The 59,796-nt window shown below is 55.8% G+C and overlaps 2 protein-coding genes across 4 annotated transcripts in view; one reads left to right on the top strand and one right to left on the bottom strand.

Annotated features, from left to right (window-relative positions):
* Window positions 1-11,481: 11,481 nt before the first annotated feature.
* On the top strand, window positions 11,482-37,098 carry PLEKHO1 (pleckstrin homology domain containing O1). 3 transcript variants are annotated; one of them, XM_077319364.1, is made up of 7 exons: window positions 11,482-11,645; window positions 11,759-11,905; window positions 22,861-23,001; window positions 23,163-23,267; window positions 27,302-27,403; window positions 28,388-29,145; window positions 34,895-37,098. In XM_077319364.1, exons 1-6 carry the CDS (start codon window positions 11,619-11,621, stop codon window positions 29,141-29,143), a joined length of 1,278 nt encoding a protein of 425 aa, XP_077175479.1. In that variant the 5' UTR covers window positions 11,482-11,618; the 3' UTR covers window positions 29,144-29,145; window positions 34,895-37,098. The 3 variants fall into 3 exon arrangements, with proteins under 3 accessions (XP_077175479.1, XP_077175487.1, XP_077175472.1); XM_077319372.1 differs by having other exon boundaries at window positions 36,850-37,088; XM_077319357.1 differs by lacking the exon at window positions 34,895-37,098 and having other exon boundaries at window positions 28,388-30,901.
* Window positions 37,099-57,919: 20,821 nt separating this feature from the next.
* The window catches only part of ANP32E (acidic nuclear phosphoprotein 32 family member E), a 13,811-nt gene continuing 11,934 nt past the window's right edge, over window positions 57,920-59,796 (bottom strand). Inside the window, exon 7 of the mRNA XM_077319384.1 lies at window positions 57,920-59,796. This exon is cut by the window's right edge and continues 1,120 nt beyond it. The gene's annotated coding sequence lies outside the window, so the exon portion shown is untranslated.

Below are 59,796 nucleotides of genomic sequence, written 5' to 3' on the forward strand. Positions count from 1 at the left end.
GTCGACTCAGCCTTCCATCCTTCCGAGGTCAGTAAAATGAGTACCCAGCTTGCTGGGGGGTAAACGGTAATGACTGGGGAAGGCACTGGCAAACCACCCCGTATTGAGTCTGCCATGAAAACGCTGGTGGGCGTCACCCCAAGGGTCAGACATGACTCGGTGCTTGCACAGGGGATACCTTTACCTTTACCTTTAGGGCAGCACAGCTCATTTTGGCTGAGAGAACAAAAATGCTAATTCCTCCTATTGTGAAACAGGCCTTGGCGCATGAAAGGCGGCCACAGCAAGTGGGAAGAGCAGCCGACCCAGTTCCGGTCAGACAGATTCATGGAGGAGAAATCCATCAATGGCTACTTAACTTGCTGTCAAAATAGGGCCTCCATATTCAGGGGCAGTCAACCCCTGAGCCTCAGACCCAGGAGGCACCCTAGGGCTCTTCTGAGGTTCTAATGCTGAGTCACGGTGTGGTGAGCCATTCCATCGGTGTCGTGAGGGGAGGCAGAATAAATGATTCAAGAGGAGAGAGCTCCGACAGAGCAGCTCGGGTTGCATAAGGACGCAGGTTGTGGATTCAGGTTCTCTTGCCCCAGAATCTGGGGTTACCTGGGTCAGAAGGGTGATAGGCACCGTCAGCCGGAGTTCAGGGGAAATCGAAATTTAGGCTTCGCCAGAAGATGTCTCATTCCACCTCCGGCATCCATTTTGAGCCCTCTGGGGTGGAAACCGCCCGGTCCCTTCCCGGCAAGACAACAATTCCAGAACAGCTGTCCCTGTCGTATTGGACGGAAGAAGGATTCTCCGCTTGCTTCTTTTGCTTGCTGCTTGCCTTCCATGCGCCCACAAAGGGGTACGTGGCTTAGCCACTGGGCCTGCGCTGATCCAGGGAGTGTGACCCCAATACCCCAGCATGCTCTGTGGCCACCGTCACTCTCAGGGGCTGGAAACCCTGAGCCCACACGGAGGAGAAGCGACGCCCGTCTGCCCCGGCCGATTAGGACATTAGGTGTTATGTTCAGGGTGCTGCTGACATTATGTGCCCATTGAAGTGATCTCTGGCCCACCCAAAGCCTCCGGTAATCTCTTAAGCCTTTAAGATGCCCACAGACTCATCTTCTGGGTTTGGCGCGACAGGCTGACGCCCGTCCAGAAGGGCTCTTGGAGGTTCAGCCCCCCCCTCTGGGGGTGGTTCAGGAGGGGAGTCTGCAGGAGCAAAGCCAGTTCCCAGGCAGGACCAGGGGATCCCCCGGTTTTCCAGCTCCTCTCGGACAGAGATCAGGGCCTCTGGAGAAAAGGGCTGCTTTGGAGGGGGGGCTCCAATATACTCCATTATATGAGGTCTCCCCCTGCCCCAAATCCCACCCACTCCTAACTCCACCCCCAAAGTCTCCCAGTATCTCCCAACCCAGAGCTGGCGACCCTAATTTCAGCTCTGCTTCTACCCCGAAAATCTTGCTGGTGGGCAGGAAATGAGCTCAACCGCTGGGGCGTGTCTCTTCAGGAAGGGGCTAGGAAAAGTCCAAGCCCCCCCCCTCCCTTGGGTACCCAGATCTCCTCCTTTGGCTGGGAAGGCTGGCTGGCGTGAGGCCTGTCCGGCTGGGTCCACATCCTCAAACGTGCGGGAACAACAGGGACACGCCGAAGCAGTAATCAGAAGGTAGAATTCGGGGATGAATGGGTCGGATCCAATTGACCAGCTTGCAAAGCCCTCTCGGAATGGGATTCTGCCCTCACTGTCTCCATGCAAGGAAGAAATGGCTGACTAAGAGGCAAGGCAGGGAGGCACCGGAGAGCAGAAAGGAGGCCGGGGAGGAAGACCCGGGAAGGAACCGTTTCCTCTTTCCGCACCTCTCTCGTTCCCTCCGCCTGAGGGATGCCTGGGGAGGCCGGGCCCAGGGGGACTTCATCTCCAGGGCTGCGTTGGGGAGGGGGGGTCTCTGACTTGGGACCCCCAGTCAAGGGGTCAAACAATGTGGAGAATGATACTGGCTCGATATCAGGGGGGGAAATTTCACAGTCCGAGTAGTTCAGCAGTGGAAGGGGCTGCCTAAGGAGGTGGGGAGCTCCCCCTCACTGGCCGTCTTCAAGCAGCGGCTGGACAGATCCTTCTCCTGGATGCTGGAGGCTGATCCTGCACTGAGCAGGGGGTGGGACTAGATGGCCTGCATGGCCCCTTCCCACTCTAGGATTCTAGGAGTCTAGTTCAGCAGTGGAAGGGGCTGCCTAAGGAGGTGGGGAGCTCCCCCTCACTGGCCGTCTTCAAGCAGCGGCTGGACAGATCCTTCTCCTGGATGCTGGAGGCTGATCCTGCACGGAGCAGGGGGTGGGACTAGATGGCCTGCATGGCCCCTTCCCACTCTAGGATTCTAGGAGTCCAGTTCAGCAGTGGAAGGGGCTGCCTAAGGAGGTGGGGAGCTCCCCCTCACTGGCCGTCTTCAAGCAGCGGCTGGACAGATCCTTCTCCTGGATGCTGGAGGCTGATCCTGCACGGAGCAGGGGGTGGGACTAGATGGCCTGCATGGCCCCTTCCCACTCTAGGATTCTAGGAGTCTAGTTCAGCAGTGGAAGGGGCTGCCTAAGGAGGTGGGGAGCTCCCCCTCACTGGCCGTCTTCAAGCGGCAGCTGGACAGATCCTTCTCCTGGATGCTTGAGGCTGATCCTGCCCTGAGCAGGGGGTGGGACTAGATGGCCTGCATGGCCCCTTCCCACTCTAGGATTCTAGGAGTCTAGTTCAGCAGTGGAAGGGGCTGCCTAAGGAGGTGGGGAGCTCCCCCTCACTGGCCGTCTTCAAGCAGCGGCTGGACAGATCCTTCTCCTGGATGCTGGAGGCTGATCCTGCACTGAGCAGGGGGTGGACTAGATGGCCTCCATGGCCCCTTCCCACTCTAGGATTCTAGGAGTCTAGTTCAGCAGTGGAAGGGGCTGCCTAAGGAGGTGGGGAGCTCCCCCTCACTGGCCGTCTTCAAGCAGCAGCTGGACAGATCCTTCTCCTGGATGCTGGAGGCTGATCCTGCACTGAGCAGGGGGTGGGACTAGATGGCCTGCATGGCCCCTTCCCCCTCTAGGATTCTAGGAGTCTAGTTCATCAGTGGAAGGGGCTGCCTCAGGAGGTGGGGAGCTCCCTCTCACTGGCCGTCTTCAAGCAGCGGCTGGACAGATCCTTCTCCTGGATGCTGGAGGCTGCAGTGAGCAGGGGGTGGGACTAGATGGCCTGCATGGCCCCTTCCCACTCTAGGATTCTAGGAGTCTAGTTCAGCAGTGGGATGGGCTGCCTAAGGAGGTGGGGAGCTCCCCCTCACTGGCCGTCTTCAAGCAGTGGCTGGACAGATCCTTCTCCTGGATGCTGGAGGCTGATCCTGCACTGAGCAGGGGGTGGACTAGATGGCCTCCATGGCCCCTTCCCACTCTAGGATTCTAGGAGTCTAGTTCAGCAGTGGAAGGGGCTGCCTAAGGAGGTGGGGAGCTCCCCCTCACTGGCCGTCTTCAAGCAGCGGCTGGACAGATCCTTCTCCTGGATGCTGGAGGCTGATCCTGCCCTGAGCAGGGGGTGGGACTAGATGGCCTCCATGGCCCCTTCCCACTCTAGGAGTCTAGTTCAGCAATGGGATGAGCTGCCTCAGGAGGTGGGGAGCTCCCCCTCACTGGAGTTCTGTGGCTGAAGTGGATGAAGAAGGGGTTGGTGGTCTCTGGGATTTCCACCAGACATGGGGGGAGGGGGCTTCCGCCTGCCCCTCCCGTTCCCTCTGGCTGCTCTGTACCAATCTTGCCCCCCACTAGTATGATGAGAGTCGTTTGAAGTCATGCAGATATGTTATGAAAGTTTTATGGGCAGTCTGGTTTGTCCTTGGCCTGCTGCGTAGGGTTGCCGGACTCCAGCTGGTCCCAAGGCAAGGAAGGGGGCCTGAGAGGCCGGGACGGTGCATCAAATGTTACAGCATAACGAACAGACCTCTACGGAGCCTTCAGACTTCAGGGGTTCTTTAGTGTCCAGAATATTAAACAGACCCCAACGCCTTTTGCTGTGTGACTTTTTCAAGGGACACCCATTTTAATTTTTTTTCAACAGGAAGCTTCAGTTTAGGGAAACAGTCTCTTAACGGAGAGGAAGGCTGTCTGGGAGAGCTACAGTCCTGGCCTGGAGTTTGGCAACCCTACCCTCTCCTCTAGCCCTCTTGCCTGTTTCTGGGCAGCCTTTCTCCAGGCCTATGATGAGAAGGACTCTTTCTTCTGGGGGGGGGGGGGGCTATTCCAAAGGCCTTGACTGTGGACCTCCTGCCAGGGTTGCCAACTCTGGGATGGGAGACTTGGGGTTGGGGGCGGGGAGGGACCTCATCAGGGCTTGATGCCCCTGAACCTGACCTCCCCCCAGCAGCCATTTTCTCCACTGGAGATTAGCTGCAACTTCAGGGGATCTCCCAGTCCCCACCTCGGCCCACCTCCTCCCCACGCCAGGTCTAGGAGTCTCTACACGGTGGGAAGAGTCCCAGCCCATCTGTCCCTTCTGGGGTTGGATTCTGGGGCGTAGGATGAGGGTATTTGGGGTACCCTCTAATTTGTCTGGCAGCCATTCTTTGCCTTTGGACCATGTCCTGCATCAGGGGTGTTTTCTTTCTTTTGGGGAGGGGGTGTCTGCGTGTTCCAATCCCTTCCCTTCCCAAAGCAGCGCAGGAGCGGGTGGGATCAAAATCACCCCTGGGGGTCTTTGGGCATGCAGGGCGGGGGGAAGAGGGCAAGCCAGACCCTCCAGCGTAGCTGTGAAGAAACGATATCTTGGGAACGAGTGTTCGGAGTTGGAGCGCTCGGAATTGCAACACTGGGGGAGCAGAGTACGAAGAGGCTGTTCCAGGACGGGAAGAGGCTGTCCCAGGACGGGAGACCACCAGGGCTCGAAAGAGGGGGAAGTCTCTGGGGCCCCCCCTTTGCCCTTCCCTGCAAGGTCCCCTTCCCTTCCCACCCACCCCCCTCCCGGCTGAGCAGTCTGGCCTTGGCTCGCTCCATGTAGCCAAAGGCACCAGCACTCCCTTGTCACGCTGCTTCCCATTGTTCCTTGCCCTTGGGGACGGGAGGGGAGGGGAGGGGAGGGGAGGGAGGTGGCGGATTTCCCGGGATCAGCTCAAGGCTGCTGCATTTGGTCTGCCCCTTCCACAGGCCGGGCCCGCTGTCTTGTCCTCAGGAAAGCATTGTGCGTCTTGTGGGACAGCAGAGCACAGGACAATGACGGGACTTTGGTTCATGGGCAAACAAGATCCTGGCCCTCAAGGCTCAGTGTTGGGCAAAACCCCAACAGCTGGCATGGAGGGGCCCAGCAGGACTGGGGGGCGGGGGGGGGGAATCAATCATTGCTGAATATTTTTCTTTCTCATGAACACACACGAAGCTGCATTTCCCTGAATCAGATCATTAATTGTGGTGGATCCCCCTGCCCGGTCTTGTCCACTGGCCATCCAGGTTGGATTCCCCACTCCTCCTCCACATGCAGCCCCCCTCCCTTCGGCTAGTCACAGTCGCACTGTTCTGATCAAGCAGTCCTGTTGGAGCTCTCTCAGCCCCTTATTTTGTTGGGAAAGCCCCCCCCTCCCCCACCCCTGCTGCCCATCTTCAGGGTGCCTGGAGGACCTCCTAAGAGCCGGGCTCTGGGGGGTGGGGGATCAGGAGCGCTGTGAGTGTCAGGAGACCAAGGGGGCCTGCTGGGCATTGACCCAGGGGCTTCCCCCTGGCCTTGACTAGGCAGTAGGAGAACTACAGGGGAGCCAAAGGCAGTGGTCACTCCCTGGGCGGCCGGAACAGACCGTCCCTCAGGATCCAACGGGACAAAAGGGCTCTTGTTGGGCTGAGGGGACATGGCACTTCCCAGAAGCAAGGGGGCAGCAGCAGGCAGACCTCGGCCCCCAGGCATCTGCGGATGAAACAATGGCAGTTTCCACTGGGTGGAATTTGGAGGGGGGAACGGTGTGTTTAAATAGTGAGGGCAAAGGCCAAGGCTCTGAGGGACAGGAGCCATTCGGAGGATGGGGGAGAGATCAAAGCTAAGAAGCCAGCATGCAATAAAGGCAAGAGGGTCGGACATATGCCGAGTCCCAGGATTGAATCCTCAGGTGCGCCATGGAGTTGGAAGGGGCCATACAGGCCATCTAGTCCAACCCGCAGCTCAACGCAGGATCAGCCCTAAGCATCCTAAACACTAAGCCATGGAAGGTTGCTGGGTGACCATGGGCCAGTCTCACTCTCAGCTTAACTCACATCGCAGGGTTCTTGGGAGAGGAGGAGAATGCAACGGTTAAAATATGTGTGAAACGGTACTGGCCAGATACCAGGAAAATGCTTCCAAAAGGAGTTGGGGAGCTCCCCCTCATTGAGCAGGGGGCTGGACTAGATGGCCTGCATGGCCCCTTCCCCCTCTAGGATTCTAGGAGTCTAGTTCAGCAGAGGAATGGGCTGCCTCAGGAGGTGGGGAGCTCCCCCTCACTGGCCGTCTTCAAGCAGCGGCTGGACAGATCCTTCTCCTGGATGCTGGAGGCTGATCCTGCACTGAGCAGGGGGTGGGACTAGATGGCCTGCATGGCCCCTTCCCACTCTAGGATTCTAGGAGTCTAGTTCAGCAGTGGAAGGGGCTGCCTAAGGAGGTGGGGAGCTCCCCCTCACTGGCAGTCTTCAAGCAGTGGCTGGACAGATCCTTATCCTGGATGCTGGAGGCTGATCCTGCACTGAGCAAGGGGTGGGACTAGATGGCCTGCATGGCCCCTTCCCACTCTAGGATTCTAGGAGTCTAGTTCAGCAGTGGAAGGGGCTGCCTAAGGAGGTGGGGAGCTCCCCCTCACTGGCGGCCTTCAAGCAGCGGCTGGACAGATCCTTCTCCTGGATGCTGGAGGCTGATCCTGCACTGAGCAGGGGGTGGGACTAGATGGCCTGCATGGCCCCTTCCCACTCTAGGATTCTGGGAGTCTAGTTCAGCAGAGGAATGGGCTGCCTCAGGAGGTGGGGAGCTCCCCCTCACTGGCGGCCTTCAAGCAGCGGCTGGACAGATCCTTCTCCTGGATGCTGGAGGCTGATCCTGCACTGAGCAGGGGGTGGGACTAGATGGCCTGCATGGCCCCTTCCCCCTCTAGGATTCTAGGAGTCTAGTTCAGCAGAGGAATGGGCTGCCTCAGGAGGTGGGGAGCTCCCCCTCACTGGCGGCCTTCAAGCAGCGGCTGGACAGATCCTTCTCCTGGATGCTGGAGGCTGATCCTGCACTGAGCAGGGGGTGGGACTACATGGCCTGCATGGCCCCTTCCCCCTCTAGGAGTCTAGTTCAGCAGAGGAATGGGCTGCCTAAGGAGGTGGGGAGCTCCCCCTCACTGGCCGTCTTCAAGCAGCGGCTGGACAGATCCTTCTCCTGGATGCTTGAGGCTGATCCTGCCCTGAGCAGGGGGTGGGACTAGATGGCCTGCATGGCCCCTTCCCACTCTAGGATTCTAGGAGTCCAGTTCAGCAGGGGAAGGGGCTGCCTAAGGAGGTGGGGAGCTCCCCCTCACTGGCCGTCTTCAAGCAGCGGCTGTACAGATCCTTCTCCTGGATGAGTGAGGCTGATCCTGCACTGAGCAGGGGGTGGGACTAGATGGCCTGCATGGCCCCTTCCCACTCTGGGATTCGAGGAGTCTAGTTCAGCAGTAGAAGGGGCTGCCTAAGGAGGTGGGGAGCTCCCCCTCACTGGCCGTCTTCAAGCAGCGGCTGGACAGATCCTTCTCCTGGATGCTGGAGGCTGATCTTGCACTGAGCAGGGGGTGGGACTAGATGGCCTCCATGGCCCCTTCCCACTCTAGGATTCTAGGAGTCTAGTTCAGCAGTGGAAGGGGCTGCCTGAGGAGGTGGGGAGCTCCCCCTCACTGGCCGTCTTCAAGCAGCGGCTGGACAGATCCTTCTCCTGGATGCTGGAGGCTGATCTTGCACTGAGCAGGGGGTGGGACTAGATGGCCTGCATGGCCCCTTCCCACTCTAGGATTCTAGGAGTCTAGTTCAGCAGGGGAACGGGCTGACTAAGGAGGTGGGGAGCTCCCCCTCACTGGCCGTCTTCAAGCAGCGGCTGGACAGATCCTTCTCCTGGATGCTGGAGGCTGATCTTGCACTGAGCAGGGGGTGGGACTAGATGGCCTGCATGGCCCCTTCCCACTCTAGGATTCTAGGAGTCTAGTTCAGCAGTGGAAGGGGCTGCCTGAGGAGGTGGGGAGCTCCCTCTCACTGGCCGTCTTCAAGCAGCGGCTGGACAGATCCTTCTCCTGGATGCTGGAGGCTGATCCTGCACTGAGCAGGGGGTGGGACTAGATGGCCTCCATGGCCCCTTCCCACTCTAGGATTCTAGGAGTCTAGTTCAGCAGTGGAAGGGGCTGCCTGAGGAGGTGGGGAGCTCCCCCTCACTGGCCGTCTTCAGGCAGCGGCTGGACAGATCCTTCTCCTGGATGCTGGAGGCTGATCCTGCACTGAGCAGGGGTTGGGTCTAGATGGCCTCCATGGCCCCTTCCCACTCTAGGATTCTAGGAGTCTACTTCAGGCGTGGAAGGGGCTGCCTAAGGAGGTGGGGAGCTCCCCCTCACTGGCCGTCTTCAAGCAGCGGCTGGACAGATCCTTCTCCTGGATGCTGGAGGCTGATCTTGCACTGAGCAGGGGGTGGGACTAGATGGCCTGCATGGCCCCTTCCCACTCTAGGATTCTAGGAGTCTAGTTCAGCAGTGGAAGGGGCTGCCTGAGGAGGTGGGGAGCTCCCCCTCACTGGCCGTCTTCAAGCAGCGGCTGGACAGGTCCTTCTCCTGGATGCTGGAGGCTGATCCTGTACTGAGCAGGGGGTGGGTCTAGATGGCCTCCATGGCCCCTTCCCACTCTAGGATTCTAGGAGTCTAGTTCAGCAGTGGAAGGGGCTGCCTAAGGAGGTGGGGAGCTCCCCCTCACTGGCCGTCTTCAAGCAGCGGCTGGACAGATCCTTCTCCTGGATGCTGGAGGCTGATCTTGCACTGAGCAGGGGGTGGGACTAGATGGCCTGCATGGCCCCTTCCCACTCTAGGATTCTAGGAGTCTAGTTCAGCAGTGGAAGGGGCTGCCTAAGGAGGTGGGGAGCTCCCCCTCACTGGCCGTCTTCAAGCTGCGGCTGGACAGATCCTTCTCCTGGATGCTGGAGGCTGATCCTGCACTGAGCAGGGGGTGGACTAGATGGCCTGCATGGCCCCTTCCCTCTCTAGGATTCTAGGAGTCTCGTTCAGCAGTGGAAGGGGCTGCCTAAGGAGGTGGGGAGCTCCCCCTCACTGGCCGTATTCAAGCAGTGGCTGGACAGATCCTTCTCCTGGGTGCTTGAGGCTGATCCTGCATTGAGCAGGGGGTGGGACTAGATGGCCTGCATGGCCCCTTCCCACTCTAGGATTCTAGGAGTCTAGTTCAGCAGTGGGATGGCCTGCCTAAGGAGGTGGGGAGCTCCCCCTCACTGGCCGTCTTCAAGCAGCGGCTGGACAGATCCTTCTCCTGGGTGCTTGAGGCTGATCCTGCACTGAGCAGGGGGTGGGACTAGATGGCCTGCATGGCCCCTTCCCCCTCTAGGATTCTAGGAGTCTAGTTCAGTAGTGGAAGGAGGTGGGGAGCTCCCCCTCACTGGCCGTCTTCAAGCAGCGGCTGGACAGATCCTTCTCCTGGATGCTGGAGGCTGATCCTGCACTGAGCAGGGGGTGGACTAGATGGCCTGCATGGCCCCTTCCCTCTCTAGGATTCTAGGAGTCTAGTTCAGCCGTGGAAGGGGCTGCCTAAGGAGGTGGGGAGCTCCCCCTCACTGGCCGTCTTAAAGCAGCGGCTGGACAGATTCTTCTCCTGGGTGCTTGAGGCTGATCCTGCATTGAGCAGGGGGTGGACTAGATGGCCTGCATGGCCCCTTCCCACTCTAGGATTCTAGGAGTCTAGTTCAGCAGTGGAAGGGGCTGCCTAAGGAGGTGGGGAGCTCCCCCTCACTGGCCGTCTTCAAGCAGTGGCTGGACAGATCCTTCTCCTGGGTGCTTGAGGCTGATCCTGCATTGAGCAGGGGGTGGGACTAGATGGCCTGCATGGCCCCTTCCCACTCTAGGATTCTAGGAGTCTAGTTCAGCAGTGGGATGGCCTGCCTAAGGAGGTGGGGAGCTCCCCCTCACTGGCCGTCTTCAAGCAGCGGCTGGACAGATCCTTCTCCTGGGTGCTTGAGGCTGATCCTGCATTGAGCAGGGGGTGGACTAGATGGCCTGCATGGCCCCTTCCCACTCTAGGATTCTAGGAGTCTAGTTCAGCAGTGGAAGGGGCTGCCTAAGGAGGTGGGGAGCTCCCCCTCACTGGCCGTCTTCAAGCAGTGGCTGGACAGATCCTTCTCCTGGATGCTTGAGGCTGATCCTGCACTGAGCAGGGGGTGGGACTAGATGGCCTCCATGGCCCCTTCCCACTCTAGGATTCTAGGAGTCTAGTTCAGCCGTGGAAGGGGCTGCCTCAGGAGGTGGGGAGCTCCCCCTCACTGGCCGTCTTCAAGCAGGGGCTGGACAGATCCTTCTCCTGGATGCTGGAGGCTGATCCTGCCCTGAGCAGGGGGTGGGACTAGATGACCTGGATTCCAGTTCTAGGATTCAAATCCACTTTGGATCCTTCTTGGGGAGGAAGGCGAGATACAAATCAAATAAACAGATACAAATAAGAAACTGCTGATATTGTTCTCCTGTCCTCCGTTTTGGCTCCACAACAAGAAGAATGCTCCCTTCGGATCTTGAGATCCCTTAGTGAACCCTGTGGAGGTGGAGGATGTTGCTTGGTGGTCCCTGGTGGTCTCCCTCCCTGGTGTTCCCTGCTTGCCCAAGGCAGATGCAGGGGAGGGAGGGGGGCAGAGAGGGTAAAGCCCCTCCCTGACGTTCTCCATGGTTTGGGGGAGCCCCAGAAAGGGGGATGGAAAAGGCCTCCGCCTGGGACCCTGGAGACCCCGGGAGGGGCCAGAGCTCCGGCCAGGTGGGCCTCTGGGGGGCTCAGAGATTCAAGGACCCCCCCCCCCCGCCCCCTCCATGTGGTGCCCATCCTTGGCCTGTCCCCTGGACCAGACCCTGGGGCGTGGAGGTCAGTGGCCTCTGCTCAGACCGGCAGCTGCCCCCACGGCCTCCCCCTCTCCTCACTGCCCAGCGGGGCTCGTCCCTGTCCGTCCCGGGGTCTGGCGGGGGGGGGGTCTCCCCGTGCCCCTCTGGGGTCCCTCCGCGTGCGCGGCCTCGCTGCCTTCCGAGGGGAAGAGCTGGGCGGGGGGGGGCTTCTCTCTCCGCCCCTCCCCCGCCCCTTCCCCTTCCCCGTCGGGAGGGAGGTTGCCGGGGCAACGCATCCTCCTGCCTCCCTCCCCCCTCCCTTTGGGGGGCTCCCCTCGGGGGCGCGCCGCGCCTCGCCCCCTCCCACCCTCCCTCCCGCTCCCCCGCCGTCCGCGCGCCCGTGAGTCAGAGGAGACAAAGGCGGGGGCGGCGTCGGCCCGCCCCCTCCCTCCCTCCCTCCCTCCCTCCATCTCCCCCCCCCCGGTGGCTGGGCCAGGCCAGGCGACGCGCGGAGCGGAGCGGGAGGCCAGAGGCGAGGACGTCCCGGCCGCCTTCCCATGGGGCTGCGCCCCGGCCCCGCGCCCCGCCATGAAGAAGACCCCCGCCGCCAAGAGGGTGGGTGGGTGGGTGGGTGGGCAGGGTGGGGGGGATGCCTGGGTGGGGGGCGGTGGGCTGGGCTGGGCTGGGCGCCGGCACTGACCCCTTCCTCTCCCTCTCCCCCCCCCCAGGGCCCTCCGGAGGGCTGGGCGCCGGGCTGGGCGCCGGAGAAGGCGGGCTGGGTGCGCAAGTTCTGCGGGAAGGGCCTCTTCCGCCAGCTGTGGAAGCAGCGCTACGCCCTCCTGCGCGGGGAGCAGCTCCTCGTCGCCGAGAAGGAGGTAAGCGGCCGGGGGGGGGGGGGAGAGACCCTCCGCCGACCACCGCCAGGCGCGCTCCGGGCTCGACCGCTCACGGCACTCGCAGGCAGGGCAGCGTCGCCGGCTCAGGCAGGCAGCCGCTCCCCCCCTCCCCCCCTCCCCCCCCTCGGGGCCGGCCTCGTCCAGGGGGCTGCGGGGGGCGCTGAGCCCCTGCCTGCCCGCCTGCCTCGCGGCCGCCCCCCGCCCCCCAGCCCCTGCGAGCAGCCCTCCCTTCCCCTCCCCTCCCGAGCGCCCGGGCAGCCCCGCTGAGACGGCCAGGAGAGGAGAGGAGCGGCCCGGGCCGCCTGGGCTCAGACCTGCCCCCCGAGAGAGCCGAGAAGGGAGCCGACTGCAGGGGAGGGGGGGGGGGTCCCTATGCCGGCTTCTCCCGGGGCGCTTTAAGGACCGCCAAAGCCAGCTTGGCCGCGCGGAGGAAGCGCCGGGACCCTGCCTGCGAGGTGGGCCCGGGTCTCTCCTTTGCTGCTCATGGAGAAGAAGTCCTCCTCTCCCAGGCTGGATCGTGAGAGGCTGGACATAGGAGGAACTTTGCAGGGATGCTTCAGGCCGGTCCCGCACAGAGCAGGGGGTTCGACTAGATGGCCTCATGGCCACCTCCGGCTCTCGGCATCTGGGATTCCAGTTTGCTCTGGTCTGGAGCAGAAGGTCACTCCAGGCTGTGAGTCAGAGTAGAGTTTCGGATGCAGAAGGTTCTCCAGAATGTTTTTGTTGGAAGGGACCAGGCAACTAGGGAGCAAAGCTAGAGAACGAAGTGCTGGTGGGTTGTACCCTTCTTTTGTCCACCCCAAGGAGTCTACCATTGCCTTCCCTTCCTCCCCCAACAGACACCCCATGAGGGAGGGGAGGCTGAGAGAGCTCTGAGAGAACTGTGGTGAGCCCAGGGTCACCCAACTGGCAGCATGGGGAGGAGGAGCAGTGGGGAATCGAACCCAGTTCTCCAGATGGGAGGCTGTCATTCCAAACCGCTGCACTGAGCCGGCTCTCGAGGCCAGCTGTGATGGGACGTGCCGTGAAGTTGTAGCCAAGGTGTGGGGTCAGGGCAAGAGACGAAGGGAGCTGGCTTGCTGCTCTCTGCCTCTGCGTCACACTTCCTCCGGGGTCTCCCATCCAACCACTAACCAAGGCCCACCCTGCTTAGCTCCCTGGCCTTGCCTTGTCCATCCAGCTCAGGGCAAGGAGACGAGTTGGGTTTTCGAAAGGAGGAGGCCCTTGCTCTCTCTTCTCCGGGGTCTCCAGGCTCCTGCAGTTCCCCTCCCTTTGTGCACACGGAGGACTCCCCCGGCCTCCCCACCGTGCTTGTTCAGACCCAGCGGCCCAGAAGGGGATGGGCACAGACAACTTAGGCAGATGGGGAGTGGGTGGGTGGGCAGGGTGGGATGTGCCCGTGTTGGTCTCGTGTGGCCCTTCCTTGCAGGTTGTCACGAAACGTGGGCTGGTCCAGCTGACCAGAAGAGACCCCCTTGCAGAGAACTGCTCCGTACACGTGCGGTGCTATGAAGTCAGCCTTTCTTGAAGGGTTCCATGAGGTGAAGCAGGACAAAGCATGGCAGAACAGGAACTCTGACAGAGACAAGCACAGATGGCCCCCCTCGGGTCCATCTATAGGGGGGTACTTTAAGCGGGGAAAATAGTTCCTATAGAGGAGGCTTTTGATCTAAAAGGCGCAAATCTAGGAGACATCCAGTCTGCTTTCTCTGCCATTCCTGGCAGTAAATTTCCAACCCCCACAATGAGAACCAAGGAGGAGGAGAGATAAGAGAGAGCTCTTTGCAGCCAGGGGGAGAGAGTCTCTACAGGTCATAAACTGTGGCATGGAGGAGGGGAGGGGAGGCACAGAAAAATGAAAGGAAGGTGGGGGTTAGGGAGGTGTGAAGGCCACAGGCCCGTTGAACCTCTAAGTCAGGGGTAGTCAAACTGCAGCCCTCCAGATGTCCATGGACTACAGTTCCCATGAGCCCCTGCCCGGGCCACAGTTTGACTACCCCTGCTCTAAGTTAACACTCCGGAGGGCAATCATGACACAGACCCAGGGAATTGCTGATTGTCACTGTGGGATGGGAGGTAAGTTTCCTCCACGCCAGGCTGGATTCTGGAGATTTTTGATGATGGTGGTGGGGATCCCTTGGGCATGCAATCGGGGCCACTGTGGGTGGGTGGGTAGTTGTGAGTCCCTGCATTGTGCAGGGGGGTGGACTAGATGCCCTGGAGGTCCCTTCCAGCCCTATGAGTCTATTGATGCCTTTGAGGCAGCAGGAATGAAGTGCTGATCCTGCTGATTTGGGCTGATCCTGCCCTGAGCAGGGGTGGGACTAGATGGCCTTTATGGGCCCTTCCCACTCTAGGATTCTGTGATTTTGTTCAGAGGGGACAGGAGCTGTAATCATTGATTTTGGCTAATTCGCATGGGGCCTGATCTAGTGGGAACGTCTCCTACACGACTCCCACTGGTCCACTCCTGTTGAGGTCAGCGCAGCTTTTGCAGGAGATCTTCTCTGGATCTTCCCATCCTTGTCTTCCCCATATGACTGCTTCCCCCTCCCTCCTGTGGGGCAGCGGAGGAGGGGGGAGGTCCTCCTGGCCCAACTTTAGACTTGTCAACCTCCAGGTGGCTGCAGGAGAGCAGGTCTCCCGGAATTGCTGCTGATCTGCAGGTGGCATAGATCAGTTCCCCTGGAGGGGGCTCTGGCCCCGTACCCCACAGATGTCCCCTCCCCTCTCCAAATTCCACCCCCCCGCTCAGATCTGTCTAACTGGGAGCTCCAAATTGCACCCCCCCCCCCAGATCTGTCTGGGAGCTAACTGGTAGCCCCACCCTGCAGTAATTAGCCAACAATATTGAGAAAATCTCCCCTGAGCAGTTCTCTGCTTTGCTGCCCCAAATGGGGGCTCCGGACGGGAGTTTGCTGTCCTCCGAGGAAAACTGAGTCCTGTCCCTACAGACAGCGCGGTGTTGCAGTTCAGCAGTGGCAGACTCTTATACAAAAAACAGGGCTTGATTTCCTGCTTCTCCACATGTAGCCAGATGGGCGACCTTGGGCTAGTCACAGTTCTGTTCAAACTATTCCCACAGAGCAGTTCTCTCAGAGCTCTCTCAGCCCCACCTACCTCACAGGGTGTCTGTTGTGGGGAGAGGAAGGCAAAACTGCTTTGGGACGCCTTCAGGCAGTGAAAGCAGGGGATTAAAAACAGCCTCATCCCAGAATTGTAAGAGAAGGCGTCCTGCACAAGTTCTCTGCCCCGTCGTCTCCTTGCCGTTGATCTGCTGCTGCTGCTGTAGCCGTGTCCTGGGAACCAGCCAGACTTCCTTTGTGCGGGTGGGCAGCCCCCGTGGGGAGGGGAGCAGCTCCAGGAGTTCCCAGAAAGTTCTCCTTTCCCTGGACAGTGTTCTGCCCCCTTCCTCTTCTTCCTCTTCTTACAAACTGTCCTTGGGCAGCCACTCTGCTGGAGGAGGCCTTGAGCTCTGCAGATCCAGCCCAAATTCCACTCTCAAGAAAGGAAGATTTTTGGCCTGTGCAGATCATGACAGTTCAGCTTGTTTGTATCTTCGCTTAATTTGTGTTGTTTCTTCAGCCCCTTCCCAGACTGTGTCGGGCATCGCCCAGGTTGCCTCTCCCGATGGGCCGTTCTTCCCCAAAGCGCTCTTTGAAAGTCCTCTTGGAAGACTTTCAGACCTTGTTGAATGAATTTCCCATGGATAGGAAAAGGCCCCCAGCAAGATCTGAGAATGCTCCTGCTGTATCTGCTCTGGTTCGGCCTCCCTTGGAGTCCTGGGTTCAGTTTGGGGCTCCCCAGTTGAAGAGGGATGTAGACAAAATGGAGCGTGTCCAGAGGAGGGCAACAAAGATGGTGAGGGGTTTGGAGACCAAGACGTAGGAGGAAAGGTTGGGGGAGCTTGGTCTGTTTAGCCCGGAGAGGAGACGACTGAGAGGGGATCTGATAACCATCTTCAAGTATTTAAAAGGCTGCCATATGGAGGATGGAGCAGAGTTGTTTAAAAAAGGACCACGCAGGAGGGGACAGGGAAGACCTTTCTCTGCCTGAGACCCTGGAGAGCCCTGGGGAGGGGCCAGAGCTCAGGGGCAGAGCCTCTGCTGGGCAGGCAGGAGGTCCCCGGTTCAATCCCAGGCAGCATCTCCAGCTGAAAGGACCAGGCAGGAGGGGATGGGGAAGACCTTTCTCTGCCTGAGACCCTGGAGAGCCCTGGGGAGGGGCCAGAGCTCAGGGGCAGAGCCTCTGCTGGGCAGGCAGGAGGTCCCCGGTTCAATCCCAGGCAGCATCTCCAATTAGAAAGGACCAGGCAGGAGGGGATGGGGAAGACCTTTCTCTGACTGAGACCCTGGAGAGCCCTGGGGAGGGGCCAGAGCTCAGGGGCAGAGCCTCTGCTGGGCAGGCAGGAGGTCCCCGGTTCAATCCCAGGCAGCATCTCCAGCTGAAAGGACCAGGCAGGAGGGGATGGGAAGACCTTTCTCTGCCTGAGACCCTGGAGAGCCCTGGGGAGGGGCCAGAGCTCAGGGGCAGAGCCTCTGCTGGGCAGGCAGGAGGTCCCCGGTTCAATCCCAGGCAGCATCTCCAATTAGAAAGGACCAGGCAGGAGGGGATGGGGAAGACCTTTCTCTGCCTGAGACCCTGGAGAGCCCTGGGGAGGGGCCAGAGCTCAGGGGCAGAGCCTCTGCTGGGGAGGCAGGAGGTCCCCGGTTCAATCCCAGGCAGCATCTCCAATTAGAAAGGACCAGGCAGGAGGGGATGGGAAGACCTTTCTCTGCCTGAGACCCTGGAGAGCCCTGGGGAGGGGCCATAGCTCAGGGGCAGAGCCTCTGCTGGGCAGGCAGGAGGTCCCCGGTTCAATCCCAGGCAGCCTCTCCAGCTGAAAGGACCAGGCAGGAGGGGATGGGGAAGACCTTTCTCTGCCTGAGACCCTGGAGAGCCCTGGGGAGGGGCCAGAGCTCAGGGGCAGAGCCTCTGCTGGGCAGGCAGGAGGTCCCCGGTTCAATCCCAGGCAGCATCTCCAGCTGAAAGGACCAGGCAGGAGGGGATGTGGAAGACCTTTCTCTGCCTGAGACCCTGGAGAGCCCTGGGGAGGGGCCAGAGCTCAGGGACAGAGCCTCTGCTGGGCAGGCAGGAGGTCCCCGGTTCAATCCCAGGCAGCATCTCCATCTTAAAGGAACAGGCAGGAGGGGATGGGGAAGACCTTTCTCTGCCTGAGACCCTGGAGAGCAGCTGCCAGACTGAGCAGGCAATACTGGCCCTGATGGGCCCAAAGTCAGGGTCAGCAAAGGCAGCTTCATCTCTCCTTAAAGCTCTTTCCAGCTAATAAATGCTTGGCCCGTAGTCATCTCAGCAGCGTTGAAAGGACATTTAGTATCGCTGCTCCAGTTAACCGGGGCGTGTGGAAGAAGCTCTTGGCGGTTAAGATCAGTGATGCAGACAGGGGTGTCCCAGCCCAGGGGTCCAGCATCCTGTCTCCTCACATGGCCTTCTGCCCTCCTCGACCCCAGCAGGAATCTCCAGTTCGAACTGGAAGATGCCCAAGAGGGGCTCAGACTACGTTGCTTGCGTCCGATTGGCAGCTTCCCTTTCTCAAGGCTTGGGAGGGGGTCAGCAGTTCCTGCTTCCTTCATCCCGTGGGGGGGGGGGGAGTCATGGCTGCCAATCACTTCCGTCCGTCCGGGGCGTTCTCGTGCACAAGCCCCGCTGGAGGACTGCCTTGGCTGTGTAGCGGAGCCTGCGCCAGATAGGCCCATCCTGGGATAGGTGCGCCCTTGAGGGTTTGTGGCTTGTGTTCGGGGGGGGGGGGGGTTGCCTTAGAGGGGGACGGGGAGCGACAGATGGGGAGGATCACTGAAGGACAATAGCGTGGGGGAGACAGGCAGCTCTGGCGTTCGTGTTCCTTTCAGCACAGGAGTGCGCCAGCAATGTTGCCCTTGTATCAAGAGCTTCTCTGGTGCCACAGAGTCTTGCATTCCCCCCCCCTCCAAATTTCCCAGCTTCAGCTGCTGCAGGAGTCCTCCCCTCCCCCTTGGACTTCTCTTTGGCTCGGGCCATTCTGTAGCCAGCAAGAAACAGGCACAGGACGCCCAAGATTAGTTTCATTGTTTTAAAAAAGCCTCCCCCGACATGTTCTGAGCATCCCTGCTGACTTGCAGCCCCCCCCCCCACTGATTGGTGAGAATGAGAGAGCATCCTCCCCCACCCCCCGTTAGCCACGGTCAGCTCAGTCAAAGCGTCCCAGTGTGGCCCCTGCAAGGGAGCAAGCAGCCCTTGGGGTCCCTGGCCTGGCCTGGCCTGTCCTGCCCCGTTCCCAGCCCCGGGGAGTCCGGGGGCACCTCTAAGACCAAGGAGTTTTCTTCGAGGTCTCAGCTTCAGTGTGCCGTAAAACGGTTCCCTCTGGGTGGGGGGCGGGGGGGGGGGCTCATTGCCAGGGAAGGTTAGCTGGAGTCGAGATTCGATAATAGCTAAGAATGGATTTTGGCAGTTCTCACAGTCCGCGAGTGGCCGTCAGGAAGCAGACGCAACCTTCTGTGCCCTCACTTACTCATCTTGGAGGATTGTGGATGCCGTTAAATGCCAGCCGTGCCCTCCTGGCCTCTGTAGAAGGAAGGACGTGTGCCTGCACGCCAAAGCGCCTGCCCAGAATGAAACCTTGCTGGTCTGGAAGCTGCTCCTGGACTCGGACGTGGCTCTCTTTGGAGAACTGTGCTGCATGCACACCAAAGCTGAGGCCAGGCCTTCTCAACCAGGGATTTGTGTCACCCTGAGGTTTCTTGATGGCCCTGGAAGGGTTTCCCGATTGGGCGGGAGTCGATTTTTTAAATATATTTTAAAATTGGTTAAACATTTATTGGGTGGTAGGACCACCCCCTCTCCCAAAATGGCCAGTGATGGGCTTGGAGGGGGTGGGGAGGGGAGGGGTCCTGGGTGGGCATGTCCTCAGCTCGGCTTCCCAACCCTATTCTGTACAATCCTGCCACTCCTGGGGTTTCACGAGGACTGAAAAATGTTTCAAGGATCCCTCACCAGTGAAAAAGCTGGGGAAAGCTGCCTTATACCCCGAATTGAATTTTGATGGTCTGAAAGGTGTTCTCAGACCAACACAGTGACCCCCCCACCCCCCCTTGGATCCCACTTTCCTTCAAATTTGGTGTTGAGAAATATGTAGACACCTCCCCCCCCCCCCACGGATGAGACCTAGAGCCAGTGTGGCTGCAGTGGTTAAGAGTTTCGAATTCACTTCCAGGAGATCTGGGTTCGAACCCAGGTGTGTGCCAGGGAAGTCCACAGGGTGGCCTTGGGCCAGTCGTCCCCGCGTGCCTTGCAGGGTTGTTGTGAGGGTAAAAGGGAGGAGCGGCGTGGGTGGGAGCTGCCTCGGGTCCCCATTGGGGAGAAAGGCAGGGTTAGGGTTGGCAGTTGACAGTGGGTGAGCGAGAGGGTTTTGAGTGTCCTGCATAGTGCAGGGGGTCAGACTAGATGACCCAGGAGGCCCTTCCAACTCCATGATTCTATGAAACACCTGGAGACTTTGAGGGTGGGGCCAGGAGTGGGTGGGATTAGGGGCAAGGGGGGACCTCAGTGGGGGAGAATGCTGTGGAGTCCCCCTCCCCAGCAGCCCTTTTCTCCAGGGGGACTGACCTCTATCACTGGGAGATGAGCTGGAAAACCGGGGGGGATGCCCAGGGCCCATCTGGAGATTGGCTTCCCTGAGCAGGGTAGAAATGAAGTAAGTAAGTACATTGACGGGGTCTGGTTGAACGTGTCCACCTGGGCGTCTTGGGATTATGGTCCCTTCAGGCATTAACTGCAGCCTTTGTTTCAAAAGATATTTTTATTAGAAATTATAAAGGAGAAATAGAAACGTTCAGAAAAGATTAAAAAAACCCAGAAAGAGACAATTTGTCAGTGACAAAAACATATACAATTACCAATTAAGCAACAATTGTGGCAAAAGGACCTGCTTATTCTACCAAATTATTATAAAAATGTTTTTTTCTTATCTAATCTCTACAGAATTATCCTTCTTAGTTTTCAGAACCACAAATCATTCATCCATTTTGTCCCCCTTCCGTGCAAAGTGTCAATAAGGGGGCTCCAGTTAGTAATGACAAATAGTTATTCGTTTTTTCTCTTTTCAAAAAAATTGAGTCCAGCCCTCTGTGCAAATTCCAGCATGCTGGATGAAGATTTCTGTGACCCTGGAAAGTCTCCAAACTCCCACTCTTTTCTAAAACTGGTTATCTTAAAATATGGGGGCGAGTGGGGGGGCGGGGCTTAGACTGCTATTCCACCAGTGTTATCTGCCCCGCCCCCTTTGCAGTGACTTCCCGTGGGGTCCCGGGTTCGAGCCCCACCAAGTTTGCCAGCCTCTGTGTCGGCCTTTAAACTCCTGCCAGATCATCTCTTCTGGAGGGTCAAGGGGGCTCATGGGCGATGGCTGGGGTGTATTTCACGTGTCACAAACCCCAGGATTGGCTGCACATATCTCATGCGCCCCCAAACGCTATCGGGGTGGTGTGCAGCAGAGATGTGGCCCAGTTAAAAATGGGCCACGCTCCGCTGCCTCCTCCACTCCGGGGCTGGCTGTCCTGCCTCTCTCCGGCACAGGCTAGGAGGCCAGGGGGCTGCTCGCGAGGGCTCTGCTTCCAAGAGCAGGTGTGTGGTTGTGAATTCCAGGGGGGATTCTCTCCTGCCAGGATCTCCGCTGTGTGTGGGAACGGCTAGAAGGAGCCTCACGGGGACTCTTGCATAGCTTCCTTCCTACAAGGGGACCCCCTCATGTGGGGCAAATTCGGGGGCCCTCCAGATCACTGGTCTGAAGATGGAGAAAAGGGGGGAGGGTGGAAATAAAGAAGACCAGTGCCAAGAAAACGGGCCAAAGCAGGGAAGGAAGAATCCCTCAGGAGCGGGTGCCTCCCTCCCCTTTGAGCACATGGCCTGGCTCACTTGCTACGATCTCCACAACTTCCCCTCTGCTCCGTGGTGGTGGCCGGGAGCGTTTCCCTGATTTTGGCCCTGCGTTGTTGTTGGATGACGCTGTGGGGGAGAGCACGACTCAGGAGGAGTTTCTGCAGAAGCTGGTGGGATCCTTCGTGGCCCTGGAATGTCCTGCCCCCTCCCCAGAAGAGAGGCAGGCAAAGCAAGTGGCCCAGTCCCCCCACCCCCCATACTAGGATATAAATGATCCCCCCTCCCCAGCCTGTTCCTGCTGCATGTCCCAAGGAGGAGGGAAATCTTCTCACACGTCTGTGCCTGTGAACTAGCAGCCCCAACCGGCAGGCCCTTGCGAGGGGCTGGAATAATTCCCACCTGCTCTCCCTGGAGAGGAACTGTGGCCTCCGAGGAGGGGGGGGGAGGGAAAGGCTCCTGTTGGCAGCAGAGGACCCCTGGAATGGCTTTAAATTATGTGGAGAACAATATTGGGGAGGTATTGGGGGGGTGTCAAAGTAGTTCTGCAGTGGAATGGAGCTCCCCCTCACTGGGGGTCTTCAAGCAGTGGCTGGACAGATCCTTCTCCTGGAGGCTTGAGGCTGATCCTGCACTGAGTAGGGGGTGGGACTAGATGGCCTCCATGGCCCCTTCCCACTCTAGGATTCTCTGAGTCTAGTTCAGCAGAGGAATAGGCTGCCTAAGGAGGTGGGGAGCTCCCCCTCACTGGCCATCTTCAAGCAGCGGCTGGACAGATCCTTCTCCTGGATGCTTGAGGCTGATCTTGCCCTGAGCAGGGGGTGGACTGGATGGCCTGCATGGCCCCTTCCCACTCTGGGATTCTAGGAGTCTAGTTCAGCAGAGGAATAGGCTGCCTAAGGAGGTGGGGAGCTCCCCCTCACTGGCCGTCTTCAAGCAGCGGCTGGACAGATCCTTCTCCTGGATGCTTGAGGCTGATCCTGCCCTGAGCAGGGGGTGGGACTAGATGGCCTGCATGGCCCCTTCCCACTCTGGGATTCTAGGAGTCTAGTTCAGCAGAGGAATAGGCTGCCTAAGGAGGTGGGGAGCTCCCCCTCACTGGCCGTCTTCAAGCAGCGGCTGGACAGATCCTTCTCCTGGGTGCTGGAGGCTGACCCTGCACTGAGCAGGGGGTGGGACTAGATGGCCTGGATGGCCCCTTCCCACTCTAGGATTCTAGGAGTCTAGTTCAGCAGTGGAAGGGGCTGCCTAAGGAGGTGGAGAGCTCCCCCTCACTGGCCGTCTTCAAGCAGCGGCTGGACAGATCCTTCTCCTGGATGCTGGAGGCTGATCCTGCACTGAGCAGGGGGTGGGACTAGATGGCCTGGATGGCCCCTTCCCACTCTAGGATTCTGGGAGTCTAGTTCAGCAGTGGAAGGGGCTGCCTAAGAAGGTGGTGAGCTCCCCCTCACTGGGGGTCTTCAAGCAAAGGCTGGATACACACTTTTCTTGTATGCTTTATGATGTTCTGCGCTGATCCTGCATTAGGCAGGGGGTGGACTAGATGGCCTGCATGACCCCTTCCCACTCTAGTATTAGTATTATCCGCTCTTGTAGTTGGGCCTAAGAGAGAGAGAGAGAGAGAGAGAGAGAGAGAGAGAGAGAGGAGAGCTTTACCTGTGGGCATGCCACCTGGCCAGGTGAAAACAATCCCCTCTTGGCTGCTGTGCCTCTAATAGGAGCTTGGTCTGCAGGGCCTGTGAGCCACCCTGTCTGTCTTTTTAGCCTGTTGTTCTAGTCTCAGGGCTACTTCTGCGGTATTCGCTGGCCACGAGCTCTTGCGTGCCTGCATGGATCGGAAGAAGCACTTGGAAGTTTCTACCCCAAATTAAACTTTGCTGGCTTCAAAGGTGCTCCTGGACTCAGGCCTGGGTCCTTTGGGATCTAGAGAGCAGACCAGCTGCCCCCTAGCCGCCTGGGACCTTTCCCTGGGCACGGAACAGATGGTGCGAAAGAGATGGTATGTACCTTTTCTCCACCCTCAGGTGAAGGACGAAAAAACCATCCAGGAGGTGTTTGACTTGAACGACTACGAGAAATGTGAAGAGCTCAGGAAATCCAAAAGCCGGAGCAAAAAGAACCACAGCAAGTTCTTGCTCACGCACTCCAAGGAGCCCGGCAACACGGTAGGTCTCCTCCCCCCAGAGAGAGAGGGGGGGGTGTCACGGGTTGCCAACCTCCAGGCAGGGCATGGAGATCTCCTGGAACCACGGCTGTTCTCCCAACTGCAGGGCCCAACTTCCCTGGAGGAAATGGCGGCCTCTGCCACAACCCCTTTCTTTCCCAGGCACCAAACCTCGTCTTCCTGGCCGTGAGTCCTGAAGAGAAAGAGTCCTGGATCAACGCACTCAACTCCGCTATAACCCGGGCCAAGAACCGCATCTTGGATGAGGTGAGCCTCCCGCTGGGTCTCTTTGATTCCTCTGAGCTCTGAGATCAGGTGGGAGAGAACAGATTTAGGGTCCAGTCAGGCGCCGTTAAGACCAACCAAGCTTTATTCAAGGGATGGGCTTCTCTGGGCACGCTCCCTTCCTCGGGTGGGAGAGGACCTTCTCCATTGTAGTCCCCACGGGGGCTTGTCCGTCCCCTTTTGTCACCACACTGAGGGCCAGCTGCTGTGCCATGGTTAAGTGCGTGGTTAAGGCCTTGACTGATCCCCCACTCCTTCTCCTCCCCATGCAGCCAGCTGGAGTTCCCCAAGAGCTTTCTCTCAGCCCCACCTCCCTCACTGGGTGTCTGTTGTGGGGAGAGGAAGGGAAGCTACTCTGAGATCCCTTCAGGGAGTGAAAAGTGGGGTATAAAACCCAACTCTTCTTCCTTCAGTATCCAGTATCCAACTTTTACGCCCATCCATAATAATGGAGAATGAATGAATGAATTAGAATCATAGAATCACAGAGTTGGAAGGGACCTCATTGGTCATCTAGTCCAGCCCCCTGTATCTAACACTCTAACTGTCAGGAACTTCTTCCAGAGATTAAGATGGAATGTAGAATCCTAGAGTTGGAAGGGACCTCCTGGGTCATCTAGTCCAACCCCCTGCACTATGCAGGACACTCACAACCCTCTCACTCATCCACTGTCACCTGCCACCCCCTTGAACCTCCACAGAATCAGCCTCTCCATCAGATGGCTCTCCAGCCTCTGCTTAAAAATCTCCAAAGATGGAGAGCCCACCCCCTCCTGAGGAAGCCTGTTCCACTGAGAAACCGCTCTGACTGTCAGGAACTACTTTCAGAGGCTGAGACAGAATTTAGAATAACAGAGTTGGAAGGGACCTCCTGGGTCAAGTCCAACCCTCTGCACAATACAGGAACTCACAACTAGCTGCCCACCCACAGTGACCCCAAATTCATGCCCAAGTGATCCCCCCCCCACCAACAATCTCCTGAATCCAGCCTGGCCTGGAGGGAATTCCCCTCCCATCCCACAGTGGGTATCAGCAATTCCCTGGGTCTGCAAGGAAGCATTTCTGTGAGGTGGCTATCTAGCCTCTGCTCAAAAACCTCCAAAGATGGAGAACCCACCACCTCCTGAGGAAGCCTGTTCCACTGAGGAACCTCTCTGACTGTCAGGAACGTCTTCCGGAGGTTTAGCCGAAAATTCTTTTGAACTAATTTCATCCCATTGGTTCTGGTCTGACCGTCTGGGGCAACAGAAAACAACTCTGCTCCATCCTCTATAGGGCAGCCCTTCAAGTATTTGGAGATGGTCATCTTCATGGGAACTCCTAATTTCTTAGACAGCACAGCAACCCTTGTCAAGGTAGAAAGGCAGAATGCAGATTTTGTGAAATTTGGACTGGGAGCACCCACAGCTGGAAGAGGGAAGGCTGGGGGTGGGGGAGCCTTTGAAAAATGGTTTGCAAACTGCAGCTGGTCCCAAATGCAGCTGCCCATTTCCGCCTCCTGGTGCCATTCAGGATCCTGGTTGTTGAACGGAGGAGCTTCATGCTGACGCGTGGCTATTTCTGTACCCCAGCCGGAGCTGCTGGCTCTTGGCCTCAGGGTGGCACAGATCTGTGGGGCGCTGGTGGGTGGCATGCCCTTGGCCCCCCTGGCCACTGGGCAGGAGACAGCCCTGTGCCCTCCCGCCCCCCCCCTGCCTGCCATAAGGAAGGGAGCAGAGTCCTCCTCTCAGCCGCCTGCCTGTGGTCCTGCAGAGTCATCTGCCTCTCTCCTTCCGCCGTTGTGTGCGCTGACTCACTCTGCACGTGGGAGGGGGAGTGGGAAGGGGGCAGCCGTTTCGTAGTTGCTAAATTTGGGAGAAACGAGCCATGCAATTTGCTCTTTGGAGGCGGTGGCGGGGGGTGCTCAGCTGCTGGGTGGTTGAGAGCTTTCCTCATGGCCCTCCAAGGGGTGCCGGACGGGCCAGGCACGACACAGCCGCCGGCTGGACTGGGTGGAGGCGGGCCAAAGGCGATCTTGCCGACATCTCCTGTCCCGTCTCTCCTCCGCGTCGCATCATGCCCCAGGGCTGCCTCTGGACTGTGCCCGAAGCCAAACAGAAGCTGGGGACCTCCCAATAGGCAAGGTTACGTAAGCAGCTGCAGGGGGGGAACTCCGGTTTGGGTGGGTAACTTTAAAAAAAAGATTGCCTGTGCTGTCGAAAGCTCACATAGGGTGGCCCTGCCCAGTTCAACAGCTGGATGTTTTCCCCCACGAAGACGTCACAGTCTGTGAAAGGGCAGGAGTCCCGCAGCCCCCCAGCACTTGGAGTCTTCTCTCCATCCGCCACTCGAAGAGGACTCCCTGGGCGGGGGCCTCAGCCTAGGCAAGCAAAGCCCCCCCTAATGGGAGCGAGGAGGGCCACCCGCCATGTCCGCATGGTGGTCTTGCCACCCTAATCACAGGCTTAAGGTTGGCCCTAGACATTTGGGGCTGGTTCCATGAGAACCTACATGAGTCACTGAAGCAGTCGGTGAGAACATAAATGGACTCCGGGGAATGGTGGAGGACAGGAGGGCCTGGAGGATCATTGTCCAGGGGGTCGCAATGGGTCGGACATGACTTCGCATCCAACAACCACAACAACAACTTGAGAACCTAGGAAAAGCCCTGCTGGTCCATCCAGGCCAGTGAAGGTCCATCCAGGCCAGTGAAGGTCCATCCAGGCCAGTACAATCAAAACAGATTTGAATTTGTTTGCTGTTTATATTTTAATGGGAACTGTTTGATTATAATAATTGTTACACGGTAAACAGACAAACAAACAAACAAATATACACACAGACCAGGAGCAAACTGGAAACTGAACGGGCCCCAAACTCAGAGTTCACATTTAGATGCGCCGTCCCCTGAGGCTCAGGGCGGTTCTCACAGAACACGGAACAAGATCAGTGCAGAGAACTTGGGTAGCCCTTGATAACAGCAGAACAATAATCTCAGGGTGAAGGGAACAGGAAATTCTTAGCTGCAGCAGATAGATGGACCCATGATTGGTCGGTTTAGGGCGTTGGTTTCCTGGCAGGCCCTGGTCAAGGTGCTGGATTCTGGTTGACCTCAGGCAAATGCCTGGCGGAGGAGCTCCCTTCTGCAGGCCCTGCAGAACTGTTCAAGTTTTCAGGGCGGATTAATTGGGGTGCAAGAACATGGAGACCCCCCCTACCCCCCCTGGGTTGAGGGCGGCCCTTTTTCACCCTCCAGAGTCTGGGGCATTCCCAAAAGACCTTTAAAAAAACCGTTCTTATGTCTGTCCATTTCATGGGGGCACTAGGAGTTTTGATCAGAAGAGAATAGCTGTTTTTTCTACCCCACTTTTCATTACCTGAAGGAGTCTCCAAGTGGCTTACAAACACCTTCCTTTCCTCTCCCCAAAACAGACCCTCTGTGGGGTAGGTGGGGCTGAGAGAGCTCTGAGAGAACTGTGAGTAGCCCGAGGTCACCCAGCTGGCTCCATGTGGAGGAGGAGGAGTGTGGAATGCAACCTGGCTCTCCAGGTTGGAGGTCGCTGCTCTTAACTAGGATACCCCCCACTCCCGGTGCACTGACAGCCATGGGGGCCTCCATAGAGTATGGCCATTTGTGGACCGTGACAAGGAGCAAGGCTGAGCCCCTGGAAGGAGGAGACGGAGGGAGGGCTGGGTGGTTGACCCAGGAGGGGTTTGCCCCGGTTCCCAGAAGGCATCCCCCAAGGCACTCGGGGGGGCTGGGCTGGTCTCTGTGTGGACGGGGGGCAGAGCCCTCTGCTTCTCTTGGCTAGCCTGGTGCCGTGCAGAGCTGAATATTTGTTGGCTGTGCGCCCCCCCCCCCCCCCGCGAGATACCCCAGCTGCTTGTTGTGAGTAAGGAGAGCTCTGCCCGCGGAAAGGGGACACGGAAGGGATAAATTATTCACGGAGATCTCTCATCTGGGCTCCAGTTGCCACGCCGAGGGCGGGCCGAGCCGCTCCCTGGGGTGGCTGACGGGGGCTTGTGTTGCCTTTCAGGTCACGGTGGAGGAGGAGAGCTCCCTCGCCCATCCCACGCGCGACAGGGCGAAGATCCAGCACTCCAGACGGCCCCCCACCCGGGGGCACTTGATGGCCGTGGTACGTACGGCAGGAGCCAGGCTCCCCCAGGGACACCCGGCGCTCGGGCGGTTGGGAAACCAGGTGCCCCCACAGTGCGTGCTGCCTGCAATCGGGGAGAGCGGCTGGGTGCCCAATTCGGTTCCGTCTCGAAGCACTCCCTCCCTTTTGAGAGGCTGCAGGAGCCAAGCAGACCTCCCTGTTACGGTTGCTCTGGTTGTTTCACTATATATCTGCTCAGACCAGGGCTGGCTGGATGGTGGCTCTCCAGATGTCAATGGACTACAATTCCCACGAGCCCTTGCCAGCTGGCAAGGGCTCGTGGGAATTGTAGTCCATGGACATCTGGAGAGCCACCATCCGGCCACCCCAGGTTTAGACCATTGTTTTGTTCAAGGCAATGCACAGTTCAAAATAGTATCTACCGTTAGGGTTGCCAGCTCTGGGTTGAGAAATACCTTGAGTTTCGACGAGGGTGGGGGCTGGGGAGGGAGGGAGGGGAGGGGCTCCTGTGGGGCACAGTGCCCCCCAACACGGCCTTTCTCTTCTGGTGAACTGACCTCTCTGGCCTGGAGATGTAATGCCAGGACGCCCCAAGCCTCTGCCAGCAGGTTGGCAACCCCGCCTTCAGGAGGAGATGCAGGATGTCACAGGGAGGTGGGAGAGAGAGGAAAGCGGCAAAGAGACGCTGTCAGGCCTGAGATGGGCTGCGGGGTGGTGCTTTCCGTGGGAGGGTGCCGGGAGGGCAGGAGCCGGTGGGAACAGACCGTGGGCAGGGCAGGGGGTATAAGCTGTAGAGAGCTCCACTTCGACTCTCAAACGCTTCCACCCACCCGAAAACCTTATCGGCCTCTCGGTCGCTTCTGGATTCGAATCCGGCTCTTCCACTGAAGCCGACACGGCCACCCTCCGAAGCGGCCTCAGGAGGAATGAGACCAGTATTGGCCTCCGAAAACAATAATGAAAATGGCTGTTTCTTTTTTTTGGGGGGGGTCCTGCTTGTAGGCATCTACCTCAACGTCGGACGGAATGCTGACCCTCGACCTGATCCAGGAAGAAGACCCTTCCCCCGAAGAGGCGGGCTCCTGCGAGGGCAGCTTCCGGGTGGATCTGGACAAGGCGGTGGCCCCCCTGGCCACGGGCCGGAGGGGATCGGATGGCGAGAGCGCCAAGCCGCTGGAGAGGGGCCGGACGAACAGCCTGCCGCGGCGAGAGGTCAGCTCTTGGGACAGGGGCTCGCTGCGGAAGGATTCCTCCGACCAAGGGCCCATGTACACGCCTCAGGTGCCGAAGAAGCTCTCCCACGCGGAGAAGAACAAGTGCGCCTCCATGGAAGAGATCCTCTCCTGCCGGGATTCGGGCTCGGTGCACCGCGCTGTCTTGCGGAAGGGGCTCGGGGACCACTTTGCCGCTGCCGAGCCGGAGCAGCTGAGCCGGATCCAGGAACTTGTTGCCCTGAAACTTGAAAAGACACAGGCGCTCTTGGCAGAGGTGAAGGGCTACGCGGAAGGCCGGCGGAAGGCCAAGGAGGTGGGCGCCTCCTCCCCCCCCTCCCCTTCCTCCCCCGCCAAGACGGTCTCGGAGGCCGTCCTGCAGGAGACGGAGCGGCTGCTGGCGGAGGCCACGGCCCACTGGAGCCAGGCCCAGCAGGTCCTCGCTGAGGTCCAGGAACTCCGGAACCTCTACAGGCGGCTGGAGCTGCAGCCCCCCGACCAGAAGCCCCGACACTCCGCACAGCAGCACCGGAAGAGCCTGATGTGAAGGCAAGGGGGGCCGGGGGGCTGGGGGGAGTCGCTCCCGAGCTCTATCTTTCTTGACAGTGTTCGAAGCAGTCAGGGGCCTGCTCTCACCCCACCCTCGCCGAGCCCACCCCGGCCCCCAATGCGTCCCTTTGGACGCCCCCACCCCACCCCACCCCACCCCACCCCAGACAAACACATTCCAATAAATGTGGCAGCGTTCGGGCCTCTTATTCCTTCGGAAAGCATTCTTTCCCCGCAGTCTGGAAGGAGACATCCAGTGAGATGAAGTGCAGGCGGCATTTCAAGAACTGGTGGATGTTGGATCTTACAGGGGAGGGGTTGGGGGGCTGGACTCCAGACACAGAATGTCATAAGACCCCCAGAAGAGCCCTGCGGGGTCAGGCCAGGGAGGGTCCCTCCAGTCCAGCCTCCCGTCTCACCCAGGGGCCAGCCAGTTCCTCTGCAGGGCTAGCCACAGGGCAGAGAGGCCGAGGCCTTCCCCTGAGAAGACCCTCAGAAGAGCCCTGCTGGGTCAGGCCAGGGAGGGTCCCTCCAATCCAGCCTCCCGTCTCACCCAGGGGCCAGCCAGTTCCTCTGCAGGGCCAGCCACAGGGCAGAGAGGCCGAGGCCTTCCTCTGAGAAGACCCTCAGAAGAGCCCTGCTGGGTCAGGCCTGGGAGGGTCCCTCCAGTCCAGCCTCCCGTCTCACCCAGGGGCCAGCCAGTTCCTCTGCAGGGCCAGCCACAGGGCAGAGAGGCCGAGGCCTTCCCCTGAGAAGAGCCTCAGAAGAGCCCTGCTGGGTCAGGCCAGGGAGGGTCCCTCCAGTCCAGCCTCCCGTCTCACCCAGGGGCCAGCCAGTTCCTCTGCAGGGCCAGCCACAGGGCAGAGAGGCCGAGGCCTTCCCCTGAGAAGACCCTCAGAAGAGCCCTGCTGGGTCAGGCCAGAGAGGGTCCCTCCAGTCCAGGCTCCCGTCTCACCCAGGGGCCAGCCAGTTCCTCTGCAGGGCCAGCCACAGGGCAGAGAGGCCGAGGCCTTCCCCTGAGAAGAGCCTCAGAAGAGCCCTGCTGGGTCAGGCCAGGGAGGGTCCCTCCAGTCCAGCCTCCCGTCTCACCCAGGGGCCAGCCAGCTCCTCTGCAGGGCCAGCCACAGGGCAGAGAGGCCGAGGCCTTCCCCTGAGAAGACCCTCAGAAGAGCCCTGCTGGGTCAGGCCAGGGAGGGTCCCTCCAGTCCAGCCTCCCGTCTCACCCAGGGGCCAGCCAGTTCCTCTGCAGGGCCAGCCACAGAGCAGAGAGGCCGAGGCCTTCCCCTGAGAAGACCCTCAGAAGAGCCCTGCTAGGTCAGGCCAGGGAGGGTCCCTCCAGTCCAGCCTCCCGTCTCACCCAGGGGCCAGCCAGTTCCTCTGCAGGGCCAGCCACAGGGCAGAGAGGCCGAGGCCTTCCCCTGAGAAGAGCCTCAGAAGAGCCCTGCTGGGTCAGGCCAGGGAGGGTCCCTCCAGTCCAGCCTCCCATCTCACCCAGGGGCCAGCAAGCTCCTCTGCAGGGCCAGCCACAGGGCAGAGAGGCCGAGGCCTTCCCCTGAGAAGACCCTCAGAAGAGCCCTGCTGGGTCAGGCCAGGGAGGGTCCCTCCAGTCCAGCCTCCCGTCTCCCCCAGGGGCCAGCCAGCTCCTCTGCAGGGCCAGCCACAGGGCAGGGAGGCCGAGGCCTTCCCCTGAGAAGACCCTCAGAAGAGCCCTGCTGGGTCAGGCCAGGGAGGGTCCCTCCAGTCCAGCCTCCCGTCTCACCCAGGGGCCAGCAAGCTCCTCTGCAGGGCCAGCCACAGGGCAGAGGGGCCGAGGCCTTCCCCTGAGAAGACCCTCAGAAGAGCCCTGCTGGGTCAGGCCAGGGAGGGTCCCTCCAGTCCAGCCTCCCATCTCACCCAGGGGCCAGCCAGTTCCTCTGCAGGGCAGAGAGGCCGAGGCCTTCCCCTGAGAAGAGCCTCAGAAGAGCCCTGCTGGGTCAGGCCAGGGAGGGTCCCTCCAGTCCAGCCTCCCGTCTCCCCCAGGGGCCAGCCAGCTCCTCTGCAGGGCCAGCCACAGGGCAGGGAGGCCGAGGCCTTCCCCTGAAAAGCCCCTCAGAAGAGCCCTGCTGGGTCAGGCCAGGGAGGGTCCCTCCAGTCCAGCCTCCCGTCTCCCCCAGGGGCCGGCCAGTTCCTCTGCAGGGCCAGCCACAGGGCAGGGAGGCCGAGGCCTTCCCCTGAGAAGACCCTCAGAAGAGCCCTGCTGGGTCAGACCAGGGAGGGTCCCTCCAGTCCAGCCTCCCGTCTCCCCCAGGGGCCGGCCAGTTCCTCTGCAGGGCCAGCCACAGGGCAGAGGCAGAGGCCTTCCCCTGAGAAGACCCTCAGAAGAGCCCTGCTGGGTCAGGCCAGGGAGGGTCCCTCCAGTCCAGCCTCCCGCCTCACCCAGGGGCCAGCCAGTTCCTCTGCAGGGCCAGCCACAGGGCAGAGAGGCCGAGGCCTTCCTCTGATGTTGCCTCCTGGCTCTGGGATTCACAGGCTGCTCCATCTGAATGTGGAGGTTCCCTGAATCTCTCTCACCCCCTTTTATTCCTGTTCATTCCTGAGGCTGTTGCTTTCCCATGGTTCCCTCTTCCCAAGCACAAAGACAGAGCCGGAGTCAAGCAGCCCTGCAAGCCCCCCCCCCCCCCCCCGTATTTGTGGCCAGGGGGGTTGCTGCTCTCTTCTTCCTGAGGACTTTGGGGGGCTATTTCTCTGCCTGCAGCTACTCCCCCGGGGGTGAGCATCTTCCAGGCCTATCTAGGTCATCCATTTCATTTTTGCAACTTGTTCGCTAACCAAGATGCCGCATCACCGTCCTTGTTGGTCTGTCCCTCTCAGCTCCGGTCGGGCAACCGGTCCCCTTTCAGTTGGCGAGTCCAGTGTTAGCTTTGGCTCTTGGCCCCCCGTCCTCGGCTTCATGCCCGAGCAGCTTGGGGTGGGCAGAGGCTGAGGCCGGGCAACTCAGGTCATGCAAGGTGCGGAGCAGGTGACCTCAGGTGCAGCTCATGCGGGCAGCCTGGGTTAGTTGGCTGGATTTCATTTTGGCCATGCTGGCCCTTTGCCCCTTTGCTGATGCACTTGACAAGGAAGGGCTCTGGGGAAGGTCTTGGTGTCTTTGAGGGGGGCTTCTGTTTCTGGCTGCTGTGGGGGCTAAGGGGGGCTTTGGGGTGGACACAGCGCCTGGCAACTGTGGCTCGAAGGGCCTTCTTTTCTCCCAGCAGTCTGGAAACTTGCAGGATTTGGTGTCTGGAGCGGGGCCTGGAATTGGCCCCAGCAAGGTGGACCCTTGTGGAAAGGGGGGGGGCTGATGGCCTGCTGCCCGTGTACCCTGGAGCACCGTCCACCTGGGGAGGGATCCCGGCTCAGTGGCAGAGCCTCTGCTTGGCATGCAGAATGTCCCAAGTTGGATGCTCCAGCATCTCCAGTTAGAACATCCAGGCAGCTGACCATGTCTGAGTAGACAAGACTGCCGTCGATGGGCTGTTGGTCAGTACAGGGCCTTGACGTTGTTGTGATTTCCTGCCTTGAGCAGGGGGTTGGACTGGATGACCCTGGAGGTCCCTTCCCACTCTAGGATTCTATGGGTCTATGAGGCAGCTTCTGGAGTCCACCCTTGCGTGGTCCTGGCCTTTCTTGCCCTCACGCCCTCCCTGCAGGTCTTGAGAGAGGGGCTTGGCAGAGCCATCTGCAGGGGAGGGGAGGGCAGGGACCCGGCCAGATGGCTTCCCTCCTCCGCAGACACTGCTGGGCCCTGGAGGGAAATCGAACCCGGATCCTTGAAGGCCTCTCGGGTATCGTCATCTCACTGACATCTCCAGCTCAGCACCTCGTGAAGCAGGGGCCTCTCAGCTTTCCGGCCGGCGTGTAACTGAACCGGAGGCCGAAATCACATTCCGTTTCTTCAGGTGGCCCTGCGGGAGGCTGTTTTCCTTCCTGAGGCTTGGCAGAGGGCAGGCTGGCAGAGCGGCCTCTTCTGCCCACCCCCCCCCCCCAGGCCCCAGGACAGCCCGTGCCCTAGCGGAAGTGTTGGCCTTGGAGGGCAGGACCGTTCTTCTCTGCTGTTTGGCAGCAGGGAGAAAACCGCTTTTCCTGCCCGGCTTCGGTTTGAGAAAGGCGGCCCCCGGGCTTCGGAGCAGAAAGCAAAACGGCTCCCTTTGGGTCTTGTGCAAAACACTCCCGGTGCAGATCTGCCTGGCAGAGCGTAAAACTCTCCCGAAGACATGCAGGTGTTCATTTCAGGCGTCCAGCATTGGGGGGGTTTGACTGCTTCCCAGGTTCCCGAGCAACGCTGTGGGCAAGAAGCCCAGCCTCTGCCCCCAGCTGCCCTCCCCCGAGTCCTGGCTCCTGGCCCCTGCCCCAAGCGACTCTTTCTTCCGCCAGAGCTGCTCCCTTTCGGTCCCCCTTCCAGGGTCTGTGTGTGTGTGTGTGTGTGTGTGTGTGTGTGATGGCAGGGTGGCTGCTTCCTCCTTCTGGCACAGACCTGCAGGGTTACCCATCCGGGGTCCCCTTGCGTGGCTTTGCAGCAGTTGCCCTGAGCAGCCGGCCTGTGCAAGCTCCGGGCTCAGAATCGGAGGATCCTTCCTTGGGGCCCCTGCCCTGCCTGCAGCCTTGCTGGGCCGACAGCTCTGAGCGGCAGTGTGGTGTAGTGCGTAGAGTGCCGGACAAGGGCTCTGGATGCCCCGGGTTCGAATCTGCACTTCTAACATGGGTGCCCTTGGGCCCATCACAGACTCTCCTCCTGGGCTGCCTCAAAGGGCTGTTGTGAGTAGATGCAGGAGGAAGGGATGATGTTCTAAGTGGGAGTGGGGGTTGCCTGGGGTCTTAGGTCTGCCCCCCCCCAAGACACCTGCCTCCTCGGGACATGCCTGGTGTGCATTCCAAGGTGGGTTGCATAATAGTGACCCGAAGAGATCTGTACTGATGATTCCCCTGAGGCAAGCATGTTTAATCAACAAGGAAAAGGCAAACGTTTCCTGGTGGGCCTGCCTGCTACCCCCCCCCCCGGCCTGCATCTCTCTGGGCTTGGAGGCTGCAGGCCTCCCTGGCTGATAACAGCTGCGTGGGTGCAGACCTGAGGTATTGGCCACAGTTGCCAATCTCCAGGTGGGTACAAAAGACTCACTGGCAGTCTTCATGCAAAGGTTGGATACACACTTTTCTGGGATGCTTTAGGATGCTTAGGGCTGTTCCTGCATTGAGCAGGGGGTTGGACTAGATGGCCTCTGTGGCCCCTTCCCACTCTAGGATTCTAGGATTCTATGAAATATTTGGCCACATGAAGTTTAAAGAAAATCCCGTGGGAAGCAAAACAAAAAGGAAATAGATGATATCTGACACAATTTAGTCTGACCAAAAAGTCCTTTCAAAAGAACTGTGTTTTCAGACCACTGAAACCGTCCAAAATGAGCTTGAAGAGCTACCGGTTAAAAGCTATTCTCTGGGAATATAATTCGGAACACATTTCCTCTGTGTGAATAACAAAAGATAAATATACTGATGTAGATTGTTTATGGCAGGGGGGTTCAGATTTTCTTACTTCTCTTTCGTTACTCATACAGAGGAAATATGTTCTGAAGAAAGGAATTATTTTCCCTGAGAATAGCTTTTAACCGGTAGCTCTTCAAACTCATTTTGGACGGTTTCACCCCTCTCAAAACACCGTTGTTTTTGAAAAGACTTTTTGGTCAAAATAAATCACGTTGGATATCATCTATTTTCTATTTGTTGCCTCTCACAGGATTTAATCTACTCTCCAGGAGGAGGCTGAAGTTCTCTAGAAGTTCCAACTGACCTCCAGACCTCAGAGGTCTCGTCCTCTGAAGAAGATAGAGGAGAGTTACAACGGAAAGAGTAACAACATTTGTAGCAGGAGGAAGGTCTCTGAAGAGGCGGCTCCCGAAAGCTCCTCCTCTGACACAAATGTTGTCTGTCTTGAAGGTGCTCCTGGACTCGCTTCCTGATGTATCTGGTGCAAATGGCCACTTTCTGGCCCCCACCCCTCTAGGGTGGGCCGCTTCAGACGCTGAAGGGCCCCCCCCTACTCCCCTCCTCAGTCTCCACCCCTTCCCAGACTACACTCCAGGAATTTCCCCACCCAGAGGTGGTAACCCTTTCCCACTCTTCAGCCTGTGTGTGTGTCTGTGTGTGTTTGTGTGTGTGTGTGTGTGTGTGTGTGTGTAGCCAGCCTCTGCTCTTCCCAGCCTCCAGTGAAATTGCGTCTCAAAAGGGCACAAAATGTCCTTTCTCGTTTGAGGCCAGTGAACTGTTAGGAATCTCCCCTTTGGTTCCAGTCCCCTAAAAGCCGATGCAGCTGCCCGCTCTTGGGGGCCTGGTGTGGACTACCGGACCCTCGGAGCGTGTGAGGGGTCGCTTTCTCCGGAGAGACCCCGGCACTGTGCTCGTCTGGGGCCTTTGTCCCCATCTGTGTGCTAATCTCTGCCCTTTGCTTTGGGGTCTTGTCTGGCGTCCTTTTCCCTGCCCATCACCACTGTGTTTCTCTAGGTAGCCAGCCTCTCTCCAGCCTCTGTTATTAGAGTCCCAAATAGCCCCGGTTTTAAAAAATTCCTTTCCGTTTCTGCCCGTGGGCAGGTGGGAAGGCCGAGGGAATCGCCAGCACACCTTCCGGGACGAGGACATTTGGCCGGATGCGGGCCTCCTCGGTGGGGGCCACAGCTGTCAGCTTCCATGAACTTTCATGGTGCCCAAGGAGATGCCAGCTGAAGCCGATACGTAGGGAGGGAGGAGGCGAAGAGCCAGCCAGGAAGGAGTGGGCTGTGGCAGACTGAAGGCCCCCGGTTCAATCCCCGGCATCTCTAGTTAGAAAGGACCAGGAAATTGGCAGTGAGAAAGGCCCTTTTGTGCCTGGGGCCCTGGAGAGCCACGGGCGAGGGCCTGATCCGGCACAAGGCAGCTCCATGGGGGAGGGAGGAGGAAGGATCTGCCCCAGAGGGGAGGGGATCTCTGCCTCGGAGGGTGCTGGAGTCTCCTTTGCTGGAAGCTTTTAGGAGGCGATGGGAGGAGCCCCTGTCAGGAGGGGCTGATTTTTAATTCCCCAGGAAGGTGGGGGCTGGACTGGATGGCCCTCGGGGTCTCTTCCAGCTTGAAGCCAGCTGGGCTCTGTCCTGGAGGCCACGGAGGACAGTGGCCTGCTCGTGGCACTCTCGTGAACAAGAGGCAGAGGTTCTCCTTCCGGCCACGGGGGGAGCCCCAATTCCATAGAGAGCCGTTTCCTTGAAGGGCTCGGATCCTGCATGCTTCTTATCATACTGGGGGTGCAAACCAGTGCAAGTCTGCTGCACACAGGCGCAAAACACACACTGCATCGGGGACCCCCTGGTAGCGCATGCGCGACCTCCCTGCTGCCCCCCGCCCCCGTGGCCACTCCCTCTGTGTCCTGCCCCAGAGGGCAGCCGTGTGCATGCGGCCTTGCGGGGAGGCCGATGTGCCGGTGGGCTTGCAGGCTCTCCCGTGTCCCTTCCACCCGCCCCACCCTCTGTGCTCCCAGTCTGGTCGTGCATCACCATGGATGTGGCTACGTCTGCAAAAGTCCTCCAAACGCTCTGTGGACGCTACGGAAACCATTTTCTGAATGAAAGAAAGCAAGCAAAAAGCAAAACACTATGCAAACCCGTCTCAAGAAGAATAATAATAAAGATTTTAGTTTTACTTCTTTCTCTTACATTTTGTCCCTAGGCTCCGTTTCCACTCTTGTCTCGCGGCGTCCACCGCGCACGTCCACTCGAAGGCCCTGCGGCCCGGGGGAGCTTTTCTCCTCAGGCCCCGCCGGCCCGGAAGCTGCCACCAGCCGTCCCTTGGCCCTTTGTCTCCCGCTGCCCGGAAGGGGGCCGGCCTGGGGCTCTGCGAGGAGAAACCCCCACAGGAGGGAACAAAGGACAGGGCAGCCTGCGGAATGCGGGCAGGAGGAGAGGACCGGGGGGGGGGGGGGGCAGGGAGGGGGCTTGTAGGGAGCCAGGCCAAGCTCTGCTTAGGCTGTTGGTTTGGCCAGCCACAGCACCGATGCCTCTGGCCAATGCGCGGCACAATGAAAGCACCCGCCCAGGGGCACCCAGGTGGTCTCACTGAAGTCTCGTCACGTAGGGTTGCCAACTCCAGGCCGGGAAATCCCTGGAGATTTAAGGGTGCAGCAGAGGAAAGAGAGCTGGCACGGTGCAGTGGTTAAGAACTGGGTTGGATTCCCCACTCCTCCACATGCAGCCAGCTGGATGACCAGTTCTCTTGGAGCTGTTCTCTCAGAGCTCTCTCAGCCCCACTTCCCTCACAGGCTGTGTCTGTTGGGGGGGAGATGAAGGGGAAGGTGTTGGTCAGTCACTTTAGAACTCCCTTGAGTAGTGAAAAGCGGGGTACAAAGCCCAGCTCTTTCTCTCCCCTGTGCCCACCAGGTGAGCTGCTTTGGCTGACAGGCCGAGCGACACAGAGCCAGGAGGGCTGAGCTGTGTCATCTTTAAATCAATAGTAATTTTGGGAGAGCTCCGGGCCCCCTTCCTGGAGTTTGGCAGCCTTACCACCACAGAGCCCTGTGCTTTCCTTCTATGGCTCCGGTGCCCCCTCTTCCTTCCCTTCAGCATCCGGCCCTCAGTCCGCTCTTGGCTGCTCAAACCCATCTCCTGTGGAGCGATTCTGCTACAGCGATGCTTTCTCTTGCACAGGGACTGTGCTCCTGTCAGGCCTCGTATGGAGAAAGCCCCTTGGTCGGTGGCTCTGTGGGGTCCCACACACAGTCCTTCTCTTCAGGGTCGGTGTGTTTCTCCCTCCCTCCCCCCCCCAACCCCTGTGACCTTGTAAGGCCGAGCCAACCTCTGCACTGATTTTTATGTGAAGCCTTTTTTAAAAGCCTGGCCAGGTCTTTGTAGTGGCCCTTCTGCACCAGCCTGCTGCAGCTGTTCTTTACTTGGTTTGATAATCTCGAAGGCTGTGATGACAGAAAAATAAAAGCAGTGAGTGTTTCTATGCTTGTCTCTGGGTGTTGGTGTGTGCCTGGGCCTCAAGGGGGGGGGCTGCGGTTCCGGGAGGGTCGCATATGGAGACGGACCGGTTGATTTTAATCCCTTATGAGCCACCTTTCTGCCTCACAGGAATCCAGGGTGGCTTGCAATGCCTATGATAAGGAAGAAATAGTAAAACACACCAACCCCACCCGTTGAAATCGATTTCAAACTGCATCTTGAATAAAACTGTCTCCAGCTGCTTCCTGGAGGCTGGAATTGAGGGGCCGGGCACACCTCCCTGGCAGGTCCCTCCGTCTATAATGCTCTGGGGCTGCCACCGAAAAGGCCCTATCTCATGTGCCTACGGGACAAACGGCTGAGGGAGCCTGGTCTGTTCAGCCTGGAGACCATCTTCGAATACCTGAGGGGCTGTCCTAGAGAAGATGGAGCAGAGTTGTTCTCTCTTGCCGCAGGGCAGACCATAACTAAAGGAATTAAATTAATTCAAAAGAAATTCCATCTAAACCTCCGGAAGAAGTTCCTGACAGTCAGAGCGGTTTCTCAGTGGAACAGGCTTCCTCGGGAGGTGGTGGGTTCTCCATCTTTGGAGATTTCTAAACAGAGGCTGGAGAGCCATCTGACGGAGAGGCTGATTTTATGACCTTGGGCAGACTGTGAAGGGGTGGGAGAAGGGATTGTTTCAGAGCTTGGCTCTTGTGGCCCTTCCTTGCACACCCAGGGAAATGCCAATCACCACTTTGGGGACAGGAGGCGAATCTCTTCGAGGCCATACTGGCCAGGGCTTCTGTTCTTTTGAGGGGAGGGGGATAATCTGGACATGGAATTGGGGTCGCTGAGGTGTGCAAGTAGTTGTGGGTGTCCCGCATAGTGTAGGGGGTTGGACTAGATGACCCTGGAGGTCCCTTCCAACTCTAGGACTCTTACGATGAGCTTCTTTGTTTGATGGGGAAACAGTCAGAAGGGCCTCTCCCTGCAATCTTAATTCCTGGGCAGCTCCTTAGATTTCTCAGTGCTAAGGGCTTTAAAGCCCACGTAGGGCTTAAAAGGACAAAACCAACCCTCTGAACGGGGCAGTAGGATGAGTTTGTTGTCAGATGCTTAAACAAAACTGACCTCAAAGGCTTACAAGTTCATGGGAATCAAATGGTAGAATCTTGCTTTGATTGTTCCACTTCTGTATCTCTTGGAACATTTTCCTTTTTAAAAAAAAAAAGCATGTCTGCTGCTGGGAATCTAGCAGATCAGGCCAAAAGATTGGAACTTCATCTGGGTGTTTCTTGTTTGTTTGTTTTTAATTGGAGGAACTGCTTAAAAGTGATACAGTTGCCACTGGAAGTGGTATAGCCCTAGTAGAGAGGGCTGTACCACATGATTTCTCCAAATGAATAGACCAGCCCTCAGGCTGCATCAGAATCAAGATTTTTAAGAGACCAAGAAGCTGTACCTCAACTGCCGTCAAGACCTACAGTGATCAACCTTTGCATTCCAGGCCACAGAGAACAGAGAGGTTTCGGAGCACGTTAAGAGTGCCACTTGCTAGGTGTTTCTTTGCCAGAGGCAATTCATACGAGGGAGCCAAATTCTATGCCGCTCTCTGATCTCATCCTTCCTCGTGCCACCCACCTGTCAGAGATGGAGTGTGATCAAAACAGATCCACCGGATCATTCCGAGAGGAATTCTAAGCAAGCAGATCCTCAGCATCCCGGTATCTCAGAGGGGTCGTGGGAGGCTGTGCTTTGCATATTCAAGAGGGAAACGTTTAAAAACGGCTTCCTAAACTTATTCAGGCTTGTTTAGAAGCTAGCAAGGTTCTTCATTTCCCCAGCCGCAGAACTGCTGAAAATGGTGCCCTGAGTCAGACTTCCCCAGCCTGCCCTCCTTCCTTGCAGGAAGCGTGCCCTCCCGCCTGCACTGCCCCCCCCCGCCGCGCCTTTTGGGGGGCTCGTCCTCGCTCCCCCCCCCCGCGGGTGCCGGCCAGGGAGGGGGGGGGGTTGCTGGGCCGCCTTGTCCGCGGCGTGGCCTCGGGGCCGGCAGGGGGTCTCTGGCCGGGCTGGGCTGGGGTCTGCTGGGCCGGCCAATCCGGGGATGCCTCCGGCTCCGCACCATATAAGGCAACGGCCAGCCCGGCCTGGAGGGGGGGGAGATGGGGGTCTGGCCCCTCCGGCCCCGCGGCCGCCTCCCCCCCCCACGCTCGCCCAACGCTCCCTGCCCGGCCGAAGCGGAACAAGCCGCGCACCTCCCCCCCCCCAATCCGGAATCCCGTCCGGAATCCGCGCCTGGGCCCCCAGGAGATCCGCCCGTGGCGCCAGACCTCCAGGAGCCCTCCCCCTCTTGACCCCAAAGAGACCATCCCTGCCCCAGACAGAAGAACATCAGAGAAGCCCTCTTGGGTCAGGCCAGTGGCCCCTCCAGGCCAAGCATCAGGAGGTCCCCCAGCAGGGCCAGACCTCCAGGAGCCCTCCCACTCTTGCCCCCCCCCAGCACCCACAAGGCAGAGGGTCCCTGCCCCACACAGGGTGGTCCGTCTGTAACGTGGGGCTTAGAGCCACTCGGGGGCCTCTGCCCCTCTTGAAGCTCTCTGTGCTTCTAGCCCACCCACTGCCTGCAGCAAGGAGCCCCGCAGGTTCCTGACTGGTGCGCTCTCCGTTATTTGGACAGGCTGCCCCGGGATGCCAGCTGGTGGCAATCGCTCAGGGCAGTAGTTGGCCTCCCTTGAGTTTGGGGGGGCCTTGAAGAGGGGGGGCCCTCCCCAGGCCTCAGTGGCCAATCCGCCCGGGATGGAATAGATGCATCAGAGGAAGAGGGATGGAGAAGGGTTCCTTTGGGGCCTCCAAGATGCAAAGAGGGCTGGTTCCGTCTAGGGTGCTTGGCTCAGCCCCGGCATCTCCAGGTAAAGGACGAGGCAGCAGGTGATCAGAAAGATCTTTCTCAGCCCAGCGTGCAGCAGGGGTTCATGGGAATTGTAGTCCGTGGACATCTGGAGAGCCACCGTTTGACCAATGGAACAGACCAGACTGACTTGTTGGTTAGTGGAAGGTGGCGTCATCTATCACATGTGTGAGACTCTACCCAAAAGGGGGAAGCCGGTTCCAGAAAACCCCAAATACACACAAGGATGGCCTTTTGGGGGATGAAGGGGTAAAGAAGCCCATGCCTATATTTGGATGAATCCCTGATACAGAAAGCAGCGTTCAGAAGAGTCACAGGAGACGGGGTTGTGGGAGGGGGCTGGGGGGAATCCCACTCACGGACAAGTGGGTCAATGGGTCAGCAGCTAAAGAGGCTTTGGGGATGAGACGCCGGGATTATGTCATACATGGATTATGAATATGGTAATTTGGGTTCGCAGCCAGATTGTTTAGGACAAACCTGAGCCGGTTCTAAGGGGGTCATCGTTAATGTTAATAATGTCAATGTCATGGAACTTCCAAAAAGGATGTGGACAAAATGGAGAGGGGGCAGAGGATCTATCTATCTATCTATCTATCTATCTATCTATCTATCTATCTATCTATCTATCTATCTATCTATCTATCTATCTATCTATCTATCTATCTATCTATCTATCTATCTATCTATCTATCTATCTATCTGTGTACTGCTCTCCCGGAAAGACAGAGGGACCTGGGAATGTCTTTGAGTAGACAGATGAACCCGGTGGTCTTCAAGCCCCGGCTGGACAGGCCCTTCTCCTGGATGCTGGAGGCTGATCCTGCACTGAGCAGGGGGTGGACTAGATGGCCTGCATGACCCCTTCCCACTCTAGGATTCCATGAGTCTAGTTCAGCAGTGGAAGGGGCTGCCTAAGGAGGTGGGGAGCTCCCCCTCACTGGCCGTCTTCAAGCAGCGGCTGGACAGATCCTTCTCCTGGATGCTGGAGGCTGATCCTGCACTGAGCAGGGGGTGGGACTAGATGGCCTGCATGGCCCCCTCCCACTCTAGGATTCTGGGAGTCTAGTTCAGCAGTGGAAGGGGCTGCCTAAGGAGGTGGGGAGCTCCCCCTCACTGGCCGTCTTCAAGCCCCGGCTGGACAGGCCCTTCTCCTGGATGCTGGAGGCTGATCCTGCACTGAGCAGGGGGTGGACTAGATGGCCTGGATGGCCCCTTCCCACTCTAGGATTCTAGGAGTCTAGTTCAGCAGTGGAAGGGGCTGCCTAAGGAGGTGGGGAGCTCCCCCTCACTGGCCGCCTTCAAGCAGCGGCTGGACAGATCCTTCTCCTGGATGCTGGAGGCTGATCCTGCACTGAGCAGGGGGTGGGACTAGATGGCCTGCATGGCCCCCTCCCACTCTAGGATTCTGGGAGTCTAGTTCAGCAGTGGAAGGGGCTGCCTAAGGAGGTGGGGAGCTCCCCCTCACTGGCCGTCTTCAAGCCCCGGCTGGACAGGCCCTTCTCCTGGATGCTGGAGGCTGATCCTGCACTGAGCAGGGGGTGGACTAGATGGCCTGGATGGCCCCTTCCCACTCTAGGATTCTAGGAGTCTAGTTCAGCAGTGGAAGGGGCTGCCTAAGGAGGTGGGGAGCTCCCCCTCACTGGCCGCCTTCAAGCAGCGGCTGGACAGACCCTTATCCTGGATGCTGGAGGCTGATCCTGCACTGAGCAGGGGGTGGGACTAGATGGCCCAGGAGGTCCCCACTCTAGGATTCTAGGAGTCTATGATGATGGTGTGGCCGTCCCTCACTCCAGGGATCCTCCCCCCTGAAGCTGCCCTCCAAGGAGTCCGTCCCCTGGCCTGGCACAGTCACTCTTGTCTGCAGAGACTGATGTTATCTCTCCCGGGAGAAACCCATGAGCCCCCAGTTCCTAAAACGGCACCAAAGGCAGGGTGGAAGCAGCCCTCATTAGGAACCTCAGAGCCCCCTTTTCTTGCATTCAATGCCGTCTCCACCAAAGTGTAGCAACAAAGAACCCAGACAGGTTCGAAGGATTAAAAGGCGCTCAAGGGATTAGCACCCATTCCCCTGGCTGTCCCCGTGGCATCTGGGGAGCTGACAACATCGGACCTCCACACCAGGGCCGGGCTTTTGTCCACATTAAAAGGGAGGCAGATGTGCAGAGGCTGCTTTTGGGGTTAGCCAGGCATTCCTTTTCCTTCTCGCTGCAGAAACATCCTGATGGAACAAAATAAGTGCAGCCATCAACCCCCTTCTCAGATTGTTATTGTCCAAAGGGGGCAAATGAGACCTCCTCCTGCAGACAGGCAGGGTCAAAAGACGCTGGCAGGAGGGTTGGGGGGGGGGTCAAAGATGCTTCAAAAGCTGCTGCCTTTTTTCCTGTTCACAATGTAGAAATCCAGAGGTGTCAAGTGGGAAGAGAGGTGTTGCATTCCCTTTACCAACGCCTTTAAGGAGGGCATGTGTCCCACCCCCCCTCTCTGTGCTTCCCTGTTTCTGACTGCTGCCCTCTCTGTTCCCCCGCCCCCATCCGGTCCCCCAGACTCCAGGTTTTCAGTGTGGGTCTCTCTTGATCCCCCTGCTTGTTAAGGGATGAACAAGAGACAAGGCCGTCTTTTCATCTCCCCTCTCATTCCCCTCCTCAGAATGTTCCAGGCAAATGAGGCCCTTCCCCAGGGAGGCTGGGTCTCTGCCGTCTGCCGTTTGGTGCCCTCACATTGTGGTTTTGTCTGGCCCTGAAAGCCCCCAGGAAACCCACTGGGAGCCAGGCCAGCCTCTGTCCTAGGAGCTCTAACTGGAGTCCCAGATATTCATGTATACAAGCAAGCAGCAACACAGGCTGGATTACCAACCCCCGAGGAAATACTGCTAATTTAGAGACGATGGACACTCAAGAAGGAATTCATAATTATCGGCAGGGTGGGGGCATCATCTGGGCATCGAATTGGGGTCACCGAGGGAGGGCAAGTAGTTGTGGGTTTCCTGCATTCTGCAGGAGGCTGGACTAGATGACCCTGGAGGTCCCTGCCAACTAGGATTCTGTGAAAAATCGCCAACAATGATTCAGAAACAAGACAGCGTAAGAGACGGCTTGCCAAGGATACCCGACAGGCAGAGATGGATTAAGTCCTTCGTTTTCACCATTTACCGAGGAAGAATGTCTCAGGCTGCTGCTAGACTGATGGTTCTGCTCCTCCCAAGCTTTGCATTTTGAAAGGGATTTCCCAAGCTTGCAGAAATGTTAATTAAGCCACAAAGCTGAACTCCTATTGAGTGCGTTTTTGCTCCAGGGTTCCTCAGATGTTCAAGGGGGGAAGGAAAGACCCTAAAGTAGGGCAACCCCCTCGCCCTCCGTGGGGGGAAAGAAATCTCTGCTCTTCAGTCAGTCTGGCCTGCACAAACAGTATCCCTTTTTTCTCTTTGTCAAGTCACAGCAGACCCCTTAGAGCAGGGGTAGTCGACCTGTGGTCCTCCAGATGTCCATGGACTACAATTCCCATGAGCCCCTGCCGGCATTTGCCAGGCAGGGGCTCATGGGAATTGTAGTTCGTGAACATCTGGAGGACCACAGGTTGACTACCCCTGCCTTAGAGGTTTCAAGGCAGGAGATGTTCAGAGGCTGGACCCCCTTTAGCTTCTAGGAAGGGAGGAAGCAGGCCTAACCTGGGCTATCTAGATTCAAATCGGCAGCCATGTTGGCCTGAAGTAGCACAATAAAATCAGAATCCAGGAGCACCTTTAAGACCAACAAAGATTTATTCAGGGCTTGAACTTTTGAGTGCCAGTCTGAGGAAGAGTGCTTGCACTCGAAAGCTCACGCCCTGAATAAATCTTTGTTGGTCTTCAAGGTGCCTCTACTGGACTCTGATTTTACTGGGCCATCTAGGTCAAGGCAGACCCACCCAGAGTTGGCTTGCCATTGCCTGCCTCCAACTAGCAACTGTGGACTTTATTTCCTTAGATTTAGATTTAATGTTTTAATGCATTTATCCTGCTGTCAACCGCCCCTCCTGGGTGATGGCTCGAGGTGGTTTACATCGTGAAAACATTGATCACAACTAGTAAGACAGTGAAGAAGAATGTGGAGAATGGTAAAAAAGCCTCAGATCCCAACAGCCAGCATAATCAGATAGCCAATGTCTAAGCCAGGGGTAGTCAAACTGCGGCCCTCCAGATGTCCATGGACTACAATTCCCATGAGGTCCAAGGCAGGATGGGGGCTTACATTGTAATTGACCAACGTGCAGCTAGATCCCCTCTGCTGGATCTGGTCAGTTGAAATAGAAACTGACCAATAACACGTGCTGGTGGGAGGATCCATGGTTTGCTGTGTATATAAATTGGGTTTTTTGGGGAGGCCTTCTTGGTTCTGTCCACTTCTTCATTGTTCCCTGCTGGGGTCACAATACAGAGCTTAAATCACTTCCAGGGTCCGTGTCCACTTTGAACCCACGGATTTAACAGGTGCTACTCCAATTCTGTTCTGCTTCTAGATGCTAACATGACTGTTTGGACTAGATGACCTTGGAGGTCCCTTCCAACTCTCTTTTTCTATGATTCTGTGACTTCCTCTTTCCGTCCTCATGGCAGCCCCCATGTCTTCTCCTTTTCCTCTGCTTCCTTCTTTCTTCCCACCCCCACCAGCCAACCTTTCATCTGCCCCCCCTTCTGCTGTATTTATTATTTATTTACTTCTTGCTCAGTCTTTCTCCACAATGGGGACCAAAACAGCTTACATCCCCCCTCAAACACCCTGACCTCTCTCTCTGCCTTTGACTGACAAAAAAAGACTGGAAGATTAGTTATTCTACTGTGGATGCCAAGAAACTGCATTTGTTTCTTAAAGTGACAGGCAAGGCATCATTTTGGAGAATTTTAACCTCCATTTTTTTTTAAGATTTCAATTTTTTCCTGCAAACCTGGGCTTTCCTCCCATTTGTAGAGATTGTCCATACCCCCAACCTCTGGATTTAAGTATCCACGGATGAGGCCATGTTCTCTCTGATAATCTTCTTTGCATGCAGAAGGCCCAGGGGACAAGGATCAGGTAGCAGGTGATGTGGAAGACCTTCACACCAGGCCTTGGAGAACCTCTGCTGGTTTGAGGAGATAAAGCTGACCTTGGTAGCAGAAGGCAACTTTGTGTGTTCGGGGCCCCTTGTGTCTGATGTAGTGGTAGGGCGGAAAAGCCATTGCTGGTGAAGGTCACATAATTGGAGCTGGGCTGGATCAATTGTATTTGGCTGCCTTTTTCTTTCACTCACTAGACAGTACAGTCAGAGATGGACGCCGTCCATGTGGCACAAATAAGCAGCCAGCTAGCCGGGAGGCGTTGGTCCCATGTCTGGTTGTAGCCTCACAAGGGCTGACATGGGTCTTAATGAATTGAGTAGCCCTCTCCACAACCCTCTCGCTCATCCCTCTCAACCCTCTCGCTCACCCACTGTCACCTGCCACCCCCTTGAAATTCATTTATTTATTTTAGCCCAGTTTTCCAGTCTATCGAGATCTTCCTGTATTCTGATTCTGTCTTCGGTTGTGTTTGCTACCCCTCCCAGTTTAGTGTCACCTGCAAATTTAATAAGTATCCCCTCTAATCCCTCATCCAAATCATGATGCTCTTTGCAGTTTCCACTGTTTTTTAATGTTATTGTTGTTATTACGTTAATGTTATTTTGTTATCACCCCGTTATTACTACAAATGGAATTACCTGTATTGTTTCTTGTTTCATGTAAACTGCCCCGAGCCTTCAGGGAGAGCGATATATAAATACAATATGTTGAACAGCACAGGACCCAGGAGAGACCTTCTCCGAGAAGCTCACGAACCATCTCCAAGCACCCTTTGGCTGAGATCTGTCAACCAGTTCTTGATCCACCTAACAGTAAGAGGATCCAGACTGCGTTTTACCAACTTGTCAACAAAAATATCATGTGGAACCTTGTCAAAACCCTTACTGAAATCAAGGTAAACAATGTCTACAGCATTCCCCTCATCTAGCAAGGTAGTAACTTTCTCAAAAAAAGAGATAAGGTTAGTCTCACATGGCTTGTTCTTGAGAAAGCCATGCTCTTAGTAATCACAGCCACCTGCTCTAGCTGCTCAAGGACCAACTGTTTGATTCCTTGTAAAATATTGCCAGCTATAGACATCAAGCTAACAGGTCAGTAGTTACCTGGATCCTCCTTTTCCCCTTTCTTGAAGATGGGGACAACATTTGCCTGCCTCCAGTCATCTGGCACCTCATCTCTTCTCCAAGAAGTTTTAAAAATAATGAACAGAGTTTCAGAGATGACATCTGCAAGTTCCTTTAGTACCCTTGGATGCAATTCATCTGTCCCAGAGGATCTGGCTTCATTTAAATCAGGGGTAGTCAAACTGCGGCCCTCCAGATGTCCATGGACTACAGAACCTACCCTGGCTGGTGATCAAATGGGAGATTGCTCGGAACATTCCACATTTCCAAGCAGCCTGCAAAACGGCTGGGCCCTATACGTGATCTGCGGCACAACATCTATCGGCCTCCTCCCGTAAGACCCCAAAGACCCCTGGAATAAATAAAATCTGAAGGGCTTAGACCAGGGGTAGTCAAACTGCGGCCCTCCAGATGTCCATGGACTACAATTCCCAAGGAGCCCCTGCCAGCAAAAGCGCCTTCAAGACCAACAAAAATTTTTTGCAGTGAAGTGAATTTTTCCTCTCAAAAACATACCCTGGAATATTTTAAGTAGGTATCCGTTTTTGGTCTGAAGCAGCACAACAAGTGGCATCTTCAAGACCAACCAAGTCCTATTCTGCACACAAGAGATAATGCACTTTCAATGCACTTTAGGAGTAGCTTCCCCTGTTCTGCCCCTGGAAAATCCAGCTGCCAAAGCACACTGAAAGTGCATTATCCTGTGTGTGCAGAAGGAGCCCAAGTTTCAAGGTATACAATTTCTTGTGTGTGTGCACACAAGCTGCTGCCTTGAGTAAAGCTTTGTTGCCAGACTCAAATTTGGCTCTGTTGCCGCAAAGCTGTCTTTGCTGATGTCCGCCCCGAATAAGCTGTCAGCCTTTTTAATTGTCCGTTTCTGAGGGTGGCCATTTCAGGCCAGGCACCCTTTCCCTCCCGGAGCCAAATACCCAAGGAACTGCTGTCACATGGCTGGAACTGAATCCGGTGCTTTGAGAGTGATCATTTAATAGTCACTCATCTCCAGCCTGTTCACGACTCCATAAAAATTCCATCCAGTCGTCCCAGCCGCCAGACACTTGTTCTAAAGCATTGGAGGTTTCCAAGGGAATGCTAATGAAGCCTCCGGTTCCCCAGCCAATAACTGGACGAGGCCTTCTGGATCCTAAAGCCTTTCGGAGAAGGTCTCCTGAGCCTCCCGTGCCAAAGAAGGCATCTCTGTCTGGGGAAGAGCCAATTTCGGAGTGCTGCTTTTGCAAGCCTCTCTTTGGCACGCCGGGCGGAGTGGCAGAGCGGCATCCCCACGGCTGGCTGCCATCCTGCCTTTCGGCTCCTGCACCCGGGGCCCCTTGTCCCCTACAGCAGCACTCCCGAGGGGCAAACCTCCCAGCAGGCCGGCCCAGAGGAAGCTGGAGAGAGGGCAAGCGGCCGGCCGATGCAGAAGAGAAAAGCCTCCCCAACAGCTGCTGCTCCTCTCTGAACAGTCGTTTCTATTCTGTACATCGACCCGCCTAAGAGGAGAGCCTGTTCCTTTCGAACCCAGCCCAGTCAGCTCAGCTCCTGTGCTCAAGTGAGAGGAGCAAGCCCCTGCCCTTCTGGCCTTCCGGCCTTGCCTCCTCTGCAGAGAAGCTCCACGCTGGGCTCCCTCTACATAAGCTCCTTTAATGCTCAATGTATCACCTCAAAGTCAAGCCAAAACGGGGTCCGGATTTGCATCCCGGTTTTCCAATCACCCTCTTTTCATCCGTAGGTTGGCCCTCTGACAAGTAATTTTCTTGTCATTCCACAACGTAAATATTGCTCAACTGATTCTTGTCAGATCCACGGGCCAAAGGTTCATAAAGATCTCATGGTGGATCCAAAGTCCCATTCTCTTCTTGTTCGCTTCTCCCAATTTCCTGAGTGGATCCTTAATCGGTTCTTGTTCCTGACAGAATAGAAGCATCTTTAATTATTGCTTTTCTGTTTGCCACAAAGTGACCAGTCAATAGTTCCCTTTTAACAATCATATTAACAACAACAACAACAACAACAACAACAACAATAATAATAATGATAATGATAATGATAATGATAATGTAATTACAGTCATAGACCAGCCACTTTGGCTGCAAAGGGACAAAGAATAAGGAATAGATCTTCTCCTCACCCCCACCTGAAAAATATTCCTTTTCAGGAATATTTTCTGTAATTGCTCCTGGCATGTACTATTTTGTGACTGTGGGAGCTGATCTATCAAAGGCGGATGGGTGGATGGGATTCTGGCTGGGCATCCTAAAAGTATTGATTTTCATTCGATTTTGTACCAATTTGTGTAGCTTACGGAAAATCAGTATAAACCAGCTTGGCGTAGTGATGCCATAAGAGCGGCATCTTCTTATCTGGTGAGCCATGTTTGATTTCCCACTCCCCCACCTGCAGCCAGCTGGGTGACCTTGGGCTAGTCACAGTCCTGTTAGAAGCTGTCCTTGCAGAGCAGTTTTTTTCAGAGCTCTCTCAGAGCTCTTCACAGGGTGTCTCTTGTGGACAAAAGAGGGGAAGTTGATTGTAAGCCGCTTGGAGACTCCTTTGGGCAGTGAAAAGCGGGATATAAAACTCAACTCTCCTTCTTCTGAAAAGCCTCTTCCAGCTATATCATTCTCTGCAATGCTGTTTTCTTGAATTCAGTGGGGAATCTGCCTTTGCTGGGCTTTCAGGACAGTGTAAGTGCCTGATGTCAACTAAATTAGCTTCGCCAGAAGGACGGTGCTGTCTTTCAACTAGTACTTTGTCCTGTTTCAGGTGGGAGAAGGATGTGCAGGTCGGACCTTAAGGGGTGATCTGACTTAAGGGGAGAAAAGGAGGTTGAGAGGGGACATGATAGCCCTCTTTAAGTATTTGAAAGGTTGTCACTTGGAGGAGGGCAGGATGCTGTTTCTGCTGGCTGCAGAGCAGAGGTTTAAACTTCAAGTACAACGATATAGGCTAGATATCAGGAAAAAGTTTTTCACAGTCAGAGTAGTTCAGCAGTGGAATAGGCTGCCTAAGGAGGTGGTAAGCTCCCCTTCACTGGCAGTCTTCAAGCAAAGGTTGGATACACACTTTTCTTGGATGCTTTAGGATAGAATCATAGAATCATAGAATCATAGAACCATAGAGTTGGAAGGGGCCATACAGGCCATCTAGTCCAACCCCCTGCTCAACGCAGGATTAGCCCTAAGCATCCTAAAGCATCCAAGAAAAGAAAAGATGCTTTGGGATGACCCTGCGTTGAGCAGGGGGTTGCACTAGATGGCCTCTATGGCCCCTTCCAACTCTATGATTCTATGACTCCTCACCAAGCGGCCCAGGGCTGATCACTTCCATGCACAGGGTGCCCTCTAGTGGTCGTTTTAGGGATGCTGCTAAATGCTCAAAAATTGGAGGTAGGGAGCCACGGGGGGGGGGGGGGGAGGGGAGGTTGATAGAAAAAAAATCCAAAATCACTCAAGAAGCATTAGTGGAAATTAAAACATCGCCAATTAGCAAGGAAGTCTGCCATTTGCTAGAACTCTTTGCGATATCCAGCAGAAGACAGGGAAACTTATTTTATTTGTTTATTTTATTCATTATTTAAACTGAGCCTTCTGGGAAAGGCGATAAGTAAATAAGTAAATAAACAAGTAAGTAAGAAAGTAAATAAATAAACAAAAAAACAAATAAGTAAATAAAATTATTGCCTGCCACTCCCGAACTGGCTTGTGGAGGGTCACGATCTGTCCATATAAAAACCCAGTAAAACCCCATTAAAACAATTGCGGACCCACAGAGACATAGAGGAAAAACAGACTCCTAAAAAACCATGGTGGTCTTCAACCACACCAACCCACCCCCCAAAAAAAAATCTGTATAGAGGAGAGCAGTGGGAAGAGGGAGCATAGATGACACGGCTAATGCTGGCCCTCTTAGCAGGGGGGGTGGTGGGGGGGTCAGATCTTCCTCTCCACGCCGGCCTCACCCATAAGCCTGCCTTGAGAGCCAAGGTGGCTCAGCCATCCGGGTGCCGGGCAGGGACTGCAGAGAAACCGTTGCCAACCTCCCCTTCGGAGCTGGAGAGCTGCTGGACTTACAGCCAATCTCCAGATGCCCTCAATCACTTATTTATTGCTTATTTAAACACTTGTTCCAAAACTCCTGAAGAAAACAACTGCTTTAAAAGGTGGACTCCTGGGTTCGGCCTCATTTGGAGTCCTGGGTTCAGTTTTGGGCACCCCAGTTGAAGAGGGATGCAGACAAACTGGAGCGTGTCCAGAGGAGGGCAACAAAGAGGGTGAGGGGTTTGGAGACCAAGATGTAGGAGCACAGTTAGTTTGAGGGAGGTTGTGTGCGTGTTGCTATCAGGTATGGCAGCCTTTTAAATACTTGAAGATGGTTCTCAGATCCCCTCTCAGTCGTCTCCTCTCCAGGCTAAACAGACCAAGCTCCCCCGACCTTTCCCCCTACGTCTTGGTCTCCAAACCCCTCACCATCTTTGTTGCCCTCCTTTGGACACGCTCCAGTTTGTGTACATCCCTCTTCAACTGGGGTGCCCAAAACTGAACACAGAACTCCAAGTGAGGCTGAAACAGAGCAGCGTAAAGCGGTACCATCACCTCCCGTGATCTGGACAGGATACTCCGTTTGATACAGCCCAAAATCCCATTTGCCTTTTTAGCCACCGAGTCACACTGCTGACTCACCGCTGACAGTAATTTTGTTGTCTTTCTGTGCTGCTCTCCCTTGTGGCTCATGGTGGTTTACCATAAAAGTTTGTAGCTCACAGTTTGTTGTGATGCTGGTTCATTACAGAGAAAAGAGTTTTATATTTATGGCAGTTAACAGAACAAAACATCAATAATTTTGAACTTGGCATTTTGAATACAATAGCATTTGTCAACCATAAATGGTGTAACGTAACCGTTTAATTACTCAACTGTGCGTGTTGCTTCCATGTTACTGGGTGGCCGATTTGGGAGTCGCCCTGTGATAGCACCTGTTGGGAGTTGCTGGCACTTGGAAGGGGTGTTGCCCCCTTGGCCTCAACCAAAGGCTTGGCAGAAGAGCCAAGATGGAAAAAGCCCTGGCTCATGTATCCTTGGGGCCAGCGATCACCAGTTTGCTGGACTTTCCGGGGGCCCGAGACAACCAGTAAATCCATACGCACAGAGCTAAGATAAGTGATCCTGCAGATAGGCAGGCCCCAGGCCACGTATAGCCTACAATGTCAGAACCAGAACTTTGATCCAGAAGCTAACGGGCAACCAATGCAGCTGCCTCAGCAACGGCTGGACATGGGCCCTCCATGATGACTTGGTGGGAACCCTTACAGCTGCATTCCGTACCAGCTGCAATTTCCGGGTCAAGGACAAGGGCAGGCCCATGTAAAGCGAGTTTCAGGAGTCTAGTCTAGAAGTGACCGTCGCATGGATCACTGTGGCCAGGTGTTCTGAGGACAGGTAGGGCGCTAGTAGCCGTGCTTGGCATAGGTGGAAAAAAATGCCATTCAGGCTACTTTCGTGACCTGGGCCTCCGTGGAAAGGGAGGCATCACAGATCACCCCCAGATTCCTGGCTGCTGGTGCTGGGGTTAATTGCACCCCATCCTGGCAGGGGAGACAGGCTTCCTGGTCCTGCCCCTTCCCCCCACCCACAGGACCTCCGTCTGGGAGGGGTTGAGTTTCAGGCCACTCCGCCGGAGCCATCCAGCCACGGCTTCCAAACAGCTGGCAAATGTATCCGGGAGGAGTCCATCCGTCCTTCAGGAAACAGAGGAGACAGCCCAGCCTCTGCAGCAAGCAGCTCACGGTCAGCTGTCTCGGAGGCTGCCGCGTGATCTAGTAACATGAGCAGCGCTGACCTGCCTCGGTCCAGCTGGAGGCAGGTCATCTGTCAGGGTGTTGTGGCCAGCAGAAACCCACCAATACGATCTGGGAAGCCCCCCCCCCCATTGTCCTCTCTCTCCCCACCCCCGCCCCTCCGAAATGTGGCTATATTAAACCTGGTTAAATTCAATTAAATTTGATTGCACTTTGAATGAAGCTTTGAATTATTGCAATACTTATATTGTTGCAGAACTTTGTTTATGTATATTTTAAGATTGTACACCGCTCCAAGTTGACTGCATCAAGAGGGCAGTATGTGAGTGAGTGAATGAATGAATGAACTGGGTTACACATAGGCTTGTTGATTTTGTGTATTTAAAGCACCTGATCCAAGATCTGAATTTCTAAGACTGTTCCTGTTGCTTCATCTTTTCTTTTGAAGCGTCCCAGTTTTTCCCTTTTCTCTCTTTCTATTCCTTTGTTTTTAACATATTGAACCGATAGTTAACCTCCAAATTATCTTCTTTTTCATTAAACCTGGAAAAACTCTTCCTAAAACTGTCTTCCTAAAGGTTTGCTCTGGTCATTGTCTGGGATAAGGTAAGAAAATAAAAGGGAGGACGAAAGATAGCTACCAAAATGTTTTTTTTTTAAAGCACAATTTCTGCAAGCTTATATGGCTCTTTTTCTGCTTCATGCTTTTATCTTAAAATATGTTTATTCTTGCCCTTAAAGTCAATTAAAGTAAAAAAAAAATCAGCTTTTCTTCGATTTCTGCCTTTGGACTACCTTGAGACTGCCTGCCTGTCTGCTTCCTTGTTACCAAAATAAGAACAAATAGGAATATTGTCTTCACCATTATTTCTGATCTAAGATATTTGTTCTTCGTTGTGCTTTCTGGAAAGCCAAGCCAGTCTGTCTGCAGATCTTGCTAAAATACAAACAAAAACAAATCTGTTCTTTCTCTTTTTGTGACGTGCTGCCCAAAGGCTTCTGTTTCTGCAAAATACCAATACTTGTTTGAGTAAAACATTCTCCAAGGGTTACGCATGAAAGTCAGAAGCAAACTGGAGTGAATTACTTATCTTTGGATGGAAGGAGGGAGAGCAACAAAACAGCCCAATGGCAAGCAACACTAGCAGAAAAAGGTGGGCCAAGAGTAGTTAACATGTAAATTAAGACATGATAGAGTCTTTCAGACTGCTGGCTTGGATTGGTGCAACTCATAATTTATTCTTATGACCCGCCCTTTCCAGGACAGCTCAGGGTAGAATCATAGAGTTGGGGACCAGAAGGGACCACAAGGATCATCTAGTCCAACCCCCTGCACAATGCAGGAACTCACAACTACCTGCCCACCCACAGTGACCCCAATTTCATGCCCAATTGATCCCCCCCCCCACCAAGAGACAGAAATGCTGATTTTATGAACCCAGGCAGTGAGTGGGTGGGCAGGAAGGGATGTGCCAGGGTTTGTCTCTTGTGGCCCTTCCTGGCATTCCCAGGGAATTGCTGATCACCACTGCAGGATGGTAGGTGAAGTCCCTCCAGGCTGGGCTGGATTCCGGAGATTTTTGGCGGCCGGGGGGGGGGGGGAGGGATCACTTGGGCGTGCAATAACATTATCTGAATTTGCAGCTTTAATTTTTTTTTTTTAAAAAGGTAAGCCTAGCCCCTTTCCCACAAAGTAAAAAAACATTAAAAAAAAAAAAAGGAAACTGGGAATTGAAGGAACGGGCTTGACATAGCATCACGATATTGTCTGTATTTTTAAAGAGGTGATTTCAAACCACAGAGGACTCCACCAATGACAACAGCTCCTTCCCTTGAAAATCCTGATTTTTTTGTAGCCCGTGCAGAGGAAATTGAAGTATCTGAAAGGTTGTCACTTGGAGGAAGGCAGGATGCTGTTCCCGTTGGTACGAGCTTTCTGGAGTCGCACTTTTACGCACAACTTGGCAACAGTCCCACAGAATCCACGAATGTAATAAAGCAACTCCCCCCCCCCAACATGTATCAATTATGTTTTTGAAAGGTTGTCACTTGGAGGAGGGCAGGATGCTGTTTCTGTTGGCTGCAGAGGAGAGGACACACAGTAATGGGTTTAAACTTCAAGTACAACAATATAGGCTAGATATCAGGAAAAAGTTTTTCACAGTCAGAGTAGTTCAGCAGTGGAATAGGCTGCCTAAGGAGGTGGTGAGCTCCCCCTCACTGGAAGTCTTCAAGCAAAGGTTGGATACACACTTTTCTTGGATGCTTTAGGATGCTTAGGGCTGATCCTGCGTTGAGCAGGGGGTTGGACTAGATGGCCTGTATGGCCCCTTCCAACTCTATGATTCTGTGATTCTGTGATTCTATGAAATATTTGGCCACATGGGAATGAAGTTTAGAGAAAATCCCGTGGGAAGCAAAACAAAAAGGAAATAGATGATATCTGACCCTTCCCACTCTAGGATTCTAGGAGTCTAGTTCAGCCGTGGAAGGGGCTGCCTCAGGAGGTGGGGAGCTCCCCCTCACTGGCCGTCTTCAAGCAGCGGCTGGACAGATCCTTCTCCTGGATGCTGGAGGCTGATCCTGCACTGAGCAGGGGGTGGACTAGATGGCCTCTGTGGACACTTCCCACTCTAGGATTCTAGGAGTCTAGTTCAGCAGTGGAAGGGGCTGCCTAAGGAGGTGGGGAGCTCCCCCTCACTGGTGGTCTTCAAGCAGCGGCTGGACAGATCCTTCTCCTGGATGCTTGAGGCTGATCCTGCCCTGAGCAGGGGGTGGGACTAGATGGCCTCTGTGGACACTTCCCACTCTAGGATTCTAGGAGTCTAGTTCATCAGGGGAATGGGCTGCCTCAGGAGGTGGGGAGCTCCCCCTCACTGGCCGTCTTCAAGCAGCGGCTGGACAGATCCTTCTCCTGGATGCTGGAGGCTGATCCTGCACTGAGCAGGGGGTGGACTAGATGGCCTCTGTGGACACTTCCCACTCTAGGATTCTAGGAGTCTAGTTCAGCAGTGGAAGGGGCTGCCTAAGGAGGTGGGGAGCTCCCCCTCACTGGCCGTCTTCAAGCAGCGGCTGGACAGATCCTTCTCCTGGATGCTGATCCTGCACTGAGCAGGGGGTGGACTAGATGGCCTGCATGGCCCCTTCCCACTCTAGGATTCTAGGAGTCTAGTTCAGCCGTGGAAGGGGCTGCCTCAGGAGGTGGGGAGCTCCCCCTCACTGGGGGTCTTCAAGCAGCGGCTGGACAGATCCTTCTCCTGGATGCTGGAGGCTGATCCTGCACTGAGCAGGGGGTGGACTAGATGGCCTCTGTGGACACTTCCCACTCTAGGATTCTAGGAGTCTAGTTCAGCAGTGGAAGGGGCTGCCTCAGGAGGTGGGGAGCTCCCCCTCACTGGCCGTCTTCAAGCAGCGGCTGGACAGATCCTTCTCCTGGATGCTGGAGGCTGATCCTGCACTGAGCAGGGGGTGGACTAGATGGCCTGCATGGCCCCTTCCCACTCTAGGATTCTAGGAGTCTAGTTCAGCCGTGGAAGGGGCTGCCTCAGGAGGTGGGGAGCTCCCCCTCACTGGGGGTCTTCAAGCAGCGGCTGGACAGATCCTTCTCCTGGATGCTTGAGGCTGATCCTGCACTGAGCAGGGGGTGGGACTGGATGGCCTGCATGGCCCCTTCCCACTCTAGGATTCTAGGAGTCTAGTTCAGCAGTGGAAGGGGCTGCCTAAGGAGGTGGGGAGCTCCCCCTCACTGGCCGTCTTCAAGCAGCGGCTGGACAGATCCTTCTCCTGGATGCTTGAGGCTGATCCTGCACTGAGCAGGGGGTGGGACTGGATGGCCTGCATGGCCCCTTCCCACTCTAGGATTCTAGGAGTCTAGTTCAGCAGGGGAAGGGGCTGCCTCAGGAGGTGGGGAGCTCCCCCTCACTGGCCGTCCTCAAGCAGCGGCTGGACAGAGGCTGATCCTGCACTGAGCAGGGGGTGGGACTAGATGGCCTCCATGGCCCCTTCCCACTCTAGGATTCTAGGAGTCTAGTTCAGCAGGGGAAGGGGCTGCCTAAGGAGGTGGGGAGCTCCCCCTCACTGGCCGTCTTCAAGCAGCGGCTGGACAGATCCTTCTCCTGGATGCTGGAGGCTGATCCTGCACTGAGCAGGGGGTGGGACTAGATGGCCTCCATGGCCCCTTCCCCCTCTAGGATTCTAGGAGTCTAGTTCAGCAGTGGAAGGGGCTGCCTCAGGAGGTGGGGAGCTCCCCCTCACTGGCCGTCTTCAAGCAGCGGCTGGACAGATCCTTCTCCTGGATGCTGGAGCCAGATCCTGCACTGAGCAGGGGGTGGGACTAGGTGGCCTGCATGGCCCCTTCCCACTCTAGGATTCTGTGATTCTATGATTCTATGTCCAGTTTTGGGCCCCACTGTTCAGGAAGGAGACTGACAAGCTGGAACGCGTCCAGAGAAAGCTTGTGGGGTTGGAATCCTGGCCTTGCGGGGGCCGCTGCAGTTTGGAGGAGGGCAGGGGGTGACATGACAGCTGCATCTAACTATGCAAGTGGCAGACATGCTGAGAGGGGGACAACTCGTCTCCTGCAGCTTTTGCGATCAAGACTAGGAGCAATGGATTCAAATTACGGGAAAGGAGGTTCCATTTAAATATTCAAAAGTATTTTCTGACGGGGAGGGCTGTTCGTAGGTGGAATCTGCTTCCCCCAAGGGCGGAGTATAGATGTCTTTTAAGTCTCCAAGAAGGTGCAGGCTGGACTGGATGGCGATTCTGCTTATTGGGAAAATAAGCTTCCTTTTAAATTCATAGATTTAGCATTGCTCTCAGCTGACTTTGAGCCGTGAATCAATCTCAGAACCCCTTAAAAACAAGAGATGTTTTGGGAAGCAGGACCTCCGAAAGTAACTACAGACGGCCGCCTTGAGTTTCTCAGACTGAAAATCTTTAATTTAAAATGTACATCACACGGGGGAAACACTCACATTTTGTTACAACTAAAATCGTCAGAAGTGTGCTGTAGTTTTATTTAACACTGTCATGGCTTTTTTTTTTTCAAAACACAGTTTGCACAAAAATCAATCACTTCCAAGTTGTTGTTTTTTTTTCCCTCCAGAATTTGTAAGGAACTGAACGCACTATATACATATTGCCATACAAAGAGGATTCATATAGGACAAAAAATCTCTACAAAATATAAAACCCACCCTTACCTGTTTTCATTAAAGAACCCTACGAGCAAAAAAAGATATTTAAAAGTTGTCCAGAGGCTTTGTAATTTTTTTTTGTTTAAAGGGGAAGAAAATCTCTATGTTGATTGTTTGCTAAACTTTGGCAATGCATCCCTATTGGTTACACTATTTTCAATACACAAAAGGTGTCAAACTGTTGTATCTGCCGCGTATAACCATTGTGTGGTAAGTCCGGTTTAATTTTATTCCACTACACTTTTTAGTCCTTATAACGAATTCATTCAAACTTTACCGAAAGTAGTAACAATCCATTTAAGACGCCATCAGCTGCCTCTTCGTGCTGGTGTTTACGTACCTACTTTGCTCCTCTGCTCACGGATCCTTCCCTGCCAGTTACAACAGAGGACTGGAGCAGAAGGCAAATTCTTTTGTGTGTGGAAATCTGCCTACTTCCAGCATCACAAAGGAGGACGACATCTCAGCACAATGCTGCCACCTGCATCCCAACACACTATGAAGGCGTTGGACTGGGGCAGGTTTTATTTTTATATTTATATACCCCTTCCTCTTCACCTAGAACGTAGCGGAACAGGAGAGAGAATTCAGTAGCAAATAGAAAGTTACACTTTCTGATTTATCATTATAAGCCAGTGACTTTTTTAAAAAAAAATTATTTCCTTGTAATGGGGAAGGTTTTATTATTTGCTGAGAATGTTTTTTAAAGTTCAAATTCGAACGTTTTGGGGGGAACCCTGAGAGAAATCTGGATTAATACAAATCAACTGCAATTGAATACAGAATTCTCCATGAAAACATCCTGGGCACTTTTCAGATTTTTAAATTCATTAAGCATACACAGGTGTAGTAGCAAGATTAAGATAAAGCTTTGCCAAGTCTTTATAGTTAACGTATATAAAATATCCAGACATTTTGATTCATTGCCATTGTCAATTCTGTCCAAACAACCTTTAAAATTTGCTGCGCTGTACCATTTTATGAATAATAACTCAGAAAAAAGCACTAGATTTTGCTGCTCTTCTTGAATGCAGTGCCATCAAAACCAAATTAAGAGTCTGATGTCACATACGAAGTGTGCCAATGTGTGTAATACATTATTTATATTCACAGGCAAGTGTAGCCAGGGACCAGCTCCACCATCTATGTAAAAATAACCCTTTTATCTATACTCAATTAGTGACAGGTTCTCTTAGGCAGGACAGATAATAAAAAAATAGTCTCTCTTGAATACAGCTGTGTATTATTTGGGTAAAATATCTATTTAACAATACACGCTTGTTCGTCAGGGCAGGGCTTAGGGAGTGCCCACGTGCCCTGTTTTCTGTAAAAAGTAATCTCTGAGCTCCAGGCAGGTCAGTTCATTGGTAGCACACCTGATGGAGAAAGGACTTGACATTCGACTGTGAAAACGTTTCCCAGGTTTGTCGTGTTTGAACAGGATTTCTTGCTGAGTAAGCCCCCCCCCCTTAGCAGCTTTTCTCCAGCAAGTCACAGAGAAACCTCTGAGGGCCGTGGCCCAACCCTGATCCACGGCCTTTGAGTCCACCATAGCCCTTCATGTGCTGAAGAGGCAGCCCTACACAACCAGCT

Source organism: Paroedura picta, chromosome 1, assembly GCF_049243985.1.
Source record: "Paroedura picta isolate Pp20150507F chromosome 1, Ppicta_v3.0, whole genome shotgun sequence".
Taxonomy (NCBI): domain Eukaryota; kingdom Metazoa; phylum Chordata; class Lepidosauria; order Squamata; family Gekkonidae; genus Paroedura; species Paroedura picta.

Excerpts from the sequence above, each read along its gene's own strand:
- PLEKHO1 (XM_077319364.1), top strand. The coding sequence starts at position 11,619 with ATGAAGAAGACCCCCGCCGCCAAGAGG. Across the intron at positions 11,906-22,860 it reads TCCTCGTCGCCGAGAAGGAG|GTGAAGGACGAAAAAACCAT; the intron begins GTAAGCGGCCGG and ends CTCCACCCTCAG. Across the intron at positions 23,268-27,301 it reads AGAACCGCATCTTGGATGAG|GTCACGGTGGAGGAGGAGAG; the intron begins GTGAGCCTCCCG and ends GTTGCCTTTCAG.